The following is a 72089-nucleotide window of genomic DNA, read 5'->3' as shown; positions in this document are numbered from 1 at the left end:
ACTACTGGATTAGATGATGGTCCTCTTCGCTGGAGATGAACTGGATAGTCTCTTGGAACTGATTGCCTTTAAAGCTGCCTCTGCCTTCTTGGATTCGTAACTACTTTACAGCAACAAGAACTGTTGGTGACTAATTTAATCATCATTTCCCTTTCCTCATGCCTCCTGACAAGAATTGACATCCAGCTCTGTGACTTTGGCCCTCTGTGACTTTGACTGTGACCATTGGCTCGGACTGTGCTGTGCTCTGTGGTGTATAGTGCTTGGTACCACAGACCAGGGAGAGTGGAGGCTGTCATCTGACCATCGTGGACATTGTCATCTGGCATGAGCCCGGCTTCCCTCAAGCAGCTGTAGTGCACGAAGAGGACATGGAGTTGTTGTTTTGCAAGTACCCAGGGCTCGAGTCGGGGGTACACGCACGTACACTACACCCCCCCCTCTTTGCATGAGTCTGATGCCTTCCCCCCTACCAGGACGTTGGTCCCCACAGGGATATGCTTATCTTGTCCCGGTGTACCGTCCAGATCCCGGGAAACGTTCAGCTGCACCTGCACGTTGTCTGCTATCCATTCCCAGCAGCAACGTGCATGCAGCAAGTGTGCATTTTCTCACCTCCACCCGGGCCTAAGTAAAGGGGTCATCCGGCCTCCTTTTTTTGGTACATGCTGACTGGGGTCCACCTTCAACCTTACATTTGAATGTAGATGTCACAGAGGGGTACATATGCACACAGCTTGCCATCTCTACACAGGTACTTAAGTGAGGCATGCTTTTGCCTTTGTTCTGTCCTTGTATGTCAATGCAGACACTGTAAGACTGCCAGATGGGTTAGTCTGTCCCAGTATTTGCACAAATCATGTTAGTCGCACCATTTTACTGCTTTTATAGCACTACGTCGTGGCGTTGTGAGCTCATTAGCATTGTGTCTTACTTGGTCAGTCCCCCCACTTTCTGTGTTAGGACTTGTGCCCTGCAAGTACCGTAGTACATGTCTGTCACATGAGAGGTGTCCGCAGAGTTTGTTCAGTGCGCGGTCCAGGAGTACTGTCTGAACATTCTGTCCGTGCTCGTAGAACCCAGTTCCTTGTCATTCTGGTCTGTTCAGGCCATGGCACCCCTAATCAACGAGGTCTCACAGCTGCTGGAGGACACAGATCCACTTTGATTGACATGGGAAAGCAGGGCAGATGCCGCCCACTTGGAGGGTCATCCATCCAGTGATGAGTGCGTCACAGCTAATGTTATGTAATCTCACCATGTATAGTCTGGATGATGGGCTCTGCTGACAAAGGCCATAGACCAGGGACATCCCATACGACTGCTTCCTGCAAGCGGTGGGGGGATATGCTCATGGTCCGACGTCCTGAGGGGTTATTGATGCCACATCTTGCTTCATCTTACATGGATATGTCACTGTGGTCACTGGTTAAGTACTCATGCATTTTCAACCTGTTGTGGCACATATTTAGCATGCTTTGACACTGTAGGAAAAACGTCACATTTGGAAACGTTTCTTGTCTTCAAATTGTCTGCTTGTGTACATGCGCTTGGATGCCTCAGAGTGAATACGGGAGCCAGTGAGGCAGTATGACAATGGTGTCCTGTGCGCAGTGGGGCTTCTGGCGGCTCAGTCCCTGCATACATGTGTTTCCTAATCCGACGCATAGTTCGGTATGTGTACGAGATCTCAGGGAAATTTATCTGAGTCTGTGCGACGATAGCAAGGCACACAGACACCGTCATGGTCACTCATTGTTGCATCATACTCAACAGAAGTTGTTGACAATGAGCTGTAGACGCTGGTCAAGGCCTTCTTCATCACCACTGTCATCGTCACTGGGCATGTGTTGGTCAGCTGTGGGGGGGATGTTGCTGGTCCGCCAGATGTAGCTGTCATGTGCAAATCACGGATACTCTGCACACACGTGTGAGATGATTTGCTCCGCCTGTCATGCCACTGGCACGTTGATGGAGTGGTAGTGTTTACAGTTCCTAGAGACGGTTTCACTTGCCTCTGGTGGTACGAGGCCAAAGTGTGTGCAATCAATGGGTGACATCAACATTTGGGGTGCCTCCCTGGCAGGGCCGGCTCCAGGAATCTTTATTTGTGTGGTTCAACAATGCATTCGGGTGGGCGACTGCATGCCCGAGTTGTCACTTATGTCTCTCGCCAGGCCTGCTTCAGGGCTCCACTTTGTTCCTCCTCAGTTTTACAAGGGACAGGGAGACGCATTCCTTCCTTCCAGATTCTCTTGCTAGATGTTGTCACTCTCAAGAAGTGTACATTTTCTTTGAAAGGTCCTCCTGATGGGAGGAGCAGGTTTCCTGTGGTGGGAGTATCAGGCAAGTGATACTTCTCGTGCTCTCATTCATGCCCTCCTCCTCAGATTCCCTCTCTACCACCCTTGTCCATCGCCCCATACGCGGCGGTGGGAAGGGCTATCTGCAACAACGTGATTTGCTTGGAGAACGAAACGTGTTTCCACACGCCGGTCCTGCCCTGTTGGCTCCGTCTGCCACCCTTGCATACGCAAAAAATGTGCGAAGCCTGACAGGCGGCGGCGGATGGTAAATGGCCTCTGTGGGTCCATTGTGATTTGTTGGTCGTAATGTCTGCACCTTAGGCGGAAAACATAACGGTTTTCCGCCACCAGCAAGAATAGCCTTCCGTCTGTCATCGTAATGGGCCCCTCTGTTTCTTGTAAGTAGGGGTGTGTGCAACTGTATGGGTGAGTAAGTAGATGTGTGGTTGACCGTATGGATGAGTGAGTAGGTGTGCGAGTAGCTCCATGGACGACTGGCTCAGTATGTGAGTGGCTGTATTGGTGTATGAGTAGATATGTTAGTGGCTGTATTAGTGAGTGAGTGGGTGTGTGAGTGGCTCCATGTGTGAGTGTGTGGATGTGTGTGTGTGTAGATCTATGAATTAGTGAGTAGGTACTGATATGGGTCTGTGAATGGGTTTGTGAATGGTTGTGTGTAATGGGTGTATGAAAAGTTCAATGGGGGTGTGAGTGGATGCGTTAGTGATTTTGCGGATGATGCCATCAGTAATGTAATCAATGATGTCACTGACCATGTCATCAGTGATGTAATTTGTGAGTTCATAAGCAGTGCATTGCAGGGGAGTGAGTTATAGTTAGATCAGCTGAGTATAACTGCTGAATTTCACTAGTTTTGAAGGAGTGGATCCTGAGCCTAACTATAACGTTCCTATAACCTTTGTTTTTTTCAGTGAATTCCTATGTTTTTTATAATTCCATTTCCTAACTCTAACTTCCCTGTAACCTTTCTTTTTTTCAGTGATTTTCTAAGGTTTTTAAAATGCTAATTTCTAACTATAATGTCCCTGCTACCTTTGTTTTTTTCAGTGAATTTCTGTGGTTTTTTAAGCAGTAATGGCTTTTGCAGAGTGGTGGAGAAAGGGCGGCGGTGCTTCTGATCAGCTCTCCCGAATCCGAATGTATAGGACTTACAGAAAGTATCAGGAGAGATTCTTGGCCCCCAAGGTCCCTCAGCATAGAAGAGGACTTCATTTCCCAACCAGTAGTGCACCAGGAAATGCCTTTGTAGAGTCGTGGAGAAAGTGGGATGTGGCGTCTGAACACCTCTTAGCAATCCTGCTGTTTGGGGCTTACTAGAGGTAACTGGAGGGATTATTCAGCCCCAAGGACCCTCAGCAGCCAAGGGGACTTCATGCCCCAACTAGTAGTGCACCAGGAGGCGTGTTTGCAGAGTGATAGAGGAGGAAGGTGAGCCATAAAGACCTCTCAACAATCCTGCAGTGTGGGACTTACTGAATTTAACACGAGGAGGAGTTGGCCCACAAGGATGTCCTTAGGGGCCAGCAACTCCTCCTGTTACCTCCAGAAAGTCCCAGATGGCACAATTACTGAGAGGTCTTCGCAGGCCACGCCCCCTCCTTGTGTGATTTGGCCCCGGGGAGGTGGTGGTCCCCAGGGCAGCTAGGGGGCTACATTGCCCCGTGTATCATTTTTGGTTAAAGTCCCAGAGAGGTGGTGGTTCCCAAGGCTGCGGGGGAGTCCTCGTGGGCCCCATTATGTACATTAAAAGCCCTGGGAAAGTGGTGGCCCCTGGGGCTGAAGGGGGGTTCCACACAGCCCCTTGCTTTGTTTATAGATGAAGCCCAGGGAGGTGGCAGTCCCCCGGGCTCACAGGGGTTTAAGAGCCCCACATTTATAAACCTATAAGCCTGAGGAGATGGTGGTCCTTCGGGGAGTGGGGGAGTCTTATACGGCTTTCATTTCTATTTTAAAGTAGCCCCGGGAAGGTGGTGGTCTCTGGGTAAATATTGAGCACCAGGAAGGGGGGCCTGTGTGCAACCCCTCCCCAAAAAAATGTCCCTAGGAACTGGCCTACCCGGGGCCGATAATAAACCAAGAGCGAGGGCCTATGCTTAATTTTTTTAAATGTTTTGGCCAGATCTGCGGATCCTCCTGAAAAGTATTTTTTTGAAATAATTTTTGGTCCCTGGGAAATATTTGTTGGGCCCTGGGACCACCCCAAGAGGCCTAGGGGGTCAGAGGGTATCTACCCTGCACTTTTTTTTATTTTTTTTATTTTTGTGAGTCTCGGTTCAACCAAGTCCAAAGAAGGCTGCCAACATTTCCTGGTTGAAGAGTTGGGAGCCATTCAAATTTCAGTAGCATTTCAGTAGCTTTTTGGGTACCATATATCTATTTTTTAAACGTAAATATCTCTGCAACTACTGAACGGATTTACCCCAAATCAAAAAACCACACTTTCTGGACCACCATCTAGATTTTTGCCAAATTTAATGTAATTCCATTCACCGTAGTCTTCTTAAAAAAATGAAAATTTCCCACAGACTTAAGATGGAACAAATGTGTTTTAGGACACCGTTTTTTCTCAGCCCCCGCTTGATAGATCACCCTGTAACTTTCAACACAGCACCCTTTTTAGGGTATAGGATGAGCATGGGTTTTATTGGTGCCAAGGGAATGTTTACCATTTAGGGTGAGTGAGGGATTCTTGGTGGCAAGGGATTTTGTAGGGTTTGCTGTGGGTATGGGTTATTGGGTGGCAAGGGAAATTCTAAGGTTTAGGGTGGTTGTGGGTTTTTGTGGCGAAGTGAAATTTTGGTTTAAGTGGGTACGGGTTTTGGGGTGATACAGGCTTTTTAGGGTTTATGGTGGATGTGGGTTTTTGGGCAGCAAGGGTATTTTTAGGATTCAGGGTGGGTATTGGTTTTTGGGTGGCAAGGGAATTCTTAGGGTGGGTATAGGTTTATGGTCGGTAAGGGATTTTTTAGGTTTTAGGGTGGATAAGGTTTTTGGGTGGCAAGGAAAGTTTTAGGGTTTAGGACGTGTATGTCTTTTTGGGTGTTAATGAATTTTTTAGGGTTTAGCATTTGTATCGGTTTTTGCATGGCAAGGGATTTTTTAGGGTTTAGGGTGGGTGTGGGTATTTGAGAGGTAATGGATTTTTTAGGGTTTAGGGTGGGTATGGGTTTTTGGGTGGTTAAGGATTTTTAGGGTTTTTGGGTGGGTATGAATTTTTGTGTGGCAAGGGAATTTTTAGGGTTTAGGGTGGGTAGGGGTTTTTGGATGGTTGGGGATTTTTCTAGATTTTAGGATGGGTATGATTTTTGGGTGGTAAGGTAACCTTTAGGGTGGGTATGGGTTTTTGGGTGTTAATTAATTTTTGGGGGGTTAGCGTTTGTATGGGTTTTTGGGTGGCAAGGGGATCTTTAGTGTTTAGGGTTGGTATGGGTTTTTGGGTGGTAATTAATTTTAGGGGGTGTACTGTTTGTATGGGTGCAAGGGATTTTTAGGGTTTAAGGTGGGTATGGGTTTTTGTGAGGCAAGGGATTTTTTAGGGTTTTGGTTGGGTATAGATTTTTGGGTTGTAAGTGATTTTTTAGGGTTTTGGGTAGGTATAGATTTCTGGGTCGTAAGGGACATTTTAGGGTTTTGGTTGGGTATGGGTTTTTGGGTGATAAGGTGTTTTTTGGGTTTAGGGTGGTTGTGGGCTTCTGAGTGGCAAGTGATATTGGGGAGTTTCAGGTTGAGTATGAGTTTTTGGGTGGTAGGGTAATTTTTAAGGTTTAGGGGGGGCGCGGATATTTGGAGGTAAGGAAAAATTAAGGGTTTACAGTGTGTATGGGTGGCATGTAAGTTTTTGTGGGTTTATGGTGAGTATGGGTTTTTGGGTAGCAAGGAATTTTTTTAAGGTTAGGGTGGGTATAGGTTTCTGGGTGGTAAGGGATTTGTTTGTGGTAAGTTGGCAAATACATTTTTATGTTTTAGCAAGGGTATGGGTTTTTCGGTTGTAAGGGAAATTTTAGCGTTGAGGGTGGGTATGGGTCCTTGGGTGACAAAGGATTTGTTACGGTTTAGGGTGATAAGGGAATTTTTAGGGTTTAGAGTGGGTATGTGTTTTTGATTGGTAGGAGAATTTTCAGGGGTTAGGGTGGGTATGGGTTATTGGATGGCAAGGGAATTTTGAGTATTTTTTGACTTGCCTATATCTTTTGTATCGGTTGATGAATCTTCCCAAAATGTTCCCAAAAAAGTGTACCCGTGATTCTAGCTGTGCATGGAAAGTTTCAGTAGAATGGAAAAAGGTGGAGGTAAAAGAAAGTGTGTTTCCCAAGTTAATTACCTGTAGTTTTTAGACACTTCGGCAGCCTGAACTGCAGAAAAGAATCACAATAAATTTGGGAGAAAGTTAGATTCTGTTCCAGATATCATGTTTTTTTCTTATTTAGGTGCCGATTCCGATCCTGTAAAACCCGGGTACGAATGGCCGTACGGAGCGTATTCTCGGTCCGACTCGTCCCCGGGTAAAACACCTTACAAACCCGCAAGTACGAGTCGTACAAAAGACCGACCGACAAAAAAATACCCACAATTCTGATCCGGGACATCGCATACGTGACGTCCGGACGGAGTCAGGCAGCGTTTTACGAACCAGCAAGTACGATCCGTGCCTACGTCACTCCGCACTGCTCATATTTTATGGCAGCCAGAAAATCCCAGGAAATTGAGGACGACGTGAACAAGGAGCACCGGTACGCGACGGACAGCCATGGACCCCATCCTACGTGTCATCCCGGCCCTCATAGCCTACGACCTTGTGTACAGAAACCGACGCAGACGCCGCAGAAGGTCAGAACAACCCCCAGGGGCAAAGGGGGGGGGGTGGGGGCAAGGGGCAGGAAACATAACCCACACCCCACAAAAAACATATGTATCCTGCACATTAATTACCTCCATGGTCTGGTCACTTCGGGGGGCATGTCCCCAATTCCACATCCCGCCACAACGGAAGTGGATGTGGACGCGTACCCGTCACCACCATAATGGTGGTACGGGACGTACCCACGCCCCCCAGAGCATGGGTACGGTCTGTACACGCGTACCCCTACATCACCACTACAATGGTGGTACGGACCGTACCCACGCCCCCTAGAGCGTGGGTACGGTCCATACACGCGTACCCCTACATCACCACTGCAATGGTGGTACGGACCGTACCCATGCCCCCCAGAGCGTGGGTACGGTCCGTACACGTGTACCCCTACATCACCACTACAATGGTGGTATGGGACGTACCCACGCACCTCAGAGCATGGGTACGGTCCGTACCACCATTGCAGTGGTGATGTAGGGGTACGTGTGTACGGACCGTACCCACGCCCCCCAGAGCGTGGGTATAGTCCGTACACGCGTACCCCTACATCACCACTACAATGGTGGTACGGACCGTACCCACGCCCCCAGAGCGTGGGTACGGTCTGTACACGAGTACCCCTACATCACCACTACAATGGTGGTACGGACCGTACCCAGGCCCCCCAGAATGTGGGTACGGTCCGTACACACGTACCCCTACATCACCACTACAATGGTGGTATGGGACGTACCCACGCACCTCAGAGCGTGGGTACGGTCCGTACCACCATTGCAGTGGTGATGTAGGGGTACGCGTGTACGGACCGTACCCACGCCCCCAGAGCGTGGGTACGGTCTGTACACGCGTACCCCTACATCACCACTACAATGGTGGTATGGACCATACCCACGCCCCCAGAGCATGGGTACGGTCCGTACACGCATACCCCTACATCACCACTGCAATGGTGGTACGGACCATACCCACGCCCCCCAGAGCGTGGGTACGGTCCGTATACACGTACCCCTACATCACCACTGCAATGGTGGTACGGGACATACCCACGCACCTCAGAGGGTGGGTACGGGCCGTACCACCATTGTAGAGGTGACATAGGGGTATGCGTGGTATGGCCCGTACACACCCTATGAATGCAGGGGTACGGTCCGTACCACCCATACCCCTACGGCCCCATTACATGATGGATACAAGGCGTACACACGCCACGAATGTTGGTTTACGGCTTGGTGCAGCACATCAGCTGTAAATTGGGGGTGGTGTATGCCCAGGACAGCAGTGTACCACAGCAAGGGGGCAAGTGGGTGGGTGGGTGGGTGGGTGGGTGCAAAGGAATACCAGCAGTGGACACAGACATGTGAGGGGTGAGTGCTTATCACTCCCAGCAGTGGACAGAGACATGTGAGGGGTGGGTGCCTATCACTCCCAGCAGTGGACAGAGACATGGGGGTGGGTGCCCATCACTCCCAGCAGTGGACAGAGACATGGGGGTGGGTGCCTATCACTCCCAGCAGTGGACACAGACATGTGAGGGGTGGGTGCCTATCACTCCCAGCAGTGGACACAGACATGGGGGTGGGTGCAGAGGAATACCAGCAGTGGACACAGACATGGGGGTGGGTGCCTATCACTCCCAGCAGTGGACACAGACATGGGGGTGGGTGCCCATCACTCCCAGCAGTGGACACAGACATGTGAGGGGTGGGTGCCTATCACTCCCAGCAGTGGACAGAGACATGTGAGGGGTGGGTGCCTATCACTCCCAGCAGTGGACAGAGACATGGGGGTGGGTGCCCATCACTCCCAGCAGTGGACACAGACATGTGAGGGGTGGGTGCCTATCACTCCCAGCAGTGGACACAGACATGGGGGTGGGTGCAGAGGAATACCAGCAGTGGACACAGACATGGGGGTGGGTGCAGAGGAATACCAGCAGTGGAAACAGACATGGGGGTGGGTGCCTATCACTCCCAGCAGTGGACACAGACATGTGGGTGGGCGCAGAGGAATACCAGCAGTGGACACAGACATGGGGGTGGGTGCCTATCACTCCCAGCAGTGGACACAGACATGGGGGTGGGTGCCTATCACTCCCAGCAGTGGACACAGACATGGGGGTAGGTGCATAGGAATACCAGCAGTGGACACAGACATGGGGGTGGGTGCCTATCACTCCCAGCAGTGGACACAGACATGTGAGGGGTGGGTGCCTATCACTCCCAGCAGTGGACACAGACATGGGGGTGGGTGCAGAGGAATACCAGCAGTGGACACAGACATGGGGGTGTGTACATCCTTATCAAATGATCCCAACTCCTTGGGTGTATGTACGCATCCCGATATTAGGACTATGTTGATAGTGCCATAACAACACATCACTGACAGCAGTGTCCCACTCCCATGAGGATGGATGTCTTTCCCCCACTGCATGACACACCACATGTGGGTGTGAGGACAAATCACACATGCATACCCACCCCTGGCAGATGCAGCACAATACACACACAGATCATGCCACAAGACTGTATGGTCATGTCAATGCCTACTAAACTAAGAGAGACAAAGGTAACACACACTGTCACGCACATCCCAGGACTGATAGGAATGTACAGGTGCTGGGACAGCCACCAAGATGTTGTCTGTCATGGAAGGAATAGGGTGGAGTTCCCAAAGATACAATGCCCACAATTGTGAGTCAGGTGTTCAAATACCCTGCAGAACAAGTACCATAAGTGTGCTAGGCTGGGATTACACACATGCATTGTGCGGAAAAGGGACAATTTCTCTATGAAGGCATGGCAAAAAACTCTATACACAAGTACAGTGAGTACCAAGGATGGCACAGACGATGCAGTCGGAGACATTGCTGAGCAGGCATGGCCAGAGTTGAAGGGATCCATCACCAACAAAGGAAATGTAGACACAGGCTAACACAACAATTGTGCAACCCTCTGCAGGGGAGATGTCAGGTGCCACAGAGGAAGGAACACTCCTAGGGACAATGTCTCAAAACACAAAGAGCAGACACGACCAAAGATTCTTTGCAGGGACCTTGTGAGGGCACGCAGATACCAGGTTCCACCCCATGAGATGCAGACTACAACATTTCCATGAAACATAACACATTCCCACAACCCCAACTCCTGGAGCCTCAGCATCAACATCAATACATGAAATGCAAGACTTTTCAAAATGGAAAAGAAAATGCTTTATTCAACATGAAAAAATAAGATGTAGTAAAGAACACTATGTACAAAGGCCAATGGCCAGTCCAGATATGAAGTCCTTGGGGGGGACACATGGCCACGCGTCTCACCTAGCTTGCCTGCACATCAGAATCCTCTGGTTCGTCGACTGGGGGGGGGCATCATGTGTTGAAGGACCAGGCACTGCAGGGACAGGAGGGGGAAGGGTAGGTGTGGTGGGTGCAGGGACGGACGACTCCACCACAGGGGGTGGGGCAGCGCCAAAGGTGGAGGCGAGCTTGGCGCTGCACACTTCTGCCAGATCTTCAAGCGTCTCCCCTGCACCCGGAGAAACAACAGGCCCCAAGGAGGGGGGGGGTCGGACGGATGGGCTGCACCGCTACTGGGGGAGGTGGTGGAGAGGCTGGGGGACTTAACTCCCCTACCCGTGGAGTGCCTTGACCGTTTGCGGCCAGGTGAACTAGTGGGGCTGAGGCCTAGCCCAGCGAAGTAGGCCTCCTTCTCCGATTCTGGGGCAGGGGAGCCAAGGGGAGTGACATCGGAGGGACGGGGGAGTGAGTCATGTGGACGAGGACTGTGGCTGCGTGCCTGCCTGTGTGCCCCAGACCCAGTGGGTGTGCCAGCTTCCCCCTGAGTGTGCGTGTCAGGAGGTGTGCGCTTGCCCTTACGTGGTGGTGTGCTGCTTGTGTCTGGTGGGGTGCGTGTTGAGGTTCCGTGTGAGACGGAACGACACTTTTTGAGTGGTGACGAATATGGATGAGTTTGGTGTCTACGAACCGCAAATGACGAGTATAGTGGGTGTACGCAGTTTCGCTACGCAACCACGTATGGTTCGTCTCATTTTTTGGTTTTGTTTATCCGAACCCTCGGGTTCCATTTTAGATACGACATCCATTTTGTTTCTTGCCCTCAAGTAGCCAGCGAACGGACGTTGCCCGCTTCGTGACCCTGGGACTCCCAAGCTTACATGAGGGACACGTGTTTCCTTGAGGGTGACTTTTACGATAAGGGAAATGACACGGCGAAGGCAGATGGCCCCGCTCGGGACTCATCTTGCCGTGCTAGCCTATTGTTTCAGTCATGCATGCATTGGACACGAGGTCTTTGATCCTGTCATCAAGTTTCCTTTATTACTCCCGACACTCTTCTTTAACCTGTTGTGCATCCTTGTCCTTTCTTTGCATCTGTTCTTGTCCTCTCTCCTAATGTGTTTACGGTCAGAATGGAATGTGTTTTATTGCGGGGTAGATATGTTTTTACAGTTGGGAACCGGCAATGCTGCTGTAATTATGTTCCGGCCTCCTGAAACATGAACATGACTCTTTTGAAGTTTATTGTGGGAACTGAGTTGTAACTTTTGTTCGCCATACTGTGTAATGGCAAAAACGTGTATAAAAGGAGCGATCCACTTTTGCAATTTGAAGCAGTCTCCGAGAACCTACACGTTGTGTACTTCTTGTGATCTCTGTATCCCTGCAGTAAATAAACGCTGATCTCTGACGTCGCTGGAAGTGTCCTGTGTCTCTGTGTTTTGTACGCCAGAACAGGTAACCCACGAAGGTTTCAGGTGTTGTCCCCTGGCACCGCTGGGTCTTAGAATAACCCAGTCCTTCAGTTGGCGCCCAACGTGGGGCGACATCAGCGGTACCGGTCCAAAGCCCGACGATCGTGAGGAACTTCGTGTGAAATCTCCGAGGGAAGGTGCACCCCGCTTCATCGATCCAGTTGTCGAAATAAGTGGCCCGACGTCTTTTCCCGTGAAGATCCCCGCCTCCTGACGGCTGCGACGGACTGATGCCCTGCCTGTCGACCTGTTTTGGCGCCTGGCGTAGTCCTTTGTACGGCGAGACGATAGACGGGCCTTCCTGGTGACGCCATTGCTCTTTCAGTTAAGTATTTGTGGGTCGCTCCCAGTTTTCCTTTGTTGTTTGCATGGCTCCATAGCATTTGTGGTTCTTAGTTGTTGGGTTTTATTTGACGATTGCAATTGCCAAAACCAAGGGTCTCGCATTTTTGTGCGAGGACATCATAATTCGATAGCCCTTGAAGTTTGTAAACTCGGTTAGTGTGCATGATGCCTGGCCGTAGTACTTTGTTTGGGTTTCTTAAATGTTGCAGAATGGATTCCCGGTTGGAGGATTCATGTCCGATACCTCCGGTTGGAACTCCAATTTATGAGCTCTATAGTCGCCATGGCGTGGGTCCTATCGTATATAACGAATATTGGGTCCGTTATACTAAAAATGATGGTGTTCTTAGTTGGCCATCACATGGTAGTTTCGAAACTGCTGTTTTAGATAATTTGGAAGCTAAACTGTTTAAAAAGAAGGCTAGGCCAGCCATGTTTGATTCCTTCCGGTTATGGCGTAAAGAGGCCAAGCAGAAAGAAATCAAACAGAGTAAGAAAAATAAGAGAGAAGGTGTCATTACGGTGATGCGAAATGCTGAACAGTATCAGCGAGACAAAGATGAGAAAGAGCAGGAAGTTAGTGCTCGACTTCATCATATGGCGGTGGATAAGTGTTACCCGGTGTTGCCGTCTAATGCTGATAAGACGGGAGAAGAAGTGATAGAAGATTCGCTCCTATCTTATTTGTTGAAATCACCACCTCCCTATGCTCCCGATACTGTGGGTCCTATGATTCTTCCTATTCCTCAACCTGCTGTTTTGGCGGCTGCTGGTCAGCCTGTCGTTCCTCCCGCTCCCCCGAATCCTCTTGTGCCGCAAATTGTCCATCCTCCTTTACCGGCTTTTCTTCCTACTGCGCTTTTCCCAGCCCCTCCTCAGCCTGCCGTTCCCGCTACTCCTGGTGCCTCGTCCACCTCTACTGTTTCCACTCCTACTGTTGTTGCTCCTGTGCCTTCTTCTTCTTCTCCTTCTGTTCGTAGCCGTCTCCTGAATGCTGTTGCTACTCTTTATTCTCCGCTTTTTGGGCCAATACTTGGATCGACTCTTTCTGATGTTGCTCAGAGGCGTAGCCAGCTTCCTGATGGTAGGGAACGTGAATCCTTGGTAAAAATGGCACGTAAATGGATTCGTAATCCTGTTAAGTACACTTCGCGTATAGTGTTTGAAACATTTTCCCAGTTTAATGCGCCCACGCAACGATTCGTGTTTGAGGAAATGTGTAAATCGTTGAGGGAAGAATGGGATCATGATGTGGTCGACAATGTGGTCGACAATATACCGTCTGAGGTTTCTGAGCTTCAGCATCAATTTACAACTGGTGTGATTGTAGGTGATAAGGTTCGAGCTGCTCTAGAATGTCTGTTATCCTTTCGATGTACAGTGCAACCTAGAGCGTTGTTTAAAGACGAGACCGAAGAGTGGATGGCAAAACCTGGTCAATATCCTATGCGAGAAGTTCCCCCAGTGTGGAAGCCAGGTGATCCTAATGCTAATCCTGCTGTCCCAGGACGTTTTCAGAGAGTGTGGATACACCTCCCTTGGAAGCGATCGGAAGTTTTACAGGTGAAGCAAACTTTGCCCGATCCTCGTAAAAATCCTGCAGGTTATTATAAGGAGTTGTCCCAACTAGTGGATGCTACTGTTATGAATCTTGCTGATATCGACATGTTGTTTGGCAATGTAGTGCCTCAGCCGATTTGGGTGAAAATTCGTCACGAGAATCACGCGGCTGAGTTAGGCGGTGACTGGGCTGCCCTTACGACGGCAGACGCCCAGCAAGTTGGTGGGGCTAAACCTGAACAGCTTATTGTGGATTTGCCCCAGAGGATAATTACTCTTATGAAAACGCTTATGCCAGCGATGCGCGTCAATTGGGACAAATTGTCCGCGTGTAAGCAAAAGAGGGATGAGAGTGTCTCCGATTTCTTTACGAGATTTGAGGAAGCATTTGTTGATCATAGTGGTCAGGACATGAGTTCGGAGGGTGGTCAGCGGTTGTTCGTTGATAAATTTGTATCGAACTTGTTGCCCGAACTCAGCAACAAGTTGAAGAATTCTGAGAGTTCGTGGGCTGTTTCTACCACTGCTCAAATATTGGCTACGGCCCAATATTATGAGAACAGAGAAAAGGAAGAAAGTGAACGTGCAGATAAGAAAACGAAGGATCTTAAAACTAAGGTCTTATTGCAGCAAGCGTATCCTCCGCGCTCAAATTTTAATGACTCGCAACAGCCAAATCGCTCACAATCACAGTTTCCCAGATCACAGGTGCGCAATGACTCTCCCGCACCTCGCTTTGTGTTGGGGTATAATCAATGTGCATATTGTCGAGGGGAGGGCCATTTGAAGTTTAATTGCCCAGTTCTACGTGATAGGAACAATGGTGTGTCGGCTCGAGGAGGTCGTAGTGGTCCTCAACAAGCTTCACGTGGTAGAGGTCGCGGTGTTACTCAGACTCAGGCTGAGTGTCTTGCAACTTCGTCAGACTCGCAGAATTGTTTCGATCGACGCGATGTCTCGTCTGGTAGATCTGCGCAGTATCATGTGGACGACTATTATGTCGAGCGTGATGTTGATACGGGCGGTATCTACTAGGACGGCCATAGACAAAGGAAGGGAGAAGTATCAGTTCCGGTAGATCAGAGAGGGCCTTATGTCGCAGTTGCCACATTGGGCGTCGTTGAGCCTTTTCTGTTGGACACTGGTGCAGCAAAAAGTTCCATCATGCATTCGAAACTCCCTGGCGCGCCTTTGTCTGGCTTAACGAATGTTTCCGTTGGATTCTCTGGCGCCCCTGGTAGCAATCCGGTTTCTAGCCCCTTGCCCCTTACGATTGGGTCTCATGAGTTAGAAGCTCCTTTGATTTTGACTACTGGTTGTGGTGAGAATCTTTTGGGCTTGGATTTGTTGAAAAGGTTACATGCGACTTTGTACTGCTCTCCTACGGGAGTAGAGCTTACCTTGGGTCAGAGAGTGATTTCCCCTATGTATTTATCGATCGACAAGCTCCCACCGGAATTGAGTTCTCTTCCGGCTTCTTTGTGGGCGACAGGTCCCAATGATGTGGGCCTGCTGGAAATACCACCTTATGTTGTTGAATTGAAAGTTGATGCGCGATTACCGCGCATACCCCAGTATCGTATCTCCCTTGATGGTGAACGGGCACTATTAGCGATCATCTGTGATTTGATCGATAAAGATGTTATTGAGGAGACACGAGGTAACGTGTGTAATAGTCCTGTGTTGCCTATTCTGAAGTGAACTGATCCCTCCAAGCCCCCTGTGTACCGTCAAGTTATTGACTTACGGGAGGTAAATAAAATTGTTGTCCCGCAGTTTCCTGTGGTGCCCGACATTACAGCTTTACAGACTCTGATTCCAGCCTCTGCATCATGGTTCTCGGTAATTGATTTGAAGAATGCGTTCTTTAGCATTCCAATTGCTGAGGAAAGTCGAGATTTGTTTGGTTTTTCATTAGGTGGTCGTAGTTTCCGATTCAAACGCGCACCTCAAGGCTACTGTGAGAGCCCATCGATCTACAGCCAAGCTCTCAAGAGCCAACTTGATGCATTCGTGCTGCCAGCTGGTGCGGCCTTGATTCAGTACGTTGACGATCTGTTGGTAGCTGCTGGCACTGAACAAATTTGCAAGACTGCTACTGTGGTACTGTTGCAGCATCTATGTGACTTACACCACAAGGTGTCACCTTCTAAATTGCAATATTGTTGTCAAGAAGTTACCTATCTAGGTCACTTATTGTCAAAGGCGGGAAGGAAGTTGACCCCTGAAAGAATCGCAGCAATTGCCCGAATGACTGTGCCGACGACTCAGAGAGACGTGCGTGCCTTTTTAGGTATCACGTCATACTGTAGACAGTGGATTCCAAATTTTTCACTGTTAGCGAACCCATTGATAGCTCTTACGTGCAAGGATGTTTCGACTCCTTTGCCATGGACGGAGGAATGTCAGAAAAGTTTTTCTGAACTTCGTGATGCGTTGTGTTCGGCTCCTGTGTTAGGTACTCCTGATTACAGCAAGCCATTTACACTATACGTCCACGAGAGGGAAGGTTGTGCGTTGAGTGTTTTAACGCAACAATTTGGTGACAAGCAGCGCCCATGTGCATATTTTTCCTCGACTTTAGACCCGGTAGCTAGAGCGTTGCCGAGTTGCTTGAGGGCGACGGCGGCAGCTGCGGCGTCTATTCGACAATCCGCAGGCCTTGTCATGGATAATATGCTCATAGTGATGGTTCCGCATGCAGTTGATACTCTTCTGAATCGTACAAAAACACAACATCTGACGAGTGCAAGGTTGTCTGGGTACGAGCTGACCCTTTTGGCAAGTCATATACAGATCAAGCATTGTAATGTACTGAATCCAGCGACATTGTTGCCGAGTAATACGGAATCAGATGATGTACCACCACATGATTGTTATTTACGAACTGAGGAAGAAACAAAGGGTCGTGTGGACCTGAAAAACACTCCTTTGGCAGATCCTGATGGTACTTTGTATGTTGATGGTTCTTGCTTTAAATTGCCGAATGGCGATGTGACGACTGCGTATGCTGTAGTGACGTTGAGCACGGTTGTGGAAAGTGCGAGATTGAATCAGAATTCAGCACAAGCGGCAGAGTTGATTGCATTGACAAGGGCATGTGTCTTGTCTAAAGGAAAGCGAGTGAATGTGTTTACCGACAGTCAGTACGCATTCGGCGTTGCGCACAGTTTTGGAAGACTTTGGAGAGAAAGAGGATTTATGACATCGCATGGGACGAAGATCCAACACGGGCAGCTAGTGAATGATCTTTTGGATGCACTTACCTTGCCTAAACAAGTGGCGATTGTTAAATGTAGTGCACATCGGAAAGTGACGGATGATGTTGGTCGTGGGAATGCATTTGCGGATGAGATTGCTAAGGAAACGGCTAAGAATCTTACAAATCGAATGTATGTGACAAGTTCAGTGAGATGGCCGACGGAAATTGGTATGTGTGAAGACACTGTTGAGAGTGTGAAGGCAATTCAGAACGAGGCAACTGAAGCTGAAAAGATCAAGTGGAAAGAAAGTACGGGAAGGTTGGATATGCATGGATGTTGGGTTGACTTGACGGAATGTCAGAGGTGGATGCTACCAGATGCGTACGTATTAGCTGTCGTGACGATGGCTCATGGGTTGTCACATATTAGTGCAAAAGGGATATGTAAGTTCTTGTCCCCTGTATGGAAGAATGAGGGTATTACTAAGTGTGCTGAGAGAATGGTTAAGAATTGCATGGTGTGTTTGATGCACAATCCTGGCAAGGGCACCCCCACTCCACCTGGTCATTTTGCTCCCCCTGTTTGTCCCTTTGAGGTGATCCAACTGGACTTTATCCATATGGAGAGATGCAATAACCTGAAGTATGTTTTGGTTGTGGTTTGCGCGTTCTCTAGATGGATTGAGGCCTATCCTCTTAAGGATAATACTGCCCTGTCCACAGTGAAAATCCTGCTGAAGGAATACTTTCCTAGGTATGGAATGCCACGGATTGTGTGGTCGGATAATGGAAGTGAATTTGTAGGAATTGTGATGCAGAGTGTGTGTAAGGGCCTTGGAATCCGTCAAAAATTCCATAGCGCTAATCATCCTCAGGCAGCGGGTTTGGTTGAAGGGAACAATGGTACCCTGAAACTGAAACTTGCAAAAATACAAGCTTCCACTGGTCTATCATGGCCTGATGCCTTGCCTCTGGCTCTCTTATCAACCAGGGCGACTGTACACTCTCGAGTAGGGCTTAGCCCATATGAGATTGTGTTCGGCCGCCCTGCGAACATTTGGGGAGTCCCGAGACCTAAGGCCTTTGATAGTCTTGAGTATCCAATGCTAATTGATTACCTTCATGATTTGACCACTAAACTACGGTTGATTCATCAACAGGTCTTTGAAGCTCTACCGGCGCAGACAGAGGGTCCTGGACATCAGCTCCGGCCAGGCGATTGGGTCGTTACCCGAAATTTTGGTCGGAAACGTAACTTGGAGCCAAGATTCGTAGGACCCTTCCAAGTCTTGTTGACAACGAGGACTGCGGTTCGATTGGAGGGCCGGAAGAACTGGGTTCATGCCGGCCACACGAAAAAGGTACCGATCCCCTCACCAACAGACGGTTGGGTGAGAACTGGGATTGCGGCAACGGAAACTGAGACTCCTTTAAACTTTGTGCCGTTTAGTGACGCTCAACCTGTAGGAGATGATCTGTCGCTGCCAAACCCACTTGTGGAGTCATCAGTAGCAGAGAACCCAAGGTCCGACTCGTTGTCCACTTTATCGAACACTGTTGCGCCAGCTGAGCAATTGTTTGCAGAGCAAACTCGACCTGGAAGAAGTCGATACTTTCTTCGTTCAAGGACTAATAAAAATTAAGTCGTATATTTGTTTTTTTTCCTCCTTTTTCGGTGCGATGAGCATTATGGACAATTACATCCTTTCTTTTTGAGTTTTTATGTGTTTTTCACTGCTAAAGAGATTTGTATTAAAACTGAACGTTTTGAGAAAAACCTACCATCCGGGTTACCGTAGGGCCGTGCGGGTACTCCTTTCTGTTTAGCAGGTTTCTGACGCTAGGTCAGTTACTTTTGTCGATTCCTGGGAACTCCTGGGGATTGATAATCGCTACTCAGAACGAAGTGCGTCAAGTACGTCACGGACGGTTTGTAGAGGATGGCATTCTCTAAGCTGTTGGAAGTAGAAAGGATGTCGGCGCAGAGATCAGAGTTATATAGGGTTGTACGAACAAAATGTTTTCGGTTTCAGGTATTCCTACTGTTTCTGACTGTATCTATGCTATTGGTGGGCGGAGTGTATTTTGGAATACAGTTGTTATTGCCTTCTGTTTCACCTACCTTTTCTCCTAAACTAAGCTCCATCACCACTGTTTCCCCACATTCTTTTCATCCTTTGCCTCAACACGAACAGGTTAGACGTGCGGAATTTATGAATAACTCCTTCGTTCAACTCCTACATCAGCATCAGTTGGTGATGAATACTACCAACTGTTGGGTGTGTGGGTTAATGCCACATACCATGGATAGGGGTATTCCGTATTTGGTCCTTCCTTACAGCTCCCAGGGTTCCGCTCGAGCATTCCAAACTATGTTTCGTAGTGCACTAGATTCCTACCCCAGTCGAGAGCCACGCTCTGTTAATTTTGGTCCTGGTCCGTACCACAAGCCTTTGGCGATAGCGATAGCGGATTTAGATAGAGATGTTTTTGATGCATCGCTTATCCCAGATGAAGAGGTGCAAGCCTATAAGGATCTGAGTGAGGCTGAGTACAGTGTTTCAGTGGGTGATAGACAGCTTAAGAGCTCGTCCCCAATATGGATTGTACCACACCTCAGTAATTTCTGCTTGAAAGGTTTGGGTCGAAATCCGAGAGCACAACTTGGGAACAGTGCTTGTACTGACACGTATGTCCTACCGATGCTCTCTTCCCCTGTTTTCCTGACTGCTAAGGGCACTTATTTCATATGTTATGAACGTGCATATACATGGTTACCCCGTGATTTTTCGGGTACCTGTTATATTGCGAATCTTTTACCACCGACTTTTACAGTTGCCCCAGACTATCACAAGACTAGAGTTGTGAGAGGCGTTATTAGCAAAGAGGATACTGCCGGTCAAGAAGCAGGAGATTTCTTTAAGGGTTTCCTGCCGTTTTGGGGACCTATGGTTAATAGTAGGAACCTAAGACAGTTGACCCGTGTAGTCGAGTCGACTGCTAATATTACCGCGAGTGCTCTTGGTAACTTAACAGCTGAACTTCAGGCGGATAGACTCATGACGTTGCAGAACCGGATGGTTCTAGACGTCGTTCTCGCAGATAGAGGTGGTGTGTGTAAAGTTATCCATTAGAGCTGTTGCATTTTCATTCCTGACAATGCTCCAACTGTCTACCAAGCCATCTCAAAGTTGCACAAGATTTCCGAGTCCATACATGTGGACGAAGGTAATTGGACACTTCTAGGATGGTTTTGGGGTTTGACATCCACTTGGGGTTGGAAAATTCTGATGATCGTAGGGGTTGTTGTCACGTTTCTATTCACGTGTTGTCTTTGTGTACAGTGTGGTCCTGCCTTATGTGGCCTTTGTGCTACAACGTGTATAAGACGGCCATCTGTTACCAAGGAGACATTGATGAGTAGAATGATGTTCCAGCAGCAGATGAACGATCTGATGAATATTGAAATCGATTCCGATCTTGACTAGTGCTTGCCTACCTGAGGGCAAAAGGAGCGTCTGAGGTTCCGTGTGAGACGGAACGACACTTTTTGAGTGGTGACGAATATGGATGAGTTTGGTGTCTACGAACCGCAAATGACGAGTATAGTGGGTGTACGCAGTTTCGCTACGCAACCACGTATGGTTCGTCTCATTTTTTGGTTTTGTTCATCCGAACCCTCGGGTTCCATTTTAGATACGACATCCATTTTGTTTCTTGCCCTCAAGAAGCCAGCGAACGGACGTTGCCCGCTTCGTGACCCTGGGACTCCCAAGCTTACATGAGGGACACGTGTTTCCTTGCGGGTGACTTTTACGATAAGGGAAATGACACGGCGAAGGCAGATGGCCCCGCTCGGGACTCATCTTGCCGTGCTAGCCTATTGTTTCAGTCATGCATGCATTGGACACGAGGTCTTTGATCCTGTCATCAAGTTTCCTTTATTACTCCCGACACTCTTCTTTAACCTGTTGTGCATCCTTGTCCTTTCTTTGCATCTGTTCTTGTCCTCTCTCCTAATGTGTTTACGGTCAGAATGGAATGTGTTTTATTGCAGGGTAGATATGTTTTTACAGTTGGGAACCGGCAACGCTGCTGTAATTATGTTCCGGCCTCCTGAAACATGAACACGACTCTTTTGAAGTTTATTGTGGGAACTGAGTTGTAACTTTTGTTCGCCATACTGTGTAATGGCAAAAACGTGTATAAAAGGAGCGATCCACTTTTGCAATTTGAAGCAGTCTCTGAGAACCTACATGTTGTGTACTTCTTGTGATCTCTGTATCCCTGCAGTAAATAAACGCTGATCTCTGACGTCGCTGGAAGTGTCCTGTGTCTCTGTGTTTTGTACGCCAGAACAGGTAACCCACAAAGGTTTCAGGTGTTGTCCCCTGGCACCGCTGGGTCTTAGAATAACCCAGTCCTTCAGTGTGTGTGGATGTCTTGGTGTGCTTGGGACAGGCATGGATGTGAGACTTGTGGATGGTGCAGGGGTAGGGGGGGGACGCAGCGCTGCAGGTGACTCACTGCTGCCGTCAGTGACGAGTCCAGGGACCTCAGCAACATCCGTTGGTCAGACATCGCTGATGACATGCCCTCCATGTACGACACCATCTGGGTCAGCAGTCAGGTGTGGCCATGGAGGACAGTCAGGATCGATGTCTGCCCAACCTGCAACTGCCGCAGAATGTCCACAGACTCGGCAGTGAGGGCAGCAGGGGGGTGCGGTGCCTGGAACGAAGGAGACACGGTGTTGCCTAGTACGGACAGAAGGGACCTGAGCAAGTGGGAGGGCGGTGATGGGAATGGAGGGGGCAGTGACGGATGGAGTGCTGCTGCCAGCTGTTGGAGCAGCCTCCGCACCCTCAGGGAGTTCAGCCTCAGACCCGTCAGCCTCGTAGTCAGTGTTGGTACTGGGCAGGTCCTCCGCCTCATTCCCCTCGCCCTCCGTGCCACTTGATTCCGCCGACTCCTCAGCAGTGGTGGCACCAGTGCTCGATCCCTCCTCCACGTCCATGCCAGTGTCTCCCTCGGTGTCCTCCGATGATGCTGTGGGCAAGGTGAAGAGACAGGAAAAAATCAGTCACCTGTATACATCTGACACATGAGTCCAAACAAAATAGGTCACAGTGCATATCAGGAAAAGCATCGTGAGTAACATTTACATTATTCCGCACATATGTAAGCCCTGCACTCCTCAGTTGGTTGACCCACCATGCCACTTGGAAAAAATGAAAATTAGGACACAACAGCAAATAACTTGAAGTCCCAAGATCCTGAGAAGCTAGTGTCTGGGATCAGCTGAGCACAGCAAGACTATGAATGCATGCCACCTCTTGTTCACTGTGAACCCAACAGTAATGTCGCACCCAAGGCCAAATACCAAATGCCAATGCAGAAGGTGTCCCCACACTCAGAGACCTGTGAGTACTTAGGAAACCCCAAAGAAATACATTGTGATTCCTGGAGAATCACAACCCTTTACACAATGGACATGTCTAGAATGTGTGAATGTGCCACTTTGTGAACAGAACACACATGTGTCTGTATAACAGAAGTCACACAAGGAGGTGCACACCAAACTACATGTACACAGTCATTGTCTGAGCTGCCAGACTCATTCAAATAAGCCACTGTTAGGCAGAAATGGGGTATCAGTAAGTACATATACATGGCACCACGTTGGTCTGGATGACTTGACACTCGTAAGTTGGTATCAGCAACAACCAAGGACTAAACCAAATGCAACCACACTGTGGGAACATGTATATGTATGAACTCTAAACAAGTTTTGTTCAAACTGTGCCTTACTTTAAAATGTGCCAGCAGGTCCCTGGAAAGTGTAAAGGGGGTGTCTTGTGTACTTCCTTGGGAGACATCTGTCATGCAGGCACATTATTGTCCTTCACAACAAAACAACAAGGTCAAGCATATGAAACATTGAGACATGTTGACAGGTGTAGTGATTGGCAAGGGACAATTTCTCTGAGTAACAACTTGAATAATGTCATTTGTCAAATGGATATCCATCACCTGATTACACAGTTGGCTACACATATGACCTACTGACTGTCATCTGGAGTGGCACACATGTCCACACCCAGGACAATGAATAACTAATGGGCCTGCAATTGTTTTGTAAAAAAGCCTAGCTGTACTGTGGGGACACCCTCATGGCAAGCCAGAATGTACCCACAGATGTCAGCACACAAAGTCACAACTGTGTAGCATCTGAACCACACACAGGTGCAAAAAATGTACAAGCAGGATACATGATTGTCAAAAACTGACACAGGCCACGAAGCACAAACATTAAGCACTGGCCAACATCACGGGGGCACTGCACGGTGACTTTCTGTACTGTGAATTATCACACACAAGTCAGAACTGGCAACGAAAAATCAGGGTTGAACATGTACGCCCCTCCCGCACACACACACACCCATACCTGAGTCACAGTACACAGGTGGCATGAGGGGTGCGAACCAATCCCTGATCATGGCACACACTGTGCATCCCAAGCAACACAAGGCTGATGGACAGCACCGCAAAGCAGTCACATGCCCCAGGCCACTGACGAAACCTCAGCAGAGTACACAGACACACACAGGCACAGATCAATCACCTGCCATTGTCAACAGCGGATACAAAGCTCACTCTGCACATGTGCCACTTGCCAGGGGGGTGTCACATGTGTGGGGCTAGCTCAGCAAGTCAGACACACAGCACGGCTTTCTTCTCACATCAGATGGGGTTGAGCAGTTGCCTCCTCCATGCAGCTTTGGTGCAACAATCCACATAGCCACTCACCCACATGACAAGGAACATTCACACACATCAATGTCCAGGGGGTGTACACATCATTTGGACACTTTCACCACTCTCACCACAGCTCCACTCAACTCACACACATCTGTGGGTGCAGTCATCTGTCACACCGGGGTGACCACTGAATCACCGCAGGACAATAGAACAAGAATGCCCAAGAGGATTAGCCAGGCTGAATGTGCCATGCACTATGCAGTGAATGTCACAGTAAGCACAATGCAAGTGAGGAGTGCACACATGAACTACATCAAACCCTGCATGAGAGACATAAGCCATCCACCCCCCCCTGGGACCTACTCTAAACAACATTGCATGTCTGTCACACCTGGACACAATGCCAGAAGTGACAGACACAAATAAGGTGCACAGGCAAAGGTAGTGGAGTTAGCACTTACCTGCTCCCCTGGTCGACCATACAGCATGGGGTACTGTGGGAGGATCACATCCAGAAGGGCCTCACTCTCGTCCTGGGTGAAAGGCTGGGCCCTCTCCACAGTCCTTGACACAGTGCCAGAGGGAGACAATACAGCAGCAGTGGTATCGACTAACATGTTGTGCAGGCAAGTGCCCTCTCATGGGTTCTGCCTGCCTTATATCTGCATTGCTGGCCTATTTCATTTACAGGAGTACAGAGTGATTGGTCAGACTCATTTGCATCCTACGTTTCCTCCAATCCCTTTAAACATACACCAGTGACAGCCTTAGCTTCTTTCGAATTTGCAGCATCATGTCAAGTCAACAACCACTTTGCAACAATGTATAATGTGGCCAACTGCTTTTTCCAGACCACATGATGTAAAGTTTTGAACTTGAAACTCGGTAGCCATGACAACCAGCATGCATTTATGCCCTAATACTTGTCCCTCATGTGTCCCCATTGTAATTTTTAAATCCCCACACAGGTACGGCATGTTTCACACGTACCCCTAGGGCACCATCACTACAGTGATTCGGCCCGTACTCACGCGTGAGTACGGCCCCTATCACTATAGTTGTGTTACTGTAGGCCATAGTGATAGGGGCCGTACTCACGCGTGTACGGGCCGTACACGCGTCAGTACGGCCCCTATCATTATAGTTGTGTTACCGTAGGCCATAGTGATAGGGGCCGTACTCACGCGTGTACGGGCCGCACACGTGAGAGTACGGGCCGTACTCATGCGTGTACGGGCCTTACAAACGGCCTCAGAGCATGTGTACTGCGTTTCACAGTTTACACTGGTGATAGGAGGCGCACACGAAAGGAATGGAGGTGTCAGACTCGCACAAGGCTGTACATCAAGTCATTGTCAGTGCAGTCCTTCATGTGCAGGGCCTAGGTGTGTCAGGCAGTGATGTGGCACATGTCTCCTCATGTTGTGGCACAATAGATGTGTGATGAGCTGTTTACACATGTCATGTGTGATGGGGCACTACGTGGCACACTTCCCCTTCACACTTTGCACATGTGTGCATGTAGTACAAACGTGTCAAGCACTGCATCACTGGGATGGCACAGTCACCAACACCCGCAACTGTCCCCTGATGCCAGTTACACGGATAATTACACCTGACATGTGACTACTAGCGTGCCACGATGTGACTATGTCATGTGTGTGTCGTGTGTTCCCATGAGCTTGCAGTTGGTGTTCCACCAACTCCATCTGCTGTTGCAGCATCCAACATGTGTCTGTGTGCATATGTGCATGGCACACAATTACGCACACCATGCCACATGTGGAATCCCACGTGACATGTGTCTGCATGCATCGAACATGGTATTGCGACCTGAGGACATATCTGCGTTGTCTTAATGTCTGGGTTATCAGCATTTGACATGTACCCCTTCATGGAAAGGTGTGTGATAGGCCCTTATTAAATGACATGTGACCTGTGCATCTAGCTTCCCGCCAGCTGTCTGTATGAGATTACATCCTTCAAATGCAGATATGTGGATGTCTGTCACTCCTGTAATGTGTCTGGCTGTTCACTTACACTGGCACACAGCTCGTTTCATGGCATGTCACGTCGACCTTGCAAATAAACTATTGTAGCTGGCTCTTTGTAGGAGTATCACCTTGCTGGCATACGTGTGCTGGATGTATTGAACAGACCAGACTCTGTATTTAGCAGATGTGTATTAGCTGTTGAACATGTACTCATTTCATTGACATTCGTGTTGTGATGTACTCACTCTTCGTTATTCCTTCCAAATTTCTGCAGGGCACCGCCTCTCCCCCGACACAGGTATCCTACTGCTCTGACCCCCAAGATGAAGGTGATGGCAGCCCTACATTTTTTTTCCACCGGTACCTTTCAATTCACCATAGCTGATGTCGGTGGCATGTCCCAGACAATGTTCAGCCGTGTCCTGCATGATGTTTTAGAAACCATGTTGGAGCACCTGGATGAATTCATCCATTTTCCCACTCGTGAGCAGTTGACAGGTGTCAAGGGTGAGTTCTATGCCCTGGGAGGGATGCCTCATGTAATTGGGGCCATTGATGGGACACATGTGGCTTTGGTACCACCACAGGCACAGGAGGTAGCCTTTCGGAACCGCAAACATTATCACTCTATTAATGCCCTTGTGGTGTGTCTACCTAACATGTGGATTTCCCATGTATGTGCCCGTTTTCCAGGGTCAGCACATGATGCCTACATCATGAGGTGTAGCAGGGTGCCAGAAATGATGCTGCGGCTGCACGACAAACGAGCATGTCTTGTTGGTGTGTCTGTTTGTCCTCTGTTTAGCGGTATCTTTGTATCTTATGGCATCTCCTGACCCACTTCTTCACATGATGTTTCCATGTAGAGGACTCTGGCTATCCCAACATGCCATGGCTGATGACGCCTCTCCGCAATCCCAGAACAGCCGCAGAACACCGTTACAACGACGCCCATGGGCAGACCAGGCGCGTGATTGAGAGGACGTTTGGCCTCCTGAAGAGCCGATTTCGGTGCCTCCACAAGACCGGCGGGTTCCTCCTATATGCCCCGGTGAAGGTCTGCAAAATCTTCCTTGTGTGCTGCATGCTGCACAACATGGCAGTGGAGAAGGCAGTGCCACTCATCCTGGATCCCGATGAGCAGGAACATCCACCCGTGGAGGATGAAGGGCTTGGGCACGAGGAAAGTGAGGAGGAGGAGGAGGAGGAGGAGGACATCTGGAGTCAGCTCATCCACAACTTCTTCTCATAATGGTGAGTCCCTGTGTCTGAGTGTGCACGCTTTGAGCCTTGTGTGGCATGTGTTGCAATGTGTGTGTCCAGCTGACTGTGTGCTAAATGACTTGGAGGTGTGTTCTGATGTGTCATTCAAGTGATGATGTCATTCCACACATTTTAGCTGGGACTCTAGTTTGTTAAATTAGCATGGTGACAACATCATTCCTGTAGAGTACATGTCCATGTCTGCCGATAACTAGCTCTTTGCTGACTTGGGGTGTGTCTGTCATCCACAGTGTCTTGCGCCTGTCGTCTGCTCATGTCATCGTTGGCCTCCAGCTATTCCTAATGAGTAATGCAACGTGTGCTGAATCAGCGTTCCATGGACGGACATGGTGAAAAGTCATTTTGGGTAAGGAGTGCAGCAAGGCATTTTGTGGGTGGTACGTGTTTGGTTTATGTTGGGACTGCTCCTGTGCATGTTGTGTTACCATGCATACCTGTCGACTTACCATGGGGCACATGACATGTGGCATGGCTCCCATGACTTGATATTTTCCCTTCCTGACAGTCATCTGTAATGTTTTGTGGAAGGTGATGAAGGCATCAATGTGTGTAAAACGTCCCTCAGGAACATACGGGATGCTGATGGTGGACATAGTGTGGGACATCCCCATAAGAGGCTCAATGGTGAATTGCAAACTCTCCGTGTGGAGCAAGGGGTGTTTGGCTCGCCCACTTCACTTGTGTGCCAGCTCAGTAGGATTTTACACATCTGTGTGTTGCAGGGGGTGTCCAGTGAAGGTCCCACATGGTCAGAGGAATGACCTGTGAGTCTGTTCAAAAGGATGCATTTCCCTTAGTGTGAGCCTGAGTAATAAAGGTGTTCCTCACACTCCAAGGAGCCTCATCTCTGTCAATGCTGGTCTCTTGCCACTTTGCATGCGGCATCTCTGGCATAGTTGTGAAAGATTGTGCATAGGAGTCCATGTGTAGTTTATCAACATGCATGCAGTTCCTCATGGATAATGATCCCTATTGTGCATGAAGTCCATGGTTGTGTATGTATTGTGGCATGTTGGTCCACACAATGGGCCATCAACACCTGCTGAGAGTGTGTCTCCTGTGCGCAGCTCGGCCTTCAGTTCCCTGATCCGGTGTCATTCATCTTTGGTGTTTGTGCATGCATTGTCTCTGGGTGTGCCATGTAAAACCGGACACTCCTTCCTTTACACACGCCTGTTGCAGTTGTCCTTCTGACATCCTAGTCTTTGTGTGCAAATTCTGGAATATTTTCAAGGACATGCCGCCTGCTGCTGTGGACCCTGCAGCAAGGGCCCACAGAGTATCCTGATTTGGCAACACACACGCCTCAAAGATGCTCCTCACTTCCTCCCTACACCCATTCATTTGGCTGTCCTCAGCTTGTCTATGCCACAGTTGGCGCCACGCGGTGGCAAAGGCTGGACCATCAGCACATGCAACGTGCACATTGCACGACCCTCATGTCCTTGCATAACCCACATCACACTACAGTCTGATGTAGCAGCCACACTCCAAGCAATGTCCATCTGCAAATCTACCGCCTGCTGTCAGACATACCCTAAGCGCACACACAGCACGTTTGCATGCTGAGTGTGCAACTCCAACTGCCTACACAGCGCTGCCACACCTTCCAGGCCCTGTCACGCCAACCAGGTCATGTCCCTCCTACTCCGCATCGGTTCTGTACCCCAGCTAGGCCATGGGAGTGGGACTCAAGGCTTCTGCATGTAGTATGGTGTCGTCGTCTGGCACATGGCACAGGTATCATCTCTCAGCGTGTCAATCTACAATGTGTTCAGGACCCCCCTCTCCACCATCACATGCGCACAGCACCTTATCAGCTCAAATGCCATTGACAGCCAGGTGCTCCTCACCCTCACCAAAGACGCAGACATTGCCAGTTCCATTATTCCTGAATGCATGAGATCCATTGATGAATGGCTGTACATGAGCCACCTGAGGCTGGACTTGTACAGGACTGAGGTGATCATCTGAGGATTGTCCCCTTACAGCTGGGTCAAGTGCTTGTGTCCCACCCGCAAGAGCCCTGCACAAGCACCCAGTGGCCACACACACAAGATGGTGTGCATCATGTATTGCTCGCACACATTTGCCATGTCAGTCCACAGCATCTGTACCTCATGCTGCAACGCCCTCTGCATTATGCACATGATCCACAGATATATTTACTCCAAGGAAAGACAGACCATCCCCCATGTCCACGACAACATCCGTGTCAAATACTGCCCTGCCCTATACGGAGCACGTACATGCAAACTCCCGGGAAACTTGTCCACATCCAGGGTGCATCTGCACACCTCAGCTTCAACATCCTGCGCCCCAGCCACATCACCGTCCACTATAGATAGCTGCAATGGATCACTGTCTGCTGCAGGATGACCTCAACACTCCCCACCCACACTCAGGAGGCAGTCCACAACCCCGACACAAAACCAACCTTGTACGTCTTGTCATACCAGACCCCGTTGGGCCATCTCCGTGCATCCGACCTTGCCCTGGCCACCATTCTTCACATCCACCGTACTCCAGCATGCAGGACATAGTTCTCCCACTTGCCCACACGTACCTAGGACACCCTCCCCGGGAACCTCCACATGAGCCATGACCTCTACGCCTTCTCCCTCCCTGTGGCTGGTGCTGGTCTGCGCCTGCTGTCACTGGGAGGGTTGCCCATGTTGTCGGCAATCCGACGTAGTGAATGGCTCATGTCCCTTTGCACCGCCAGGAGCTCAGCCTGTCTTGCCTCCATCCGTCCTTGGTGTTGTTGTTGATTGGCGTGTTGCTTGGCCTGCATGTTCTTGAACTCGTTGAGGGTCCCCTGCATCTCTGTGAGTCTTGACACTACCTGGCTGATGCCCCTGGTGTCACGCCGGTATGTGTCCAGGATGTGGCGTATGTGGGACATACCGGTTCCATCAGCTGGCTGGTCAGGTTCGCGCCTCCACCTGCCTCCACTCCCACCACCCCTGCCCACTTGAGCCTGGCTTCCCGTTGTAGGCACATCGGGTCTACGGGACCCCTGAGGGATGGCATTTGCAGGGTTGCCTGCCTCCTCCTAGGTGCCCGGAGAACCTTGTCCCTCCTGGTCAGACTGGCTCTGTTGTTCAGTGCGAGCAGGGCTCCTGGGTGTCTCCTGGGATGTGGCAGCAATGGGGGTGGTGGTTGGCCCAGATGTACCTGATGCAGGTGCTGCACGGGCTTGGGCACCAGAGGGGCCAGGTTGGTCGGGGTCATCCACGGAGTGGTGAGAGTCGTCGCTGCCGGTGGGGTCATCTTCACGCCGAGCCGGGGACTGTGATTGTTCCTCCCCCAGTGTTGGGGGGAGATCCACGACGTTGCCCTGTGTGTGAGAGAGAGACAATGTTAATGCTGTTTCATGCGACATCCATGTGTCATACATATTCAAGTTGTCACAGTTCCTCCAGGTAGTTGGAAGTGCCTAGCATTCCTCTCAATGTCCACTTGGGGATGGGTATGTTGCGGGGGACAGATTGAGATGTTCTCCTGAGTGTTTGACCTGTAGAATTTTGGCTAGGATGCTTATTTGGCTATGGATTGGTCTTGTGTCACATGTTCATTGTGAGAGTGTGTAAATCCGTTGCCTGCCCCGGGGGTGTTTGCTTGTGTAAGGGGGGTGTGTGTGACCGGGCCTGCTGTTGGGTGTAGTGTGATTTGTCATTGGGTCTCCCAGGTGATGTGTCTGTCCCCTCATGGTGAATGCTGTGATGACAGTGAGTGAGTGTGAGTTCCTGTGCTAGTTCCCTGTGCTTGTGGAGTTGGTGTTTGAGTGTACAGTGGTCCCAGGAAGGCCTTGTGCTGCATACAGCAGGGCCAAGTGTCAGCTACCTTGTCAGTACTTTGCCAGTCCCTGTGCATTGTGCATGGGTATGTACAAATGCCATATGGGCTGAGGGCATTGGTGTCTGCTTCTCACTTTCACAATGTGTTGTGTGAGGCCCACCCTCCCAGCCTCCCGGACATCCAGTCTTGGGTTTGTGGTTGGTGTAGCCTGGGACATGGCATTGGCTTGATTTGTGAATGGTGCATGGAGACGTTGGTGGCATGAGCGTGGTTTTTGAGTGTGGTTGTGTGCGGTTGCTGGAGCAGGATTTTCTAATGAAAATCTATAGGGTTTTGAAGCTCTGGTTTGTCTATTTGTCATGATTAAAATTAATAATCATTAATTACTAATTATTTGTTTTGTGTACATGTTTAAACTTACCAACATACTAATGAGAAGAAAATCGACACGAGGGAATGCTTTTGTATTGCTATTTAACAATGTGCATGTTTTATTAAATAAACGTTGCTGAGTGCTGTTTATTTTAAGCACGAAACGCTTTTGAATTAATGCTTTTCTGTGTTGCTAAAGCTAGATAATTACATACACATAAGGGTATTAGTGGGGTTAACACTGTTCAATCACTATGCTGTGGTAACGTTGTTTTTGTCTCTTTTAATTAAGATGGTCCATTTTGGCCTAACCAAACATGTCCGCCGTTTGCAGCCTGGCCTCGAGTGAGAATTTGTGATGAGAAGGCCATGCTGAACACATTTGATCACAGTCCTTGCCTGGTTAAAACTTTCCGTGAGGACAGCAGCAGTTCTGGGCAGGTTTCCAGATGTATTGGACAGCCTTGGAGGACAAAGGAACTGTTAAGAAAGAACTCTGAGCATTGTGTCATCGCTGAGGAAATGTGGACTGTAAAGAGATACATTTTTATTTTTGGTTCCTGTTCTGTCTTTTTATTTTTGTGATTTTCCTGAGCGGAGATTTTCCAAATGTAGCGATGCTACATCCTTTTCCTTCTCGCTTTGCTCAGAGGTTCAGCGGACGCGATGAATACTTTTTGTTGCTTTCTTTTGTTTAAAATACTATAAAAATTGTTAGCCTAGAGAGGGTTTTTGCCACTTTGCCATTTTCTTCCCAAACCTGCGTTGGTGAGAATCGATGCTGAGAGGACGGTGACTTGGGAGATTTCTACTGAGAGACTTGTCCTGATGACCCATTCTGACATTTAGCTAGAATAGGTAATTATGAGAAAATGATTTATTCTGATGAATTCCTTTTGACTAATTTTAGATAAAGAATCATAATTTTAAATACGGTGTTGGTGATTATTTCTTGTCAATTATTGAGTACTCTATTTGATTATTGATGTATAGATTGTTTAGATTATGACAATTGCAATAGCTAGGTCTTATCGACCTCGGTGTAGATGTGGGGTTTAGGAGTTTAGGAGTTTTCTTTCCACAGGTTCAATGCTGGTAGAGTATTTGAGTGTATGTTAGTGAAATGGGCCCTAGTGTATGGTGAGTGTATGTGCGTGTAACTGTGAAATTACTCTATCCGTGGAAGTAGGGAGATTTTGTACACCCCAATCTGCATCAAGTTCCTGGTAGCAGAGTGATGATGGTTATTGATGATTGTCTTGATCTGATTAGATTGCTTGTACATTAGCTTTTTGATTATTGATTATTGATTGATGTTGGTATATATACTAATACTATATGTTGGAGTCGTCATGTAGAGTTATATGTAGTGCTTCTGGAATTTGGGAGCTAGTAGCAGTTCCGTAGTAGGGCAGAGGGAAGTATATGCTGCTCTCAGGAAAGACGGGATTGTTGGTCCTGTACGTATGCAGGAAAGTCACATTGTCTGGATTCGGAATCAGTGACATTGTTGTATGTTACTATTAGATATATTTCTGGTATATAAGGAGTGCGTATGGTAGTGAAGGTTATCTGTGAAACTCTGGTTTTAAGTCCCAGGGATCCGTAAGGTTCGCCGTTAAAGCTTATCGCAGGAGAAGTAATAGGTATTCTCTGAGCTTGTTTGAGAAACTGGGTAGAAGTAAGCTGCTTGGTTGATGTGTGTTATAATTCTGTAGTGGAGCAGATTGTTCGCTGTTCTCGGGAAAAGCAGGATTCTGTGTGTATGTACTATATTTTCTTGTATGAATGTGCGTAAATGTTCGTATATTTAGTTGATTGTAAGACTCTTTGGACAAGTCCTAGAGGAAACAGTTAATGAATGTATGTTAGAAGGGCAGAGTAGAGGGATGTGCTACTGTGTCAACGAGAGGTTTCTTGTGAAATAGATTTTCTTTACTATTCTGTGGTTAGCGAAGCAGACAATGGAGATGTTTATATGTTGTAACTAATAGATTTTGTAGAAAGTTGACATGGAGTCTACTGAGAAATTTTGTAAAGGAGGGGTAGACGAGTGACAAGAGACAGGAGACAGAAGCGACTGCAGCGACTGCTGACGTCAAACAGACCGCGCTCTGATTGGATATTAGATCAGGATAGTGCTCGCGCTGAGATTGGTGCGTTGGTGTGAGCCGCGCAAGGATTGGTGGAGCTATTCTAGTGACGTAACGTTCCAGGATTGGTGCGTTAGTGTGAGTCGCGCTGTTATTGGTTGAAAAATCATATTGTGCAGTTGTATTACGGAAGGGATTAGAAAGTTTTGGTAAGCGTTAAAATGTATTACCAAGAAGAGAAAAAGAAAAAATCTTTGTTCAGAAAGATTAAAAATTGGTTCGACAAGGATAAAGATGTTAAAACGAGAGAGGGTGAATTGTTACCTCCATCGAAAACGCCTGCATCCTTCATGGCTGCAAGATATGGGTATCATACCTGTATATGGTTGGAGAATTGGGTTAGGTATACCAAAGAAGATGGAGTTTTAGCATTTCCAGAACATGGTTCATTTAATCTGTTCGTGTTGAAAAATTTACGGGAAAAGATGTTATGTCTTGACCCAAGACCAAGGCCGACACAGTTCGAGGCTTTAGTGGAATGGGAAGAGGAAGTACATGAGCGAGAGAAACAGAGGTCTGGAGGCAACTATAGGTATATGTTCGGGAGAAGACATGGTCGTGAAACTCATCATGATCGAATGACGAGATGGCGAGATGCTAGTATGTCAGAGGGATTATATCCTGTGAGAACAGTTGAAGAGGGAGCAGAAAGGGTTCCTGAGGCAGAAGTGAGAAGATATGGAGTTAATGAATATGAGGATGAGGTTTTAAATTTCATGATTTACAAAAGACCACCTCCATATAGACCAGAACCAGAAGAGAGTACACCAATTGTTTCTCCGATAAGAGATACGCATCGTATCATTGAGACAGAAAATGTGACACCTGAGTTAAGAAGTGGTAATCCTTTCAGGGAGAGAGAGAATAGAAGCAGTGGCGAAAATACAAGAGAATTAGCAAGAACTACATCGGAGTTGACTGAAAGGATCAAGGAACTGACAAAAAATCTAGACGCTGTTACGGTACCCGTAACCATAGGTCCGGTTATGCCTGTTTTTGATAAGCAGAGGACGGGTGAGAATGGTTTGGTGATTCCATATGTTGGGAATAGATTGACAAGTTTGGCTGGTCCTTCAGGAGATTCAGGAAAAAGGGCAGGAAAATTCAGACATGACACATGTAATGAAGGATTAGAGGAGTCTAATTCAGGACTGGATGCTGGTGAAGCTAGTTGTTCAGGGATGCCGATTTTAGAACCGCAGAAGAAAGTGGTTCCAGTGAGAAAATCTACTGAAATAACAGCTGAGGATTTGAATGAATGGATGAAAGTTCTTCAAAAGAGGGATAAAGATTCACAAGCAATTGATGTTGCTAGATTACGTGTAGAATTAGAAGAGCTTGTTGCAGGGACAGTTCCAACAGAAATTCTAAAAAATCATCATGATGGTGAATTATTGTTTATGTGCAAGAATATCACCTGGAGAGCGAGAAATACACATGACAGATTAAGAGCAATAGCAAATGACTATGGAGTTGACATTGATAAAGTGAAAGTTTTGCAGAAGTCTTACAGGATGGATTTCACAGACAAAGACATAGAGAATTTGAATGGTACTGGTAGAACAGGACAGATTAAAGAGATGATCGCTTTATTGCGAAAATGGGGTGATGTTGAGAAGTGGAAGGATAGATGGTACAAAAAGAGAGAAGAATCAGGGGATAGGACTTATTCAGCATTTCCTCTGAGAGAAAAGGAAAAACCAGTGGATACTTATCCTATGAGAGAAATACCTGGAGGAGGATATGTACATGTTCCATGGACCAGACAGGATATTTTATCATTTACGAATGATTTTCCTCGATTGAGAGAAAAGCCCTTCGAGTGGTATAGGCAGGTAGACAGGTTTGTGAAATTGTCAAAAGTGCTGTGGATTGACCTGAATAGTCTGTTTGATATAATTGTTCCAGCAGACTTGTGGGCTGAGTGTAAAATAGTTGTGAGTTGGCCTACTGAGGAATATCCAAGAGATCAGAGAACAGGAGCACCAGATCCAGAAGTAATGAGAAAATATGAGCAGGTGATTGTAAACCTGAAAAATAAAGTACCTCCAAAAGAAACAGACTGGGTTAAAATAGATCGAACACATCAGGAAGCAAAAGAATCAGTTCATGCTTTTTACGAAAGGCTGATACTGGCATTTAAGCAATTCAGTGGAGATGAACACCTGGGTGACAAGGATTTGAGTCATTTTGTATACAGATTTGTATATGGCCTGAGACCTGAAATTAGTGAAAGAATTCGTGAGCATACTGTGGATTGGCAGAGTAAGAAAATAGATGAGATTCTGAGACATGCAAAATACTTCAGTGATGAGATTGAAGCAAAACAGAGAAAGCTGAAAGAGAAAACAATGTGGGCACAAGTGAAAGTTGCGGAAAGACAGGAAGCACAGTTGGTGGAACAGGCGAATAATGCAGGAAATAATGCAGGGAATAGACCTAGGTATGCAGGGAAAGGAAAAGGGAATCTTGAGGAAGCTAAAAAAAAGTTCCCATGTCACAACTGTGGCCAACTGTGACATTGGAGATCAGAATGTACCAATCCACCATTAGTGAATAATGAGGGAAAATCCTTAAATCAACAGGTGCAGAACGAGGGGAATAATCAACAGCAGCAACAGCAGAAAGTTGTGAGACAGCAGAGTCAAGAGCCCAAACCGCCCTTGCCGCAGAATAGAGGAGCACAAAAGTATAATCCGGATTCGGGATTCTACAATGATGAGCAGGTAAACAAACCAAGGCGTTCTGACCAGGTACAACAGTACTTGTTAAAGAATGAAGGGAGTGAGTCTGAGGGTGATTATTGACGGTGCCGAAGAGAGGAGGAAGAGTGCATACTTGGTGCAACTCTAGAAATAGACCAGGCAGGACCATTTGTGGATGGAAAAATAAATGAAGAAGGTGTTACTTTTTTAGTAGACACAGGTGCGACAAGATCAACTGTCAGGTCAACAGATATTAGAAATCTTCCTCTCTCGGATGAAGCAATCCAAGTAGTTGGTGTAGCTAATACACAAATCAGAACACGTCTTACTGAACCAGTAAGAGTACAAATAGGTAAATTCTCAGACATGCACAGATTTATCGTCTGTGACACAAGTCCAGTGAACCTGTTAGGTAGGGATTTGTTATGTAAAATGAACTGTACAATTTTTTGTACACCAGATGGAATAGCTTTTGAAACACCGGATGAGGATGTTTTGTACCGAATGACTCTAGAAAATAGAGAGAGTGAGTTAATTGGTGCATATGCTGTGTTTGATCCGGAGGATTTGCCTCAAGAGCTGAGAGACACAGTGAAAAGGACAGTTTGGGATTTTACTGGAGAGGATGTGGGATTGATGAATAATGTAGATCCTGTGAAAATTTCAGTGAAAGAGGGAAATACTTATCCTAACATTCCTCAGTACAAAATGACACCAGAAATAATTGAGGGAATAACTCCTATAATTGAGAAAATGATTCAGCAGGGAGTTCTGAGAGAACTACTGAGTAGTCCGTGTAATTCACCGATAATGGGGCTAAAGAAGCCTAATGGGAAATGTAGGATTGTACAGGATTTGAGAAAAGTTAATCAAATTGTGGTGGCATGTTGTCCTATTGTGCCAAATCCATCAGTGATTTTGTATCAGATTCCACATGATGCTGAGTGGTATACAGTGATTGATTTGTGTCATGCTTTCTTTTCAATTCCATTGCATCATGACAGCCAGCCGATTCTTGCATTTAGATTTGGCCAGCGTATTTTAGCATGGTGTCGTATCCCACAGGGGTATACGGAGAGTCCTTCAATATTCAATCAGTTATTGAAAAAGTAATTGGAGAGTTTGATCATGCCTGAAAACTCAGTATTAGTGCAGTATATTGATGACGTACTTGTGGCATCAAAGACACGTGAAGCTTGTGAAGTGGATACTATAGCTTTACTGAATCATCTGGCAGATGGAGGGTTAAAAGTATCTCCAGCCAAATTGCAATTCTGCAAGAAAGAGGTGCATTATCTTGGACACAATATTGAGAAAGGTCTGAGAAAAGTGACTGATGACAGGATCAAAATTATCAGGGAAATGAAGGCCCCAAAGACCCAGAGGGAAGTGAGAATGTTCCTGGGAATGGTGGGTTATTGTCGTCAGTGGATAATTAATTTTTCGCTGATAGCAAAGCCACTGATTAAGCTGACAAAAAGTGAGATGACAGACCCATTGGAACTAGATGGAGAACAAATGGCAGCATTTGAAGAGTTAAAAAGCAGAATGTGTGAAGCCCCTGCTTTGGGTATGCCAGATTATGAAAAAGAATTTGAATTGTACTGCAGTGAGAGAAATGGATGTGCACTTTCAGTGTTAATTCAGAAGCATGGATTACTGAGAAGGCCTATTGCGTACTTCTCATCGACACTTGACCCTGTAGCTGTGGGTTTACCAGGTTGTCTGAAATCTGTGGCTGCAACATGCAGAAGCCTAGAACAGAGTGAGGGAATCATAATGGGATATCCTGTAAGGGTATTCGTACCTCATAATGTGGCAATTCTTTTGACGAGAAGCAGAACTCAGTACATGTCACATAGTCGGTTGACTAAATATGAGAAAGTCATTCTGGGAGCATCAAATGTGACTCTTGAGAGATGTGTGAATGTGAATCCAGCGACATTGTTGCCGGATATTGAAAATGTGGGTGTGAAAACAGAAGATGATCACAATTGTTTGGATGTGCTTGATTACTGTACAAAACCGAGACCAGACATAAGGGATCTTCCCTTGCATGAGAGTGATCATGTGTTGTTTGTGGATGGATCATGCCTGAGGAATGATGAGGGTGTGCTATGTGCAGCATATGCAGTGTGTAAGGTTTCAGAAGTAATGGAAGCATCATCATTGAAAGGAGTAAAATCTGCGCAAGTTGCTGAATTAGTTGCATTAACAAAAGCTTGTGAAATTGGAAAAGATTTGAGAACGACTGTGATGACTGATAGTCAGTATGGATTTGGAGTTGTGCATGACTTTGGCCAACTTTGGCTACAAAGAGGTTTCTTGACGTCGAGTGGGAATCCAATAAAGAATGCTGAAGTGATTGGGAAATTGCTTGAGGCGATACAGCTGCCTAAAGAATTAGCAGTTGTGAAATGTGCTGCTCATGGACAAGGAGATGATTTTGTGACAGTTGGCAATAGATATGCTAACGACATTGCACAATATTGTGCGAAGAATAATCAGTCCATTAATCGGGAACGAGAGAGTGAAATGTCTTTTTGTTCTGTGATGTTTACTAATGTCTTAGAGACATGGGATGAAGTGAAACAGTTGCAGGATGAGGCAGAGGAGGAAGAAAAGAAAGATTGGATTAAGGCAGGTTGTGCCCCGAGAGAGACAGACCATGTTTGGGTCTATAGAGATGGCAGACCAGTAATGCCGAATTCCATGCTGTCAGCAATGGCAAGGATGTATCATGGCCAGGGACATTTGGGAAGGGATTCAATGATTAGGTCTTTTAAGCAAACCTGGTACAATGCAAAGTTCAGGACAATTGCAGAAAGTATCTGTCAAAGATGTTTGATTTGCCAGCAATTTAACACTGGGAAAAAGACAGTGGTGAGTCTGGGAACAATAGGCAGAGAAGGAGGTCCTTTTACAAGAATGCAGATTGATTTCATTGAAATGCCCCAAGTGAACAGACTGAGATATGTACTAGTTGTAGTCTGTTTGTTTTCAAGATGGGTTGAGGCCTATCCGACTAGGAGAAATGATGGAGTAACAGTGGCAAAGTTACTGTTAAGAGAGTTGATTCCTAGGTACGGATTTCCGGTAACGATTGAGTCTGATAGAGGTGGACACTTCTATAATGAACTCATGAGTTTGATTTGTGAAGCATTAAGCATACAGCAGAAGCTACATTGTGCATACAGACCAGATGCTTCTGGTGTGGTTGAGCAGATAAATGGCACAATCAAGAACAGGATTGGTAAGATGTGCTTAGCCACTGGCATGAAATGGCCAGATGTCTTGCCTCTAGTGCTAATGACTATTAGATCTACTCCAGATAGAACTACTGGTTTAAGTCCGCACGAAATCATAATGGGACGTGCAATGCGACATGCATATGTACCTGTCAATAAGTTGATGACAATAACTGATGACATGATTTTGGATTACTGTAAAGGCCTGGCTGACGCAGTTCATTCTGTGTTTCACCAGATTGGAGAAGAAGCTACTACACTTGAGAAGAAGCAAGCTCATGATCTGAGTCCAGGAGACTGGGTGAGGATTAAAGTTCACAGAAGAAGAAATTGCTTGGTTCCGAGGTGGGGAAGACCAAGACAAGTCATTCTAACTACGACGACTGCAGTGAAGTGTGCTGGTGTGAAAAACTGGGTGCATGCGAGTCATACTCTGAGAGTTCCAAACCCAAAGGATGGGACTGGTAGAGAGTATTTTGAAGAGTCAGATTCCAGTGATGATGAAGACCCAGAACCAGTGAGAAAGAATCAAAGTTCATGAAAAGAAGCAGAAACGGCTTCAAGTTCAAGAGAACCATTGAGAATCTCAGAAAGGAGATCAGATTCTGAAAGAGAGCCTGAAGTTCCAAAAAGCAGTGGAGGAAAAAGGAAAGAAAAGAGCAGTTCCACAGAAATTACTCCTGAATCAGAAGAGAAGGAGATTGAAGAACCACTTGAGATTATATCTGAAGAAGTAGGGTCAGAGAAGATAGAGAGGGACAGATTGCGGAAGACCCCCGAGGAGGTGTAGGGAACACTTCTAATAAGCTAGGTGAAGGGACAAGTAGACAGCAAGAAGATTGCGTGTCGGAGACCCGAGGAGGGAAAGAAGTAGGGAAGTCTCAAATAGTGGTGAAAAAGACTGTGGAGCGAAAGAAAACTGCTGAAGAACAAGAGCGAAAGAAAACTGCTGAAGAACAAGAGGCATTTGAAACAGAATCGGATGAAAGTGAGAATGGAAAATCAGAGGGTCGAGTTCTGAGAAAGAGAACTTGGATTGGAGAAAGAAATAATACAGAAACAAGACCGAAAAAGGTCGTAAGAGGAGATTTTTGGCCTAACAACAGAGTAAAGAGGCTGAGATATAGACTGATAAGAGGAAATACATCGAAAGCTGAACAAGTGAATGAAGTGTCGAGTCAAAACGAAGTAAAAAGAAAGGAGCAAAAGGAGTCAAGAGAACCTGAGGAAATAAAGAGAATTAGAAGACCCAACCAAAAGTACAGATCACCGGAATGGTCTTATGTGGCACTGTCTGAAGAAGGAGAAGAAGAAACAGTGACTCGAGATAATCCGGAGGGGATCTTGAGAAAAGTGGTTGAGGAAAAGGAAGAATCTGTTGGAATCTTAAAAGTTATCCTGACTGACATTGGAGAAGAGTCAGATGCACAGGATGTTGTTGATGATCTGATACAATTTGATGTTGCTGAAGAAGGAGGAGTGAAAAGTGATGAATATCCAAATTGAGTGAACTGAAGAAATCACTTGGAGAAAGTGAAAAGGAGAAAGTCTGAAATTCAGCTGTCTGAAATAATCCAAAGTTTGAGAAATTACAGTAGTGGAGTAGTAGAGGCTAAGTCAAAAGACAAGGTCAAAGTAGTAAAATGGCTAACATAGAGAATAATCAAAGTAGATGTGCCTTCTTAAGAAGATGGTGTAGAATGTGCTGCTGCTGTACTGGATTATTAATGCTACTATGGGGTATTTTAGCTTTATTAGTTACATTTAGAGTTTCAATAGGTACATTTGAGATACATGCTAAGAATGAGACAAATGTAGAGAAGAATTTGCAAAAAGTAGTTCCAACTAGAATTAGTAATACTTACATGCATAAAGATAGGTCAATTAATGATTTTTCTAGTAATGTTTTTTCAAAGTTGTTATACGAATATGTGAAAACAATGGAAGTAAGGGATTGCTACGTTTGTATGCAATTACCTGCATCCGTTTCAGAGGGTGTTACTTATCACCATTTACCAGCTACGTATGGAATTTCTTGTAGTATATTAAGTAGTGTTTTTTATTTGTTAGGGAAAATAGATTATAAGATGTCTAACAAAGAATGAACAAAGAGCTAAATCCAGCTAAAGAAGCTAACATTTTTGGTGAGATTTTTATTGAGAAAGAAGAATTAACATTAGATTATATTTTTAAGAATAATTTAACTTGTAGTTTGGAAGAAGAGGAGAAAGCTTTCCTGAACATGGTGGAGGAGAGGAGATTGAGTATGCATGAAAAGGCGGGGAAATATAAAGTGAGTGAGACAATTTGGGACATTGAGATGGGAAAAGAATTGAGAAATGGAGCTAGTCCAACTTTAGCTTTAGATGCACCACAGAAGGGTAAGCTGTGCATTACAAGAGGGAAATCCCAATATGATACATATTTTGTTGGGACTAGTGAATGTCATGATACATACTTCATTGCAACAGGATGGGGTTTCAGAGGTGGAGAAGATACAATTTTTCCAGGAGTCTATTATGTTTGTGGGAACAAGGCTTATTACAAGTTGCCTGACCATTGGTATGGCACGTGTTATGTGGGCCTGGTTTTTCCAAAGATTTTTCATATAGATAGAATAGAAGATGTAGAACATATTAATTTACTAATGCGCTTCAAGAGGGAAACTTGGTCTGAAATTGTGGGTGACATTTTTGGAGCTTTAATTCCAGCAGTGGGAATTTCTTTAAATGCTAATGGAATTCGGAAACTGTCAACAGTGGTGGATCGCTTATCGACAAATACCGCTGGAGGGTTTCTTTTGGTGAATACGGAACTAATTGCCGTACGTGCCATGTCTATGCAAAATAGACTTGCTCTTGATATTTTATTGGCTAAGGAGGGTGGAGTTTGTGGAATGCTGAAAGTTCAACATTGTTGCACTTACATTCCAGACGAAAGCAAAGACCTGAAGGTCTATATCAAAAATATTACTGATTTGCATGAAGAATTAGTACCACTTGAAGCTGAAAGTATCTGGACTAAAATAGCTAATAAGGTGATAGCTGTTAAGAGTTTTATTGCAAAAATAGGTAGTACTATTATAGGTAAGATATTGTTTCCTTTAACTTGTATAATTGTTGCTTTATTGATATTGAGATTGGTGTGTTTGTGTTGTACAAACAGGGGAGGGAAAAAGAAATTAATTAAAAGAAACAATGAAAAGAGAAATAAAAGGTTGAAAAGAGAACCACAAGAAATTGAATTAGAAGAATTAAGGGAGAGTGTCTACTTAGAAACAAAGAGGGATGATGAAAGAGTGTCTGGTGTGTAGTGTTGTGTATGGAGGAAAAAGACATTTCCAATTTCTCCTAAAATGGGACTAAATTTCACTAAATTTTTTTTTTGGGTTATTTGGTGATAAAATCACCAAAGGGGGGATTGCTGGAGCAGGATTTTCTAATGAAAATCTATAGGGTTTTGAAGCTCTGGTTTGTCTATTTGTCATGATTAAAATTAATAATCATTAATTACTAATTATTTGTTTTGTGTACATGTTTAAACTTACCAACATACTAATGAGAAGAAAATCGACACGAGGGAATGCTTTTGTATTGCTATTTAACAATGTGCATGTTTTATTAAATAAACGTTGCTGAGTGCTGTTTATTTTAAGCACGAAACGCTTTTGAATTAACGCTTTTCTGTGTTGCTAAAGATAGATAATTACATACACATAAGGGTATTAGTGGGGTTAACACTGTTCAATCACTATGCTGTGGTAACGTTGTTTTTGTCTCTTTTAATTAATATGGTCCATTTTGGCCTAACCAAACATGTCCGCCGTTTGCAGCCTGGCCTCGAGTGAGAATTTGTGATGAGAAGGCCTTGCTGAACACATTTGATCACAGTCCTTGCCTGGTTAAAACTTATCGTGAGGACAGCAGCAGTTCTGGGCAGGTTTCCAGATGTATTGGACAGCCTTGGAGGACAAAGGAACTGTTAAGAAAGAACTCTGAGCATTGTGTCATCGCTGAGGAAATGTGGACTGTAAAGAGATACATTTTTATTTTTGGTTCCTGTTCTGTCTTTTTATTTTTATGATTTTCCTGAGCGGAGATTTTCCAAATGTAGCGATGCTACATCCTTTTCCTTCTCGCTTTGCTCAGAGGTCCAGCGGACGCGATGAATACTTTTTGTTGCTTTCTTTTGTTTAAAATACTATAAAAATTGTTAGCCTAGAGAGGGTTTTTGCCACTTTGCCATTTTCTTCCCAAACCTGCGTTGGTGAGAATCGATGCTGAGAGGACGGTGACTTGGGAGATTTCTACTGAGAGACTTGTCCTGATGACCCATTCTGACATTTAGCTAGAATAGGTAATTATGAGAAAATGATTTATTCTGATGAATTCCTTTTGACTAATTTTAGATAAAGAATCATAATTTTAAATACGGTGTTGGTGATTATTTCTTGTCAATTATTGAGTACTCTATTTGATTATTGATGTATAGATTGTTTAGATTATGACAATTGCAATAGCTAGGTCTTATCGACCTCGGTGTAGATGTGGGGTTTAGGAGTTTAGGAGTTTTCTTTCCACAGGTTCAATGCTGGTAGAGTATTTGAGTGTATGTTAGTGAAATGGGCCCTAGTGTATGGTGAGTGTATGTGCGTGTAACTGTGAAATTACTCTATCCGTGGAAGTAGGGAGATTTTGTACACCCCAATCTGCATCACGGTGAGTGCTTGAGGGAAGTTGCGTGCATTTGGTGTATTTGTGGTGTGGACCCCATTGCCCACATGTTACGTAAGTTGTTTGTGTACTCACCAGGCTCTGCGACTCCTTCAACTCTGTGTACTCCCACCGGCAGAAGCAGGGCCATCACCTTCTCCTCCCAGGGATGGTAGTGTACGGGTCTGCAGGGCAGCCCGCCTCCAGTGATGTTACTCTGGGAGTATTCCTCATTCATCTTCCTCTTGACTGCCCTGCGCAGATTGTACTACCTGGCTTGGCATTCATGCCTGGTCCTTCGGATGGGTGCAACAGCATTCACCTTATCGACGATCCTCTGCCACAGGCTGGTTTTTTGGGCTATGCTGGTCTGTCTGACCAATGTTCCAAACAGCTGTGGCTCGACTCTGATGACTTCGTTGACAAGGAGCTCCAGCTCCGCCCGTGTGAACTTTGGATTCTTGTCTGTGGGCATGGTGTGGGGTGTGGGTGTGGATGGTTGTGGGTGTGTGGGTGTGAATGTGAGGGTGTGTGTGTGAATGTGAGTGGGGGTGTTTGTGAAGGAGGTTGTGTGAAGGTGTGTGGGTTAAGGTGTAGTTAAGGGGTCAGTAAGGTGCAGTTGTCTGTGTGTGGGGTCTGTCAGCAGTGGGTCTGTTGCAAAGGCTCATGGGTTGTGTGTGTGGGCCCTTTTTATTGGTCCATTTTTGGGTGTGGCTGTGTTTGAATTTTGGTCGGTGTGTTATAAGAGGTGGTTGTGAGTTTGGGCCTCTGTTTGCCTGTTTGGATGTGCCAGGTCAGTCTTTGAGATGTATTTTGTCATGTAGACGTGTTTTGTGGTGTTGTGCAAGTCGAATTGACTCTCCTTGTGCTGTTTTACAGTGTCCTGGTTTTGTACGAGTATTTTTCACGTAGGTACGGTCCGTACATACGCAATGCTGGGTGAGGGTGCTGGGGTACGGGGTTGGGGTGCTGCGCGTACATGCGGTGGGGGTACGGCGCGTACAGGTGCGGGCCTGGGGCGGTGGGGGTATGGCGCGTACAGGTGCTGGCCTGGGGCGGTGGGCGTACGGCGCGTATAGGTGCGGGCCCGGGGTTCCTGCGTACATGGGGGGGTACGGCGCGTACATGCGGGGGTACAGCGTGTACAGGTGCGGGCCTGGGGTACCCGCGTACATGGGGGTACGGTGCGTACATGCGGGGGTACGGCGCGTACTGGGGGATGGTACGGCGCGTACATGCGGGGGTATGGTGCGTACAGAGGCGGGCCTGGGGTACCCGTGTACATGGGGGGTATGGCGCGTACATGCAGGGGTACGGCACATACAGGTGCAGGCCTGGAGTACCCGCGTACATGGGGGGTACGGCACGTACATGGGGGTACAGCGCATACATGCGGGGGTACGGCGCGTACATGCGGGGGTACGGCACGTACTGGGGGTACGGCGCGTACATGCGGGGGTATGGCACATACAGGTGCGGGCCTAGGGCGGTGGGGGTACGGTGCGTACAGGTGTGGGCCTGGGGTACCCACGTACATGGGGGGTACGGCACGTACATGCGGGGGTATGGCACATACAGGTGCAGGCCTGGAGTACCCGCGTACATGAGGGGGGTACGGCGCATACATGCGGGGGTACGACACGTACATGTGGGGGTACGGCGCGTACTGGGGGGGTACGGCGCGTACTGGGGGGTACGGCGCATACAGGTGCGGGCCTGGGGTACCCACGTACATGGGAGTAGGCACGTACATGCGGGGGTACGACGCGTACATGTGGGGGTACGGCGCATACATGCGGGGGTATGGCGCATACTGGGGATACGGCACATACAGGTGCGGGCCTGGGGTACAGTGCGGACAGGGGGGTGTACGGTGCTGAAATATTGGGGGGTGGGGGGCTGTACTGCTCGTACACGGGCACAAGTTTAGCCGTGTACATGTGTGCTGCTGCGTTGGCTACGTACGGGGCCTTTTACATGCGGTTGTGTATTCGGACGGGCGGTACGAATCGTACTTGCGCGCTCGGACTTTTGTTTTACGATTTGCACATAAAAATGTCCGGCTCCCTCTCGTACACTTTTCACGAGGCCATTCGGACATAATAAATTCCAACTCCCTCTTGTAGACATTTGCCGACGCTATTCGTAGGTATTTTTCACGTCCGAATCGTACTTGGCCGTTTGTACGGTACTTGTACGATTCGTACATGAAAAAATACGGATACGAGTCGTACGCAAATTTTTTTTACAGGATCGGAATTGGCACCTTAGTGTAAATCCATTCAGTAGTTTTCAAGTTATTATAGGAAACCAAATATTTATATCTGGGTGTATGTGGTACTTTTGTTTAAAACTCACAAACTTTTAGAAAACAATAACGATCATTGGATGATTTAATCAGTATTGTCATTTGAGATGTCAGTGATGTCATGAGTAATGTCACTGACCATGTCATGAGTGATCTAATAATTTAGATCATAATCAGCGCATTGTGGGGGCATAAATGTTTGTTAGCTCAGGTAACTATAACTGCTGATTTTCATTGGTTTTGTCCAAGTTAAGTCTGAGCCTAACTATAATATTAATGTAACCTTTGGGTTTTTTCAGTGAATTTCTAAGGTTTTTAAAATTCTATTTCCTAAGTGTAATGACCCCGTAACCTTTGGATTTTTGTCAATGTATTTTGAAGGTTTTTTTTAATGGTATGTAAGATGCCCATCACAATGCATGTGGGGGTTTAAACACAGAGCCGAGCCTGGCATTGTGCTGCAACCATCCAAGCCTGCTGCTCCACCCACCCCTTCAACTTGCCATCCATTGTCCAAGTCCATGACCCTACACCCCATTACAAGATTTGTGGCTATTGTTCAGCCACTGCCCTTCCTGCCTGCCTCCTCCTTACCCTCTGTTGTCTGAGTCCATGCACGGGCCCACTTCTCCAGACCTGCACGGTCTGATGTGCTGCAATTGCCCTCCATTAAACTTGACATCCCTGTACACTCTTCCTGCCCTCTGTTGCCCAATCCTATGCTTAGCTTGCTGCCTCTACTCTCCTTCCACTTGACCTCCGATTTCTGTGTGCATGCCCCTGCTCCCTCCTTTCTGTCAACCATATTCCATGGACCCGCCACACTCCTATCTACTCTGAGTGTTCTTCTGAGCTGGCTAGCATGGTCAGATGGCTTCCGCCTAACCCTGCCACCTCCAACCTGCCTATATAAGTTCCATGCCCCATCCCCTATCCTGACCTCATGGTCTAATTTGCTGCCACTCCCTTCTGCCCTCCAGTCTCTTTTTTGCTAATAACTGCTCCTCCTGCCTACCCTGCATGGTCTGTTGTGAAGCCCTTTCCCCTGCCCTCTTTTGTGTGTGCAGCCCCTACCCCTACTTTCTGTCCTCCATGGTCCTTTGTGCATGCCCCTGTCCCCTCTCTCTTGGCCACCATGGCTTTTGTGCTACCGCTAACCCTCCTGTGTGCCATACATGGTCTTCGGTGCTTCCACATCCCCTTCCACCTGCCCTGTGTAGTTGGTTTGCTGCCCGTGACCCCTCACTTTTCCTCCAATGTCTTTGTGTCTTTGCCATTAAAGTCTCACTGTTGATCTCCATGGTGTGTTTTGCTTCCAGTGCCTATTCCTCCTGCCCTCCATAGTCAGCTTGCTGCTCCTGCCGTGCCCCCTTGCACCCAGCCTCCATTTTCCATGTGCATACCCCTATCCCCTCTCTTCTGACTTGTCTGGTCCTTTGTCGTGCCCCTGCCCCCTCCCACCTGTCCTTCATGGCTCTTTATGCTGTGACTGTCCATCTTGTCTGTCCTATATGGTCAACTTGCTGCCCTTGCCTCTTTCCCCTCTTCTCTCTGCTGTCAATATGCATGGCCCTGTCCTCTTCCTATTGCATACTGTGGTCCGTTCTGCACTGCCATCCCACTTGCCCTGTGTGGTGTATTGTGCTGCTACAACCCCTGATGCATACTCTGTAAGGTCAGTTTGGTGCCCCTGCCCATCTTCATCCTGTCTCCTCTTATCCGAGTCCCTACCCCATTCCTCCTGCCCTCCTTGATCCAATGTACCTTATTTGCCACCATTTTGAACTTGGTAACAGAGAGATTTTGAAAGAGAAAACCTGGGGAATTGATTTTCCCCATTGACTCACATTGAAATAGAAGAGCTATTTTGCAGGAGACAGATAAAATAAAGCCCTTTTGGGCTCAAAATCTTCGGGAGTCTCCTGCCTGAATCAGGTGTGCGGAATGTATGGTTGTGCTCCTAATGCCTCTTTTTTCTGCCCTCAATGGGCTTTCATGTTGCCATAGCCTCCTTTCCTTATATTACATGGTTGGTTTGCTGCCCTTGCCCCCTTTCCTTTGCCCTTCAACATCCATAGTGCTGCCACGGCTCCTCCCACCTGCCCAGCATGGTTTACTTACTTCCTTTGCACCATCCTCCTTCATGAGGTCTTATTCAAAGAGAAAGTATAGTTAGTGCTCTAAACAACTAAAATGAGGACATCTTTTCTGAGTTCTCAAATAGCGCCAAGGCACTTTTAAATAATTTGCTATCTTTATGTTTTTTTTTATACAGTTGATCACTTGGGGCCCGATTCACAAAAGTAATCTGAGACAAAATCCTAACTTTACGACTTTCAGTATTCACAGAAGGCTTTTAGGAGTACTAAAGTTAGGATTTTGTCTCAGTTAAGTTTCGGTCTTAAGTTAAACTTCAGACAAACTTAAGTTTAACTGAGAGAAAATCCTTGTCTAAAGTTAGCTCTCTAATTGCTCATTAGAACAATATAGTAGATTTGCTGATCACCATGGAGTTAACTGGCAATCTGCTGCTGGTGTTGAAAGTGCATGTTTCAGCCTGCATGTCAGAATGTTTAATGAAATAGAAGAGGAAGATATTTGAGAACTCACTTAAATGTGTCCTATGCATCCCATGTGAGGGCCTGTAATATTCAAATATGAGTGGAATTGGCATATGAACGCATCGGTTCCATTAAAGCCTTTGAGGAGAAGTTGAGGAACTTTGAAATGCATCAGGCAGTCCTGTACGAAATGGCTGTTTCAAGTGCTGCAGGTGGAATCCGTCCATACCAATTAAAGGCTGTCATCTTGCTGCTGTTGCCAGAGTGCTGCTCGACTGGTGGGCAACCTTGGAGCTGAATCTATAACGCGGCAGTCCAGCCGCGGAGCTAGCACCACCCCGCAATGTTAGGGGGCCACACGATCTGGTATTGACCGAATCGTAAATGTGGGGCAACAAGAGAGGATCTAGGATGGCCCGTCTGCAGGGTCCACTGAGGACTTAATCCAACAGAAAATTATGTGTGCATCCATTCATGGATATTGCCGAAAACTACGATTCCCACCATGCACAGTCTCATAAGAGCGGCCCATGGGAGGGTGTGTAATATTCAAATATGGGTGGAATTGGCATATGCATGCATCCGTTCTGTTAAAGCCTCTTAGGAGAAGTTGAGGAACTTCGAAATGCATCAGGCAGTCCTGTACAGAATGGCTGTTTTAAGTGCTGCAGGTGGAATCCATCCATACCAATTAAAGGCCGTTGTCTTGCTGCTTTTGACCGAGTGCTCCTCGACTGGTGGACAACCTTGGAGCTGAATCTCTAACGCGGACGTCCAGCTGTGGAGCTAGCACCACCCACGATGTTAGGGGGCCACGTGATCTGGTATTGACTGAATCGTAAATGTTGGCAACAACAGAGGATCCAGGACGGACCTGTCTGCGGGGTCCACTGAGGACTTAATCCAACAGACGGTTATGTGTGCATCCATTCATGGACATTGCCAACAACTACAATTCCCACCATGCACAGTCTCATAAGAGCTGCCCATGCGAGGGCATGTAATATTCAAATGTGAGTGGGATTGGCATATGCATGCATTCGTTCCATTAAAGCCTCTGAGGAGAATTTGAGGAACTTCAAAACGCGTCAGGCAGTCCTGTACGGAATGGCTGTTTCAAGTGCTGCTGGTGGAACCCGTCCGTACCAATTAAAGGCTATTGTCTTGCTGCTGTTGCCCAAGTGCTGCTCGACAACATGGGAGCTGACGCTATAACGCGGCCGTCCAGCTGTGGAGCTAGCACCACCCCGCGATGCTAGGGGGCCACACGATCTGGTATTGACCGAATCGTAAATGTGGGGCAACAACAGAGGATCTAGGACGGACCCGTCTGCGGGGTCCACTGAGGACTTAATCCAACAAAATATTATGTGTGCATCCATTCATGGACATTGCCGAACAATACAATTCCCACCATGAACAGTCTCATAAGAGTGGCCCATGCGAGGGCGTGTAATATTGAAATGTGAGTGGGATTGGCATAAATGCACACATCAGTTCTGCCAAAGTCTCTGAAGAAAAGTTGACGAACTTTGAAACGCATCAGGCAGTCCTGTATGGAATGACTGTTTCAAGTGCTGCAGGTGGAATCCGTCTGTACCAATTAAAGGATGTTGTCTTGCTGCTGTTGCCTGAGTGCTGCTCGACTGGTGGACAACCTTGAAGCTGAATATATATATATATATATATATATATATATATATTCAGTGAAAAAACCATAGGTTTCACACATGTTATAGTTAGCTGGACATTTTACTCGTAAAAAACCAATGAAATTGCCCCGTTATAGTTAGTTCAGCTAACTATAACTCGCGCGCCCGCAATGCACTGCTGATGACGTCACATATTACATCAGTCATGACATGGTCAGTGACATCACTCATGACATCACTGATGACATCTCAAATGACATCACTGATGACATCACTGATGACATCATCCAGTGAATGTGGGTTTTTCTGAAAATTAAATATGTTTTATATATGTATATCTCAAGGTCAATGGAAGAATAAATGGGTATATAAGTGTCTAAACGGATGATTTGTTTTTGAAAAATTGATTGTTTAACTGACTGATTAAGTGTATCATAGTGAATACATGTTTTAGTGAGTAATGTTTAAATATGTATATATCTGTATCAGTCTCTCACTTTGTGTATAAGTGGCTGCATGGGTTGGTGGGTAGATACATGGGTGTCTATATAGGTTTTTAGTTGGTTTTTTGAGTATCAGTCTGAGTGTCTGCATGGTTCGGTGGGGGGTATTACGTAGTGCATAGGTGTATGAATGAGTGACTCACTGTTTGTATGTGTTGAACACAGCATGTGTGCAGGACTGTATGGGTGGATGAGTGTGTGCATGGATGTGTTATTGAGTGAATGACTGTCTCAATAGTGTCTTTATGAGTAACTACATATGTTTTAAACTAGTATATGTGACTATTGGTGTATATATGTGAGTATATGTGAGAGTGAGAGATTGAAAGAGTTCTTGTATGAATAAGTATGTGTTTCTATAAGTGATTGTTTAAAAGACTAAGTATGTGTAAGTTTCCGTAGAAGTAAGTGTGGTGGTGTGTATATAACTGTATATGCGAGTAAATGTATGTTTGATTCTTTGTTAGCATGAGTGACTATGTGTGTGAGTAACTCTATGGATGAGTGGCATTGTGTAACAGGATGTATAGGTGTATGAGTACATATGATGAGTGAGTACATGTATGAGTGACTGAATTGGACTGTTGGTGAATGAGTGGATGTGTATGTGGATCTTAGAATTACTGAAAAGGTTGTTTTAACTGGTATTGGTATGTCCATTGTTTTGAACATTGTAGTTTCTATTTTTGAATGTGTGTGTCAAAGGTTATATTAGGGGAAGAGGAGGTCTGCCACTCTATCACAAGGATGATGTCATCAGTGATGTCATCAGTGATGTCATTTGAGATGTCATCAGTGATGTCATGAGTGATGTCACTGACCATGTCATGACTGATGTAATATGTGACGTCATCAGCAGTGCATTGCGGGCGCGCGAGTTATAGTTAGCTGAACTAACTATAACGGGGCAATTTCATTGGTTTTTTACGAGTAAAATGTCCAGCTAACTATAACATGTGTGAAACCTATGGTTTTTTCACTGAATTTCTAAGGTTTTTTAAATGCTAATTCCTAACTATAACGTGTGTGAAACCTATGGTTTTTTCACTGAATTTCAAAGGTTTTTTAAATGCTAATTCCTAACTATAACGTGTGTGAAACCCATGGTTTTTTCAGTGAATTTGCAAGGTTTTTTAAATGCTAATTTTTTTTTTATTCTTCAATTTTTTCAAACATATTTTTAATTTAATTTACTTACCTTTTATAAAGACTATGCTTTAATTTTTAAAATCCTTAAATATTTTTTTTTAATATATTTTTTAAAATAAACATGTAAAATTTATTTCCAGTTCTTTTTTTTTTTTTTTATTTTTTTTTGGTACGCGTACCGTAAGCTCACGGTAAGCGTACGGTTTACGCAACGTCCGTAATCTATCTACGCTGCTTGCGTATAGTTACGCACTTTGCGTAGCCGCGCGTACTGCGCGTGGGACGCGTGCGCGCTTACGCCACACGCGCACGTTACGCGGAAGTGTCGGGTTGTGACTGTTATGCGCATGCGCGCAAGCGCGTGTCTTTTTTACGCGCATGCGTACTTTTTGCCGTAAGCGTACCGTAAGCGTACCGTAAGCGTACGGTAGGTCATGTGATCATGAAACACAACTTTTGATTGGTTGAAACTACTTTCAGTTCTAGAACTCTCCTACACCACACCCATTCCCCTCATTTCTGCTTGTGATCCCTTGGGAGAAGGAGCTGGTTTGTCTTTGGGATACGATGGCAGAACAGCAGAGCTCTTCTGAGAGTGAGGCTAGCACTAGCAGCACTGTCTTGAGGCAGAGATCGAGGAAACAAAAGCCTTCTTATGTTTGGGATTATTTTACTTTTCCAGAAGGCCAGCAAAAGGTGAATGCACCCTTAGTTACTTGCAAGCTGTGTCAGCGTGTACTTTCTAGAGGTAATCCTAACAGGAAGTATTCCTTTGGGAATCACACCATGAAGAGACACCTCCAGGATGTACACAGAAGGACACATGGTCATCTTTTTGGAGGTAACTCTTCAGAAAGACGAGCCAGTACATCCACAGCAGCTCAGCCTGGACCATCACCTGCAGGGCTTACTCCTTCTTCTGCAGGTCAGGTGAGCCCTTCATCTGTGGGGGGAGAATCTCCTTTTGCTGGCCCTCTGGAAATGAACCCTCGATTTCGGAAGGTTGATATTCATTGCACATTTTGTAAAGATCTAATTTGCCATAGGGAGACCAGTGTTTCCCTAGTGAACAACAAAATAGATCAGCACATTTGTCGCTTTGAATAATTTTCCCATGCTTCCTTTCCTCTGTCCCTGCATGAACACAACGGTTCTTTTAAGAGCCAACCTTATCTTTCATCTTTTTTTTACATATGTTTTTAAAAACTTTTTTTTATTTTTTTTTACCGTACGCGTACGGTGCGCGTACTTTTTTTTATTTTTTAAAAAAAACACTAAAAATCATTTATCACATTACATTGTCCTTGAGAGACTACAATTATTATTATTGACTTACCATACTCACTGAAAATTTATTTATTCATTTCTTTTTTTTAAAAATAGTTTTAAAAATGTTTGTAGTTTTCGAAAATTTTCTATATCTATCTGGAAAAAAAGAAAAAAGTATTAATATTTTTTAAACATTTTATAATACAGTACACATATTTACATTTTTTACCCAAAAATCTTTTTGCCTTATTTTTGCTGTTTTCAGAATATATTGCATTTCACTATAAATTGTGAAAGCAATTGCATTCATCATTTTACAGCGGGCAAAAAAAAATACCAATCACAAAGATTGTATTAAAAAAGCCCTGATTCTTTTTTTAATTAAACTTAACATTATAGAAATGCATAATATTGTAAAAAAATATCATCTAATACCAATACTTATTTCTTTAAAATACCGTCTGATATGTTTGTTTCAGAACTATAATCACAATATTATATCTCAAATAACTCCAAAATACATCTGATTTCATTTCCTTTAGGCCAAATAGTAATTTTAATTTTTTTTTTGGAATAAATTTCCAACGGAAATCCAATAAAATTCTAAAGTTTAATTTGTCCAGATCTCACCGATTCTCTGTAACATTTTGGTTCACGAAAATTTTTTGAATAATTTATTTAGTCCAAAATAGAATTGGTTACTTTTCCACATGGCCAAATAGTAATTTTTTAAATCATTTTTGTAAAAATTTCCAATGGCAGTCCAATAACATTCCAAAATTTAAAATGTGCAGAAGTTACCGATAATCTCTAAATTATTGGTTTTTCAAAATTGCATTAAAAATTAAAAAAGTCCACATTACAATTGGTTATCTTTCCATTAGGCCAAATGATAATTTTAAAAATCTTTTTTTTACAAAATTGCAATGGTAATCCAGTAAAATGGTAAAATTATTTTGTCCAGATCTTGCCAAGTCTCTCTAAAATTTAGGTTTCAGGAAGATTAGATAGGAATTTGCTAAATCAAAAGGCAAACGTTGTTTGAAAATCAATTGGGAATCATTACACAGTGTCCAGCCTTTTTCACATTTTAGATAAACTGTGTAATGTCCAGAAGTAACAGTAGGTCCATCATGGAAAATTATTGCAACAGTTACAAAAGTTTTTCCTGAAATTGATAATTGCTGTCCTGTAAACTTCTTTATTAAAGTATCCAATTTTGAACCATCAGCTCTACATCGTTGCATCATTAAAATTACATACTGTCCGTATTCCTTTAAAATTAATGTTGAAAACATGTCAGAATTACACTCACCACATTTCATGCTATGATTAGCATCTTTAACTAATTTTGCAAAAGTGACTGTTTTACTCTCTGGCAATGTCAAATAAATAAACCTTTCATTATCAACAATAGAGCCACATATATTATAACAATTATCACAACTATGTTCCCATTTATAAGAGAGACCAAAAAAAATGTCAATGGGAACTCCTTCTTCTTCCACTACCTGAAGAAAATACATCAAAAATTCATGTGCATCTTGCTGTTCATTTTGAGAAAACTGTGTTCGTCCTGAACATACATCTAAAAGTTTTCTAATGTCAGTAGCACTTTCTATTTGAGTTTTATCTTTACTCAACTTTTGAAAAAGGAGACTCAGCTCTGAACAGAATCTTTTTCCCTGATTTACTATTATCTGCTCTTGCAAACTTTCCAGATAAAATGCAACATTCAGCACTACATTTGCGTAGCAGTTGACACCAGAGCTATTTTCAAAATGACATCCTACAACCTGTTCTTCATTTTCCTTTTTCTTTTTGCTTGCAATTACATCACTCCTCTTTTTTTCCTCTTCTCTACATCTTCACTACAGATATTCTCATTTTTTCTTTTACGAGAAACTACACGTTTCTCCAACACAGGATACTGACCTTAATGAGGAGCATAGCTTCTTCTTAATCTATTATACTCCTTTACACAATTTGTATCAGCACTAACTTTTGATTCTTCAAAGTCTATCATGAATAAACCTGATAATGTTTTGACTCGTGACAAAGCAACATATGCCATACCTTCTTTGAACACAGTTGAACCAATGTTCACAAATGCACAATCTACAGTCAATCCTTGAGACTTGTGAATAGTTACAGCATATGCTAGAGAAAACGGAAACTGCTTCCTACGTACATATAAGTCTTTCACAAGCATAAAACGAACTGTACAACGACAAATATCTTTAACTTCATCTATCTGATCAAATTTTATTTTTAAACATTCAATTCCTTCTTTTTTCTGATAATTAATAAAACCCACAACTCTTCCCATCGCTCCATTAACTAAACCTTTCTCAACATCCAAATTTCTCCTTAAAAACACTCTACAGTTCATGCAAACATATAGATTTTTTTCTAATCCAGCTGTTTTGGAGATGTTCTTCTCTAGTGAGTCCAATTTATTTTTCAGTTTGCCTGTTACTGTGACAGTAATTCTTCCATCCTCAATTTTGTCCACTGCTTCCAATTTCCTGATCTCTTCCTTTTCCAATTTCAAAAGCTCCTCATTGAATATTGAGCATTCACGTAGAGTAGGCATTAAGCAGATGACACTTTTGTTTTCTGCAATGTTCTTGTATATCTTCTCTGCAACTATTTCTTCCTTTGGAAATAAATTATGTAGCAGCCGAGTCTGTAATGCTTTTTTGCCAGCTTCTGTGAGTAGTCCAATCCTGATATCTTTCAGAATACTTCCATATTCTTCATCGTTTGCTTGCCTCATATTAGTTGTAAGTTCCTTGTACTCAAAGAAGGACCAAATATTTGTATTACCGATACTTCCCAATGACTTCTTCGTGTCTTCATGTGTCACAGTATTAAACACTGGTTGTCCTTTAACTGGAGTAAGTTGCAAAAGATCTCCAAAAACTATGACGTGTTTTCCACCAAATAACACGTCATAGTCTGTCTTCAAAATTTGCTGCATTCTTAAATGCACAAAGGCAAGCATTAAGTTTGATACCATGCTCACCTCATCAATAATGAGAACTTGCATCTTCTTCAATACTCGTGAAACTTCCAAGGATGCTTCTCCAGTTAGCTTGTTGAATTGTATTTTGTTCTCATGCTCCACTGGTAACATTAGCAAACGATGTAAGGTGATTCCTTTTATGTTATATGCTGCTAACCCAGTTGGAGCAGTAACCACACAAGACAAAGTAGAATCCGTTTTTTGCTTTAGGTAGCTTCTGATGACTTTAATTAGGAAACTTTTTCCAGTGCCAGCTTGTCCGCTTACATACATCCTGATTGGATGAAATGATGTGCATGAGCACTCTTTTTTTACATGTAGAAATCCGTGATCAATTTTGTTTTTGATCTCTTCATAAATTTGTTGCTGCTCTTGATTCAGTTGTCTTTCCAAATTTTCTAAGTCTATAAATTCTTCTTGAGCTTGATTCATAGCTGTTTCCACTTCATTCATGGCTATTGATGCTTCATTTTCAACGATTGGTTGTCCTAGGGGATCTTGACTGTGTGTTCCTGAACTTTGGCTGTCCTGAGAACTGTCTCTAGCTATTTCTGCTGCAATTGTAGTTTCCTGTTCAATTTCTTCATTTAACATTTGCAGATAAGTTGTGAATGTATTGCATTGTATGCTGTCTTTGCAAGCATTAAATGAATCCTCATAGCTTTGAAATTCTCCCAGTAGTTCATCCTCTGTACGCCATGGTTTAAACAACTGTAAAAGAGCCAAGTAGTAAAATTCTTTCTTGTCGGTAGTGTCGCAACTCAGCTTCCGGTGATTTATCAAACTTCCTTTGGTTTGCTTCACCAAACATCCTTCTTCACCAACAACTTTATATTTTCCATTATTAATGTCTTCTGCAGCTTTCCGTGAATAAATGTAGTTCTGCAACACTTCATAGAGACACATGTTCTCCAGATGATGACTTCTCTTGGGATAATATGTGTCCAACATGTTTGTTTTCAATATATCTGTACTTTCTGGGTCATTCTCGGCCAAATATTCAATTTCTCCAACAGATTTCAGTACCCGATTTCTCATTGCTGCAAGGCCTAAACTTGCCCAAATTATTCTTCTTGACTTCGAGTAGAGACTTGCAGAAGATAACCTATCTGAACATTCGTAGGATCCAATTTCTCGATGCGATAACATCTTCAAACTGAAACTGTACAGCTTCTTACTGACAGTCTTCTCGTGAGAAATCTCTTCCCACATTTCCTTCAATTCTGTTTTTTCTGATTTCGTAAAGTAAGACGTTACATATCGTGCAACAGCAATGGAATTGTCAGCTACATACTGTATATCCATGTTAGCGTTCCACATGGATAAAATGACTGGGTTGTAGTCATTTATATTTTTTGATTCTTCTTTTCTTTTAAGGTTGTAGGTATTCTTAGGTGATTTTCTTGTGATAGTATGTCTCACAGCTGACATAAAACTGTTTACTCTTCCATTTGAAAGAACAGGTCTAGGAAATCCAAATCGACATTTAGTGTAGTATTTTTCTTTGCTCTTGTATTTCCGTCGACAGTATTTTCCACACCGATGACTTTGGAAACGTAAAACTTGCTCCTTTAACTTGTTCTCTTCTGTGCTTTTTGGTATACCACATGTTGCATATTCTTCAATGTAAGATAACACTGCTTCATCAGTATCTGTTCCAAACTTTGGGGCATCCTTGATCCACAACAGCATATGAATATGAGGAGCACCTCTTGCCTGGTACTCTTTTCTCCAAAAGAAATCCACTACTTCTCCAAGGGGTGGATTTTTTTTATTGCAGATGAAGGACATCATAGCCTCAAATCTATGATTGAAATATCTGCAAACATTAACCGGATCCAATGAGCACAGTTCTCCTGCTGTCTTGTATTCGATGTTTTTAATGTTTGAATTGGCCTCTCGTAGAAAATCCAGTAAATCATCCCAAGCGTACTCGGCACAGCTTAGGGTAAGGAACCATGTTGGTGTTCCTAAATTGCGTAACATGCATTTTAGTTCACCATGGCGTCGGTACCAATATTCATTTGTCCTACGCTGACAAGCCATCAGATTGATCAGTTGTGTTTCCAAATGATCATCTCGGTGCTGCACTTTCTCCATAAAATCCTTAGCAGACACATTTTGTAAATGTACTCCACTTTTTAAAATGTGATTTACTGCATAAGACAGTGCAGACAAGTCGCTTTCAAATAAAAGATGGAACAAATAAGGAATACTTTGTCGAAATCTGGGATCTTCAGCATATAGTCTTGTAGTCCGATACTCTGAAGCTGGAATCTGTTCTGGACGTTCATCGTATCGTCCTCCTTTTCCCGTAGGAAACAGCTGGGGAAAACATCGAGCTTCCAAGCTCTCCTCCCATACACTCACGGGAGTTCCTTTTGCTTTCTTCATCTGAAAGAGATCAATATTGTCTCCCATAACTTCTTTCGAATGAAGAGGATGTATGCTAAAATGTTCATAAATTTCTTCTTCCTTTGTCTTGTCCACTTTTTCAATTTGTCCAGTTGGTGTTTCTGTGTCTTCTTGAAAATCTTCGTCTTCTTCTTCTTCTTCTATATAAATTGATTCATACCATTTGTTATTTTTTTTCAAATACAAATTTGCTCTTTGTACTTTCCGCACATCTACCAGCTCCTGCCAAATCTTCTTATTCTTTGTAGGTACACCATTAACCAGAATAATTAATGGTTCAGTTTCCAAAGTATCCGCATCAATAGTTTCCATATTTTTTTTCAAATCCAAGGGCAAATACACCACTCTACCTTTTAAACCTCTCAGTAAATCTGAAGGAGGTAATTTACCAGTTTTGGGCTCCATACGTACTATGGTCTGGAACGGATGAACACATTGAATGAGTATAGACTCATATGTATTTAATTCAGAAAGTTCAGCAGGAATAGCATCCAATTCTAAATTATTATGTACAGCTCTGGTCGGCATTCTATTTTCCTCTAACTTGTTGTAACAGTATTTACAAATACGCTGATCTTCACCCAATTCAAAACAATTTTCAAGAAATATATATGTGGCAAAATCCATCCATTTATAATTATCTTCATTTTCACTCTTTCTGTAGAGATCAACATTCCTAGTTTGTTTTCTATAATGAGTTCTGCGGCAACAAATACAAGTAACATTTGGTCTTTCATTAGAGACTATTGCAAATTTTGTTATGTGATCATTAAATGTCTTACTTACAGAAGGTTCTACATTCTCTTCCACTTCTTCCTCATTTACTGTGTCCTTCTCTGCACTGTTTTGTTCAGGACCAAAGTAACAAAACTGAATTTCATCAACAACCTTCTCTACATCTGATACCGTTCCTCGGAACAGAGCCCTATTCAATTCATTTAACTTTATTGCTGGACTTTTGGCAAAATACAACCGTCTCACAAACTTTCTCATTTCAGTATGATGAACAGCCAGCATCCTAAAATGATGGAAAACACTATTGCACACTTTTCTAGACAGACAAGCCAGAGAATGACCCTGCAAACCAGTATTCTCTCTCACTCTGCATGGATCCAGACTTTGAAGCACCTTAATCTTCTGTTTTACACTTTTTTTACTATATTCTCTTAGAAACTCTCGTAATCTGTCAATAGATTCCTGACGCACAGTGCAAATACTACTACAATTCCAAGTGTACACTGGGGCTTTAGGACGTCTCCCCATTGCCTCATCTGCCATCACTTGTACCTCATCTCTTGGAACCATTATCTCCTTCTCCATTATGCAACCATTTTTTACTTCGTATGAACGACCTCTGGTGTCAACTGCATGCAGCAAACTATTACTTTGAAAATAGCTCTCTTCATTAAAAAAAGGTTCACTACTTGAACTATGCATCCACTTTCCTAAAAACACTTTACAAAAGTTTGTTCTGTTCACTACTCTTTTGCTTTTGCTTTGTGATTTCAGTACATTAACCATTTTATCTAATGTACGCATCCTATTCAAAATTAATATGAATAGTTTCCTTTTTAATTCTAATGCTTTTGCTGCAATGGCTTCAATTTCTTTTTTTCTCTTGTAATATTTTGCCTTTTGCTTATATTTCTTCACATCCTTTATCAAATTAGACATAACTCTTCTCTGAAACATTTTTCTACGTATCTCTTTAAACGCTGTTTTTCTGTTAATGTAAAACTTTTCAGTTGCAGAAGGTATATTTGCATTAACTAAATTCTCAATTTTTTGCTGTTCTCTTCGTTTTGTTACATTCTTCCCAGGACAGACATTTTGTACATTTTTCTTTGTTTTGAATATTTTTTTAAGAAATTCTTTTTTCTGCTTACCAGAAGATTTTTTCTTTTTCCCAACATGAGCATCTTCTACTAACTTTGGTCCTCCAGTTGTCTTCAAATATAGTTTTTTTTTTAGCGTTTTTTGAACTCGAGATTTTGTAGGCATCTTAAATTTTGTTCACTGTTCTTCAGCAATACCTGAAAAAAACTAAAAAAAAATCCTTTATTGTATTTAAATATATTACTACATTTCTTTTCACAATAGTCACAAAACAAAATTTCTTAGCCAATTTGAATGCACACAAACTGCTCTTTTTTTTGGGCAAGTGAAAATCTCTTTTACAAACTGTCACATTATGAAACCACTTTTCAGATTTTTTAAAAAGCCCATGTCCAGAGTGCTACACTCCAGCAAGGGCAACCAGCCTTAGTGATGCTCAATGTATTTGCATTACAGACTTAAACCTGAAAACCCCACTCGCTTCTAAATACTGTGCATGACTATACATGGCAAGCACATGGGTGTGTGCTAAGACTCTGCTTCTTCCCCCAAAAATTCACTCCCCCTTTCCATCTAATGCAACTGTGAAATCACCAGAGCAAGACGCAATAAATCTCTGCCTATAATTCCTCTATGCACACAGAGTCATGTTTTCACATTAGTCCCAAAACGAAATTTCTTTGCCATTTTTAAAGCACACTTACTGCTCTTTTTTTTTTCGGGGCAAGTGAAAATCACTTTTACAGACTGACACATTATGAAACCTTTTTTTTTAATTTATTTAATTGCACATGTCCAAGCTGTTTTTTTCAGACCACCACCATGTGTATTCGCTGTGACTGCCAACACTCCAGCAAGGGCAACCAGCCTTAGTGATGCTGAATGTATTTGCATTACAGACTTAAACCTGAAAACCCCACTCGCTTCTAAATACTGTGCATGACTATACATGGCAAGCACATGGGTGTGTGCTAAGACTCTGCTTCTTCCCCCAAAAATTCGCTCCCCCTTTCCATCTAATGCAACTGTGAAATCACCAGAGCAAGACGCAATAAATCTCTGCCTATAATTCCTCTATACACACAGAGTCATTTTTTCACATTAGTCCCAAAACGAAATTTCTTTGCCATTTTGAAAGCACACTTACTGCTCTTTTTTTTTCGGGCCAAGTGAAAATCACTTTTTACAATTGGAAATCTTTTTTACAGACTGACACATTATGAAACCTTTTTTTTTAATTTATTTAATTGCACATGTCCAAGCTGTTTTTTCAGACCACCACCATGTGTATTCTCTGTGACTGCCTACACTCCAGCAAGGGCAACCAGCCTTAGTGATGCTGAATGTATTTGCATTACAGACTTAAACCTGAAAACCCCACTCGCTTCTAAATACTGTGCATGACTATACATGGCAAGCACATGGGTGTGTGCTAAGACTCTGCTTCTTCCCCCAAAAATTCGCCCCCCTTTCCATCTAATGCAACTGTGAAATCACCAGAGCAAGACGCAATAAATCTCTGCCTATAATTCCTCTATGCACACAGAGTCATGTTTTCACATTAGTCCCAAAACGAAATTTCTTTGCCATTTTTAAAGCACACTTACTGCTCTTTTTTTTTCGGGCCAAGTGAAAATCACTTTTTACAATTGGAAATCACTTTTACAGACTGACACATTATGAAACCACTTTTTTTGATTTATTTCAATGCACATGTCCAAGCTGTTTTTTCAGACCACCACCATGTGTATTCTCTATGACTGCCTACACTCCAGCAAGGGCAACCAGCCTTAGTGATGCTGAATGTATTTGCATTACAGACTTAAACCTGAAAACCCCACTCGCTTCTAAATACTGTGCATGACTATACATGGCAAGCACATGGGTGTGTGCTAAGACTCTGCTTCTTCCCCCCAAAATTCGCTCCCCCTTTCCATCTAATGCAACTGTGAAATCACCAGAGCAAGACGCAATAAATCTCTGCCTATAATTCCTCTATGCACACAGAGTCATGTTTTCACATTAGTCCCAAAACGAAATTTCTTTGCCATTTTTAAAGCACACTTACTGCTCTTTTTTTTTCGGGCCAAGTGAAAATCACTTTTTACAATTGGAAATCACTTTTACAGACTGACACATTATGAAACCACTTTTTTTGATTTATTTAAATGCACATGTCCAAGCTGTTTTTTCAGACCACCACCATGTGTATTCTCTATGACTGCCTACACTCCAGCAAGGGCAACCAGCCTTAGTGATGCTGAATGTATTTGCATTACAGACTTAAACCTGAAAACCCCACTCGCTTCTAAATACTGTGCATGACTATACATGGCAAGCACATGGGTGTGTGCTAAGACTCTGCTTTTTCCCCCAAAAATTCGCTCCCCCTTTCCATCTAATGCAACTGTGAAATCACCAGAGCAAGACGCAATAAATCTCTGCCTATAATTCCTCTATGCACACAGAGTCATGTTTTCACATTAGTCCCAAAACGAAATTTCTTTGCCATTTTTAAAGCACACTTACTGCTCTTTTTTTTTTCGGGGCAAGTGAAAATCACTTTTACAGACTGACACATTATGAAACCTTTTTTTTTAATTTATTTAATTGCACATGTCCAAGCTGTTTTTTCAGACCACCACCATGTGTATTCTCTGTGACTGCCTACACTCCAGCAAGGGCAACCAGCCTTAGTGATGCTGAATGTATTTGCATTACAGACTTAAACCTGAAAACCCCACTCGCTTCTAAATACTGTGCATGACTATACATGGCAAGCACATGGGTGTGTGCTAAGACTCTGCTTCTTCCCCCAAAAATTTGCCCCCTTTCCATCTAATGCAACTGTGAAATCACCAGAGCAAGACGCAATAAATCTCTGCCTATAATTCCTCTATGCACACAGAGTCATGTTTTCACATTAGTCCCAAAACGAAATTTCTTTGCCATTTTGAAAGCACACTTACTGCTCTTTTTTTTTCGGGCCAAGTGAAAATCACTTTTTACAATTGGAAATCACTTTTACAGACTGACACATTATAAAACCACTTTTTTTGATTTATTTAAATGCACATGTCCAAGCTGTTTTTTCAGACCACCACCATGTGTATTCTCTGTGACTGCCTACACTCCAGCAAGGGCAACCAGCCTTAGTGATGCTGAATGTATTTGCATTACAGACTTAAACCTGAAAACCCCACTCGCTTCTAAATACTGTGCGTGACTATACATGGCAAGCACATGAGTGTGTGCTAAGACTCTGCTTCTTCCCCCAAAAATTCGCTCCCCCTTTCCATCTAATGCAACTGTGAAATCACCAGAGCAAGACGCAATAAATCTCTGCCTATAATTCCTCTATGCACACAGAGTCATGTTTTCACATTAGTCCCAAAACGAAATTTCTTTGCCATTTTTAAAGCACACTTACTGCTCTTTTTTTTTTCGGGGCAAGTGAAAATCACTTTTACAGACTGACACATTATGAAACCTTTTTTTTTAATTTATTTAATTGCACTTGTCCAAGCTGTTTTTTTCAGACCACCACCATGTGTATTCGCGGTGACTGCCTACACTCCAGCAAGGGCAACCAGCCTTAGTGATGCTGAATGTATTTGCATTACAGACTTAAACCTGAAAACCCCACTCGCTTCTAAATACTGTGCATGACTATACATGGCAAGCACATGGGTGTGTGCTAAGACTCTGCTTCTTCCCCCAAAAATTCGCTCCCCCTTTCCATCTAATGCAACTGTGAAATCACCAGAGCAAGACGCAATAAATCTCTGCCTATAATTCCTCTATGCACACAGAGTCATTTTTTCACATTAGTCCCAAAACGAAATTTCTTTGCCATTTTGAAAGCACACTTACTGCTCTTTTTTTTTCGGGCCAAGTGAAAATCACTTTTTACAATTGGAAATCACTTTTACAGACTGACACATTATAAAACCACTTTTTTTGATTTATTTAAATGCACATGTCCAAGCTGTTTTTTCAGACCACCACCATGTGTATTCTCTGTGACTGCCTACACTCCAGCAAGGGCAACCAGCCTTAGTGATGCTGAATGTATTTGCATTACAGACTTAAACCTGAAAACCCCACTCGCTTCTAAATACTGTGCATGACTATACATGGCAAGCACATGGGTGTGTGCTAAGACTCTGCTTCTTCCCCCAAAAATTCGCTCCCCCTTTCCATCTAATGCAACTGTGAAATCACCAGAGCAAGACGCAATAAATCTCTGCCTATAATTCTTCTATGCACACAGAGTCATGTTTTCACATTAGTCCCAAAACGAAATTTCTTTGCCAATTTGAAAGCACACTTACTGCTCTTTTTTTTTCGGGGCAAGTGTAAATCACTTTTACAGACTGACACATTATGAAACCACCATGTGTAACTACAACAAAAACAATTCCCATTTCTATTATTCATTTCTTAAGTTACCACATACATCCCCTCTCAAACTGTAAACTCACCTTTAAAATTAGTTAGTTGTGAAAGAAATGTGACACTCAAACAGCAGATTATCAGAGCCAGGATCTCTGTTGTGTTCACCTCTCTCCTCTCAGCAGAACCAGATAATGGCAAACTTTCCCTCTATTTTTCCACACATATACATGTAAGTTTCAAATCTCAGTGCTTCCCCCTTTTTTTCAAATGTAATCACACATTTCTATTGGTTGAAAACCAACCCTTTTCCAAAAGTACCCTTCCCCCAACTTGACTTCTGCCTAGTACCCTTCCCCCAACTTGACTTCTGCCTGCTACCATAGCAACAGCTCATGGAACACTGCTGTGTAGAGTTAGGTCAGAAGTTCGACACACAATGTTTCAATTCCACAGAGCAAGAGTGCTTGACTTTTCAAACCTTACAGCAAATCCATAGTACTGTTCTTTGGTTACACATTTTTTTGTACCAATACAAAACATGCTTCTATTAATTTACACATACAGCCTAGTTTTTATTCTAGAATGGTATGAAACAGCCAATCAGTTCTTTTTGTTTTGAAAAAAATATGTATGCCTCCATTTCCAAACTGTCTTTCTTTTCATATTGCCATTCTACTGAAAGACACCTCCTGAGTGCATCCAGTTCTCCTTTGAAGATGTTCACAGTGTGGATTGTAGGGCACAGCTATGTCTTCTGGAGTGAAAAGTTTGCAGAGAAAACAGGTATGGTGAGAGACCTTGCTTTGCCAAATGTAGACATTAAATGGATTGGTCAGAGAGGGTTAAAGTGGCACCAATTGATGCCATTGGTGAAATCCTTCATTCAAATCCAACACCCTGACCTCATAATAGTGCACTGTGGTGGCAATGACCTAGGCACTTTGACTGGGGTAGGTCTGGAAATGCTTATGAAGGACACCTTTGCACAACTGTTTACACTTTTCCCTAAAACTGCCTTTGTGTTTTCCAACATATGCCAAAGGCAAAAATGGAACTGGTCCAATCATTTCTGTCCGCAGATTGACAAAGCAAGAAAGCACGTCAACAAATCTGTTTCTGCTTTCCTCCGTGACTATGGTATGGGTGCCATTTACCACAACAACTTGCGTTATGACATGCAAGACATTTATAGAGATGGTGTGCACTTCAATGATGAAGGGAACAGAGTCTTCCTCTTGAACCTTAGACTCTGCATCGGTACTTACTTGTAGGTACCACTAAAAAAATGACTTCATAAACACAACAGCTCTTTTTAGAGCTCCCTAATTTCTAAACTCTTAAATCTGCTTTTCATTTATTTTTTTTTATTTTTTTTACCGTACGCTTACCGTAAGCTTACGGTACGCGTACCCCGTGATTTTTTTAAAAATCAATAAATGTTTTTTTTGTACTTTTCTGTCCTTCTTTGACCCCCTTACAAATGTTAGGGGGTCTGTAACTCTCCTCATTGCCCCCTTTCCTTGTTTTCTCTTTTTTTTTTCTGAGTGAAACACACAAAATGGCGGCCGCCGCTTCCTGGTTTCGGCCGATTCGAATGTTTACTAAGATCTAAGAGCCAATCAGAATCGCGCTCGCGCACGCCACCGTACGCTTACCGTAAGCGTACGGTAAGCGTACCGTAAGCGGGCTCAGATATATATATTGATTTAAAGGCTATTTTCTCAGAATCTACTGAACAGATTTACACCAAACCTACAAAAGGCACTTCCTTGACATAGGGACTACCTCTCTGCCAAATTTTGAGTAATTCTGTTCAGCCGTTCGGGCTGTAGCTCGTTCTAAAGGTCCTATGGAAAAATGCATGGGAAAAACGCGTTTTGGGACCCCCCTTTTATCTCAGCCCCCGCTTGACAGATCCCCCCGAGACTTTCAGGGTAGGAGCGGAGCGTAGCGCCCCACCTATTTTGAGAAATTCGAGAGGATTCGTCGACCGGCGCCAAAGTTATTCAAAATAGAATGTTGAGGTTTTCCTATGGAAACGTGGTCCTAACTATAACTACCTACTGGCGACCGCCAGTAGGTAATATATATATATATATATATATATATATTCACTGAAAAACCATAGGATTTACAGATGTTATAGTTAGAAATTAGCAGTTAAGAAACCATTGAAATTCACTGAAAAAAACATAGGTTTCAGGGACTTTATAGTTAGTTGGACATTTCACTCGTACAAAACCATAGAAATTCCCCTGTTATAGTTAGTTCAGCTATAACTCGCGCCCCCGCAATGCACTGCTGATGATGTCACATATTACATCATTCATGACATGGTCAATGGTCAGTGACATCACTGATGACATTACTGATGACATCTCAAATGATATCACTGATGATATCACTGATGATAACATCATCCAGTGACTGTGTGTTTCTGTAAAGTTTAAATATGTTTTATATATATGCCAAGGTGTATTGAAGAATGAGTGGGTGTATAAGTGTCTGGATGAAGGAATTAGTGACTGACTGTATAAGTGAGTGATTAAATGTGTCGTACTGAATGCATGGGTTAGTGACAAAACTGTCTGAATGTTGGTCAGTAGCTACATGAGTGTCTATATGGGTTATTGATTGGTTGCCTGAGTATTTGTATGGGAGACTGAATGTGTGTGTGGGAGGTGTGTGACGTCCCTGAAACCTATGGTTTTTTCAGCGAATTTCAAGTTTTTTAAAATGCTAAATTCTAATTATAATGTTCATTAAACCTATAGTTTTTTCAGTGATTTAAAATTATCATTCCATTGTCAACCTAGTGAAAACAGCCGATATCGCCAGTTTTCCAGCAATAGCTTCCGCAAAAGTAAATCGCCACAAATAAGAGCAACAACTAACGCTAATAATATGCGGAGTAGGCGGTCCTATGCAAAAATAACACGAAAACACCACTTCCCGATATTTTCAATGAGCAGCCAAATCTGCGGTGCGATCCAAAAACGGGCGATAAGCTGCATTAGCAGTAGAAATTTAACATCTGCCTTTTACTGGTGTAAAGTAGGATGACTACCTACAGTGTGAAAAGGGAGCCCAGCCCAGAATCACATCTGAAGACCAACACATGTCATAGAGCTACTGATCATGCACCTCCTACACCCAAGAAGGCCACAAAACCCACTATCACTTCCCTCAGGACCTCCCCCGGATCACACCCCCTACTACCACCGAGTCAGTGCACAACAGGACATCGAACCTTCCAAAAATGGCATGGCCCCTCAGCCATACAATAGCTGAATGTTGCGAGATGTGGCAACCAAACATGTGTGAAGGACGCAAGTCACCCACCAATCTTAATGCACACAATACCAAGTGTAGCGGTGATGTGATGAACATACCTCACTATGCAGAGCACAAACCTCTCCATGTGTACATATGCTGCTGGTGCTTGTAGTGTTGTGGACAGTGGATGCAACCATGTTACCTCAGGCAGTGGGGAAGATCTCGGGCTGTACCTGTGTCGTTGTCCCCTGTATGTGGAAGCGCAGTGGGCTGGTCCAATGTACGCCACTCCAGCGCAGAATTGTGAATAAATTAGGCCGGGGCTCTGGGCGTGGTTCACTTGTGTGAAGGCCAATGCGTCTGCCAGAGCGGTGGCCCTCACCTGCCACGTGGCTGCCGCCATGACCGTGGGCCTCTTCGACACAGGCCTCCTGCGAACACAGTGTCACAGCACCGCAGAATCATGTCTGTACACACTACTGCCTTCGATCTACACTGCGGACAGCAGGGCTCACAATTCAGATGGAGTCGCGATTGCAGATGACGCAGTCCACTAGGCAAGACACATTGCTCCCAGTGTGGCCCGCCTGGACCACGCATCATCGCAGGCTGCGTACACACTGAGCGCCAGATGTACTACTAACTCAGTGCACCACAAGTCACGTCACCGCCACGTGGCATTACTGAGGCAGAATTCATTAGACAAAAAACCTTGCTACCAGTGCGGCCCGCCCAGACCACGCATTATTACAGGGTGCTCACACGCTGGTTGCTTCAGGTGCCACTAACCCACTGCACCACAAGTCATCACCACCTAGCCTTATTAGGGTAGAATTCATTAGACAAAAGACATTACCGGCCCGCCCAGACCATGCATCATTGCAGGCTCTGCACACGCTGAATACTTCTGATGCCACTAACTGTGCAGCTCAACTCAATGCCATGTAGCTGTGGGCCCTTGCTGACAGCTACCTCTAGCCTACACTGCGGTCAGCACAGCTCACAATTAAAATTTAGTCTTAATTAATTAACTACAGAGTCCAGTAGGCAACTAACTACAACGTCGCTGAAACCGACACAATATCTTTTTAGTATCCTTGCTTCAAGAACTTTTTTTTATATCAATTATAGCTTTAGTACAATGAACAAATTCATCTTGCAAGTCCAAAGGAACACTGAATGGCAGTCTACACTACGGCCAGCAGAGCTCACAGTTCAAAATCAGTCTTGATTCATTAATTTCAGAGTCCAGTAGGCTAATAACTAGAACGTCCTTGAAACCAATACATTTCGACAGTGTATTCCATACATATTTCATCTTTTGTTACCTACACTGCTGTCAGCAGAGCTCACAATTTATATTGAGACATGATTTATTAATTGCAGACAGAATTGTACTCTATGTCCTCGGATTTTGTCAAGAAGTGACAAAAAGCATTCCTCGATGTCTGTGCTGACTACTGCCTTCCATCTACATTGCCGACTTCAGGGCTCACAATTCAGATCGAGTTGCGATTGCAGATAACGCAGTCCAGTAGGCAACAGACATTGCTACCAGTGTGGCCCTCCCGGACCATGCATCATTGCTAGCTGTGCACACGCGGAATGCTTCTGATGCCCCTACCTCAGTGCACCACAACTCATGGACCCTTTATGATAGAATCTTTTGTGTATGATTTCAGATCTGCTGCCCCTACCTCAGTGCACCACAAGTCATGAACCCTTTACGATAGAATCTTGTGTGTATTATTTCACATCTGGTGCCCCTAACTTAGTGCAGCACAAGTCATGGACCCTTTATGATTGAATCTCTGTGTGTGATCCAATGATTACTGTTGTACTTGTTGCCAGCATCAACCATTCCCTGAGGGCTGGCTTACGCTCACCCCACACGCATCCAGCACAGATGTCACTGGACATGTGACCCTGGTAATAAAAAGGGGCAGAGCGCACGTGCCCGTACCCAGTTCCACTATCTATCTAACTGTGTCCATGTGTTCATTATGTATGCATGATGTTGCCCCTGGGCCCTACCACAGTACATTCTGCTGTGGACAGCGCTCGCAACCATGTAATCTCTGGCAGTGGGGACAACTTTGGTTATGCAACTTTGTCTCTTTCATTGTATAAGTACATAGGTAGAGACTGGATCATTAGAGTACTGCAAGGAGAGTGTATAGTGAATTTATAAGTGCTACGGAATTGGCGGAGTGATTGGATAAGTACATATGTTGGCGCAGCCTAACCCAGAGCACGAGCTTGGCTCTAATTGGCTGGCCTCCATGTGTCAAAAACGGAAATTTGGGCTTTGCCTGGCCCTGTATTGACAGAGCTGCAACACTCCACTGAATGTGCAATAAACATTCATATCCACACAGATATGTCATGTGCACGATCTTTCATGTGTGGAAATATGGATGAATGTAGGGTCAGTGATTCCCCCTACCTTCCATGTTGGCCATGTTTTAGGACTTGGGTCACAGGGTGACACATTGGCGCTTGTGGCCCGGGTGGCGGCAGCACTACAACAGGAAAACCCGCATCAGTTGATGCCTCATGCAGCCCTGGACGGAAAGACGCCCAGAGCTCCAGAGTCATTGTTCACAGCCTCACGCAGGACTGGCATACGCCAGGCCAGCCCAATTTGCTTACGCATACGGGGAGGGACAACAACGCTACATGGCCCAGATTTTCATTGTAGTGATCTGCTGCTGTCAGGTCTAGTTGTCAGTATGCCACAGCCACTCCCTTTCGGCGGGTTTACACCCACACCACACCCATCAAGCACAGGCGTCACAGGACATGTGACCCTGAGAATAAAAAGGACCGGGCGCACGTGCTTCCCGCCATTTCCATTTCAGGCTTGGTGCACCGGAGGCACTGCGGCTGGCACAGGCACACCTCCATGAGGTAGGGGCACTGTAAGTGCTAAGCGGGTGTGCAGCCGGCGATGATGTCCCATCCCAGTGGTCCGGACAGGTCAGGTTTTTTGTGCCCTGCTGGACCGCAGTGTAGGCCTGAGCCTTCAAACAGCAGGGGTCTACCGCCAAGTGGCAAGGCCTCACTGGTCACCCCAAGGGCTGAGGTGGTGTGCAATCTGCGATGATGGCGGTTGCACTGGTATGTCCTCTTCTATGGTAAAATCAAGATGCAGCACCAAATGTGGGACCTGATGGCATGCGGAGCGGGGCTGCATGATGTGGAGGGTGCCCTGTCCACAGAAAGGTGAGCAGTGAGGCCTGGGTGCGCAGGGGCGGGCAGACACCTCTGGGTGGATGGAGTGGATGGGGTGCAGCAGCCTGGGTGCGCAACAGTGGGCAGACACCTCTGAGCAGTGGAAGTGGATGGGGTGCAGCAGCCTGGATGCATAAAGGCGGGACAGCGATTTAGGCATGTGCAGTCGTATGTACTCTGCCATTACTGATTCTGTACTATGTTTCAGATGAGTGCGCTTGAGGGCTCCACTATGTCCCGGCACGTGGTTGGAGACACACCGGTGGTGGAGAGGTGAGCTGTGAGGGTTTTGTCCACAGTGTGAGTACTCACTGTCCCTCTCCATCTCTTCCTTTCTCTCCCTCACACTCTTTCTCTCTCTCTCTCACACTGT

This window comes from Triturus cristatus, chromosome 1_2 (genome assembly GCF_964204655.1).
Source record: "Triturus cristatus chromosome 1_2, aTriCri1.1, whole genome shotgun sequence".
Classification (NCBI taxonomy): domain Eukaryota; kingdom Metazoa; phylum Chordata; class Amphibia; order Caudata; family Salamandridae; genus Triturus; species Triturus cristatus.
The sequence above is the reverse complement of the archived record's forward strand: the minus strand, read 5'-3'. Positions refer to the sequence as shown.